Source organism: Narcine bancroftii, chromosome 11, assembly GCF_036971445.1.
Source record: "Narcine bancroftii isolate sNarBan1 chromosome 11, sNarBan1.hap1, whole genome shotgun sequence".
NCBI lineage: Eukaryota > Metazoa > Chordata > Chondrichthyes > Torpediniformes > Narcinidae > Narcine > Narcine bancroftii.
In genome coordinates, this window is record NC_091479.1 from 59,586,919 (window position 1) to 59,659,007 (window position 72,089).

The following is a 72,089-nucleotide window of genomic DNA, read 5'->3' on the forward strand; positions in this document are numbered from 1 at the left end:
TCCCAAACCCAGCAGGGACCCGGATTGGGCTATGTCCAGGACCCAGTGGGGAACTGAACCCAGCAGGAACCCAGACTGGGCTGTGTGTGTAACCCAGCAGGGAACCGGCCTGGGCTGTGTCTGGAACTAGCAGGGACCTGGTCTGGGCTGTGTCTGGAACTAGCAGGGACCTGGTCTGACCTGTGTCCAGAACCTAGCGGGGAACTGAACCCAGCTCAGGGAGCCGGCCTGGGGTTTGACTGGAACCCAGCAGAGAACTGGCCTAGGCTTTGTCAGGAATCTAGCAGGGACCCAAACTGGACTGTGTCCACAGCCCAGCAGGGACCCAGCCTGGGCTGTGTCCAGAACCAACTGGGGAACTGAACCCAGCAGGGACCTGGTCTGGGCTGTGTCCAGAACCCAGTGGTGAACTGAACCCAGCAGAGACCCAGCGAGCTGCGTTGGGAACCAGCAGGTACCCGGCCTTGGCTGTGTCCAAAACCCAGCAGGGAACTGAACCCAGCAGGGATCCAGTCTGGGCTGTGTCTCGAACCAGCAGGGTCCCGGCCTTGGCTGTGTCCAAAACCCAGCAGGGAACTTAACCCAGCAGGGACCTGGCCTTGGCTGAGTCCAGAATCCAGAATGGAAATGAACCCAGCAGGGACCCAGCCTGGTCTGTGTCTGGAACCAGCGGGGATCTGGCCTTGGCTGTGTCCAGAACCCAGCAGGGACCCGGCCTGGGCTTTTCAGAACCCAGCGGGGAACTGAACCCAGCAGAGACCCAGCTTGAGCTGAGTCTGGAACCAGCAGGTACGCAGCCTTGGCTGTGTCCAAAACCCAGAAGGGAACCGAACCCAGCAGGGATCCAGTCTGGGTTATGTCTGGAACCAGCAGGCACCTGGCCTTTGCTGTGTCCAGAACCAAGCAGGGAACTGAACCCAGCAGATACCTGACCTGGGTTGTGTCCAGAACCCAGCAGGAAACTGAACCTAGCAGGGACCCGGCCTGGGCTGTGTCTGGAACCAGCAGGGACCCAGCCTTGGCTGTGTCCATAACCCAGCAGGGAACTGAACCCAGCAGGGATCCAGTCTGGGGTGTGTCTGGAACCAGCAGGGACCTGGCCTTGGCTCTGTCTAGAACCCAGCAGTGACCCAGGGGCTGTGTTCAGAACCCAGTGGGGAACTGAACCCAGCAGGGACCTGGTCCGGCCTGTGTTCAGAACTCAGCAGGGAACTGAACCCAGCAGGGACCTGGCCTTGGTTGTGTCTGGAACCCAGCGGGGAACTTAACCCAGCAGGGACCCGGCCTGGGCTGTGTCTGGAACCAGCAGGGACCCAGCCTTGGCTGTGTCCATAACCCAGCAGGGAACTGAACCCAGCAGGGATCCAGTCTAGGGTGTGTCTGGAACCAGCAGGGACCTGGCCTTGGCTCTGTCTAGAACCCAGCAGTGACCCAGGGGCTGTGTTCAGAACCCAGTGGGGAACTGAACCCAGCAGGGACCTGGTCCGGCCTGTGTTCAGAACTCAGCAGGGAACTGAACCCAGCAGGGACCTGGCCTTGGTTGTGTCTGGAACCCAGCGGGGAACTTAACCCAGCAGGGACCTGGCCTTGGCTGAGTCCAGAATCCAGTATGGAAATGAACCCAGCAGGGACCCAGCCTGGTCTGTGTCTGGAACCAGCAAGGAACTGGCCTTGGCTGTGTCCAGAACCCAGCAGGGACTCAGCCTGGGCTGTGTTCAGAACCAGCAGGGTCCCGGCCGCTGTGTCCAAAACCCAGCAGGGAACTGAACCCAGCATGGAGCTAGTCTGGATTATGTCTGGAACCAGCAAGCACCTGGCCTTTGCTGTGTCCAGATCCCACTGAACCCAGCAGGTACCCCACCTGGGTTGTGTCCGGAACCCAGTGGGGAACTTAACCCAGCAGGGACCCGGCCTTGGCTGTGTCCAGAACCCAGCAGGGAACTAAACCCAGCAGGGACCCAGCTTGGGCTGTGACTGGAACCAGCAGGGACCTGGCCTTGGCTGTGTCCAGAACCCAGCAGGGAACTCAACCCAGCAGGGACCCGGTCTGGGCTGTGTCTAGAACCACCAGGGACCTGGCCTTGGCTACGTCCAGAACTCAGCAGGGAACTGAACCCAGCAGGGACCCAGCCTGGCTGTGGGTGGACATGGTCCACAGATGGCGATCTTGTACCTTTCATACTTCCAAATATGTTTCTCTTTTCAAAGTACAAATGCCTATTTATTTCCTATCCTTTTTGTCACGTTCTAATCAAAAGTTGTCCAGATTAGTAATATACCCTGATCTTCTCAACAACTGACAAACCACTATCGTGTAGCCTGCATCTGAGCATTAGTTTATTGCTCTCCAGCAAGGAAATTGGAAATGATCATCCTTTACAAAATGAAAACAGCACATCTCACAATTATTGTCCTGTACTAGAACACATAATTAAATAATACACAAAATTCATCAACTTTAGCCAGCTAAAAAGAGACACCGTCACTGGGTGTCGCCATCAACTGGGGAAAAAGAAGCAAAGGAGAGTCCATGAATTCATCTCCTGTGTGCCCACAGTCTCTTCCGCTGCACCAACTCTGTTCCAGCAGTGTCTCTGAGCTCCCAGTTCCCGACCCTCAATAGCATCAGGAAACTATCAGTGTCCGAAGCCTTTTGGGAGCCCTACTTGTCCTTGACAACCTCATGGATCCTGGCCCCAATACTAGGTTCCCTCAAGCCTGTCTCCAGCATCTTGTACCCCAGTTTTATGATGATGATCTGTCTTTTCTCTGATAATCAAACATATGCTCTGATTTTTAGATTTTGCTGTATCTACATTAACAAATTAATGATTTAAAATTCATTTATATGGAGTTCCATCACTGCTCTCAAAGCACTAAAAAAAGCAGCAAGAATCAATGTAATTATCCAACGTGCTGCACACAAATGGATCCCATAAATAATATTAGTGTCCAGCTTGATGGCTTTAGCAGCTTGTGGTTGAACAAGAATGTAATAAAAACACAGAAATGCTGGAGGATCTCAACAGGACTTGCAACATTTACAGGAGGTAAAAATATATAACCAATGTTTGAGGCCTAAGCCCTTCTTCAAGGTATGAGTAAAAAGCAGGCTGGCACATGAATTAAAAGGCTGGGGAAAGGAGAAAAAAGGCAGGGAGAGGTGTGCAGACCAACAGACTAAAGGTGTTCATTGGTTATGGACAGTAGGGCATGAGAGAGATATATGGAGAGAGGCATGGGAATTGATAGCAGGAAGGGGTGGCTCTGTGAATGTAGCACTGGGTAAAGGAGACAGAGGGAAAAATGGGGTGGGGAGGGGAGGGAAGATGGAGTGGTGGCTGACTGAAACCAGAGAAAATGAGACATTTGGAGGGAGCCCAGATGGAATGTGAGGTGCAAGAACAATGTAAGCCAGGAATAAAAGCAGCAAATGTTGGAAACACAGTGGAGCAGGAAGCATCTGCCTGGGTTTCTGAGTGTTTCAGGTTAGTGATCCTTTGGCAGAAGAAGAAAAAAAAACTTTAGTATTAGTATGAGGGATGGATTTGTCAAAAAGAATTGATCTGTCAGGGAGAGGTTAGGGTTGCTCTGGGGATAAGACATAAACTAGGTCATCTGATCGATGAGTTAATGGAGGCATTTGGGCAGGGAAATGAGAGTGGTTAGAGAGTGAGAACACTGGCATTAGAATGTAAAACACGGTTAATAGTAGGACTCTCAATAACATGGTTGAACATAAGATCTTGAGGTCCAGATTCATCAAGGATGATTGCCACGCAGATGGATAGAGTGGTTAAGAAGGCTTATGGTGTGCTGGTCTTCATCAGTCGTGGGATTGAGTTCAAGACCCGCAAAGTAATTTTGAAGCTCTATAAAACTCTGGTTAGACCACATTTAGAGCATTGTGTTCAGTTCTGGTGGCTTCATCGACTACTGCCCAGTAGCACTAACTTCTATTGAGATGAAATGCTTTGAGAGACTAGTCATAGCCAGAATTAACATGTACCTAAGCAAAGGTCTGGACCCACTGCAATTCACCTATTGCCACAATCGCTCCACAGCAGATGCAATATTGTTGGCTCTCCACTCAGCTCTGGATCACCTCGAAAACAGCAACTCATACACATGGCTGCTCTTCATCGACTACAGCTCGGCCTTTAACACCATTATTGCCTCAGTGCTGGTCAAGAAGCTACAAACTCTAGGCCTCTATGCCCCCCCCCCCCCCCCACCCTCTCCCTGCAACTGGATCCTTGACTTTCTCATCAGGAGATCACAGTCAGTATGAATCGGAAACAATGTCTCCTCCTCACTGATAATCAACACAGGCGCACCCCAAGGATGCATGCTTCGTCCACTGCTCTACACCCATGACTGTGTGGCCAGGCACAATTCCAATGTTATCTACAAATTTGCAAATGATATCACAGTTGTTGGCAGAATCACAAATGGCAATGAGGAAGCAGACAGGAGGAGATAGATCAGCTTGTTGAATGATGTAACAACAACAACCTTGTTCTCAACATCAGCAAAACCAAGGAGATGATTGTGGACTTCAGGAGGAAGTCAAGGGAACATCACCCAGTTCTCATCAAGGGCCTCTCTGCGAGAGGGTTAAGAACTTCAAATTACTGAGTTTCAACATCTCTGAAATCTGTCCTGGACCCTCTACGTCGATGCAATTTTCAAAGATGGAGGCGATCACAATCGCCACCGGCTACAGTTTGTGAGGTGCCTGAGGCAGTTCAGTATGTCACCAAAAACTCTTGTAAACTTCTACAGGTGTGCTGTGGAGAGCATTCTGGCTGGTTGCGTCACTGCCACGGAGATGCCAACTCTCAGGACAAGAATAAATTCCAGGGGGTTGTTAATCCGGCTTGCGACATCAGACACCAGACTTCACTCCATCGAGGACATCAACATGAGGCGGTGTCTTAAGAAAGCAGCCTCTATCCTCAAAGACCTCACTACTCAGGCCATGCCCTCTTCACTCTGCTACCATCGGGGAAAAGGGTACAGGACCCTAAAGACGAGCATTCAGTGGCACAAAGACAGCTTCTTCCCCGCTACCATCAGATTCCTGAATAATCAATGAACCACAGACACTGCCTTACTTTTCGTGCACTATTATTTAAATTTTTTTAAAAAATTTGTTGTAAGGTGGTTATAATATGAATGTTTGCACAAAACCCCGAATTTCATGATTTAAAATAACTGTAAATTCTGATTTATGATAGAAACTATGTACATGCTTAGAGAGGGTGCAATGGAAATTTACCAGGATGTTGCCCAGATTGGAGAACACATCATATGAAGCAAGGTTGATCAAGCTAGGGCTTTTTTCTTGGAAGCAATGAAGGATGAGACAAGAGTTAATATAAGTAAATAAGGTTATGAAGGATCTCTATAGGGTGGACATCTGAGAAAGCGAGGCAGTATCTGTAGTTCGTTGTCCACTTGGAAATCTGATGACGGAGGGGAAGCTGCTTCTGTACTGTTGGGTGTTCATCTTCAAGCTCCTGTACCTCCTTTCCAATGGTAGAAGAGAGAAGAGGGCATGGAATGAGTGGTGATGGCCCTTGAAGAGAGAAAATACTTTCTTGAGACACCGCCTCTTGTACATGTTCTAAATGGGGTGAAGGCATGGTACCATTTGCTGAGTTCACACACTCTGTTCCCTTTTCCTGTCCTGTGCATTGGCACCTTCATAACCAACAGGACTTCTCCGTGGATGGTCATCTTGTTGTGGTGGAGAAGCTTGTGTTGTCCTGTGATCCTGAGAACGATGTTGTCTGGAACTATGCTCCTGGTAGGGCCACCCATGGCGGTAAGGTCAAGGGTGAAGTCCCTGACAAAGAAATATCGGTGGAACAGACAGATGAAGTTACTCTGAACTCAACGGCTGTGAAGGCAGATGAAGGCTGCAATAAATTCATCAGCTCTGATCATCTTGAAACTAATTGGTTGATTTGTGAAGTATCATGTGCTTCTTAGAGTGCAACATCAAGTACATGTTAAACAAATACATGCTCAACAAATGCATGCTCAGGCGTCTTCGCTCTGTGGGATTAACGAAACAAAGGCCATCATCCCCAACTACGAGGGATAGACACGACCAGACAGAGATTTAACCAGTCAGAATGTCTCCACATTGCACTTGTAGAAATTTGCAAGAGACTTTGGTGACATACTAAATCTCCTCAAACTCCTCATTGACATGGAGGCCCCAGAACAGATCTTCAGAGTTACTGACACCCATGAATTTGAAGATCTTAACCCCTTCCACTGCTGACCCTTCAATGAGGGCTGGTTTATGTTCTCCTTATTTCCCCCACCTGAAGTCCACAATCAGTTCCTTCATTTTGCTAATGCTGAGTTCATGGTTGTTGTTTGGATACCACTCAACCCACTGATCTATCTCACTCCTATGGGCTGAAGGGCCTGTGATGTGCTGGAATGTTCCATGTTTTGTGAAATGCAGGGCAGTGGGATATCCCAGCAGGTCAGCTGTGCTCATAGAGAGAGGAAACCTGAGGCAGTATCGCCTGAGTCCTGCAGTTGCCATGTACTTAGATGGGTACATGATGGAAAAAGTGATGAAGTTATCAAGTTCTGTATAAATGCAAAAAGTTGGAGAAACAGTAGAGAAAGAGGGCCCGGGGAGGAGATAATAATGAACTTTTTTTTTATCTGGAGATCCAGCACGGTAACAGGCCCTTCTTACCCAATTACACCCATGTGACCAATTCACCAACTTTCCCTGTATGTTTTTGGAACATGGGAGGAAACCAGAGCACCCAGATGAATCCTAGACAGACATGGGGAGGATGTACAAACTCCTGAAAGAAACGCAGAAGATTTAAAGCCGGGTTACTGATGCTGTTGCGCTGTTACAATTGTGAGGGCACTGTTCCCAATATCCCACCAAAGACAGTGAGTTCCTGCCCTGCAAGGAAACAGGCCATTGGGCCAATTTAGTCCACATGAACCATTTATATTAACCCACCTTCTTGACCAGTAAGCTTCAATATCCCTCCATTTTTGTCACATCCATGTGCCTATTTTTTAAACATTCTTATTGTCCCAGCTTCCACCACCACCCCCAGCAATAAATTCCATGCACCTCCAACCCTCCATGTAAAATAAATGACCCTTCAGATATATGTTAAATCTCTTTCCCCTCATCTTAAACCTCTGGTTACCAATTCCCTGACTCTGGTCAAAATGCATTCACCTGATCTATTCCTCCCATGATTTTATACACCTCCGTGTGATCATCCGTCAGCCTCCTGTGTCCCTTGGAATAAATGCCCAGCTTGCACAACCTATAGCTCTGACCCCCATCTTCATCAGCCATCACTTAACCCTCTCCAGCCTGACAACATCTTTCCTGTAGCAAGGTAACCAAAACTGAACACAGCAGTCCAAACGAGGCCTTACCAACTTCTTGTACGACTCCTGAAAGCAGTCTTTGAAAAAAATGTGTTATATTCCATGATCTGAAATTTACAGCTGTGATATCTTCACATAACAACTCGCATCAAGTGGTGCCAATTTGGACATCATCCTTACCAACCCAACCTATGGCTGTAGAGTGACCAACCAGCTTAAAGGCAGCTGAACACAGCAATAATGATATAAATTGCAAACAGTTTGAGGGATATATCCCAGGAGATGATATTATGCAACCAACTTGTTTCCTCTGATAATTCAATATATGAGGCCAGAGATTTTCCACTGGTCACACTCAAAATCAGGACCGCCTGGCTGGGAAATAGCTTATTTTCACAGGCCGTGAGATTGTTGAACAGTATCTTTAAACAAGCGCTGAAGAGCTGGCTCTGAATGGGCAACTAAAGCGGCATCATCTGCAAAGAGTAGTTCACGGACAAGTTTCTCTTGTGTCTTGGTGTGAGCTTGCAGGCGCCTCAGATTGAAGAGACTGCCATCCGTGCGGTACCGGATGTAAACAGCGTCTTCATTGTTGGGGTCTTTCATGGCTTGGTTCAGCATCATGCTGAAGAAGATTGAAAAGAGGGTTGGTGCGAGAACACAGCCTTGCTTCACGCCATTGTTAATGGAGAAGGGTTCAGAGAGCTCATTGCTGTATCTGACCCGACCTTGTTGGTTTTCGTGCAATTGGATAATCATGTTGAGGAACTTTGGGGGACATCTTCAGCGCTTGACGTCCTGCTTTGCGGAAACTGCCAAAATGTTTGGCCTGGAAGTCAGCCTGAAGAAAACTGAGGTCCTCCATCAGCCAGCTCCCCACCATGACTACCAGCCCCCCCACATCTCCATCGGGCACACAAAACTCAAAACGGTCAACCAGTTTACCTATCTCGGCTGCACCATTTCATCAGATGCAAGGATCGACAATGAGATAGACAACAGACTCGCCAAGGCAAATAGCGCCTTTGGAAGACTACACAAAAGAGTCTGGAAAAACAACCAACTGAAAAACCTCACAAAGATAAGCGTATACAGAGCCGTTGTCATACCCACACTCCTGTTCGGCTCCGAATCATGGGTCCTCTACCGGCACCACCTACGGCTCCTAGAACGCTTCCACCAGCGTTGTCTCCGCTCCATCCTCAACATCCATTGGAGCGCTCACACCCCTAACGTCGAGTTACTCGAGATGGCAGAGGTCGACAGCATCGAGTCCACGCTGCTGAAGATCCAGCTGCGCTGGATGGGTCACGTCTCCAGAATGGAGGACCATCGCCTTCCCAAGATCGTATTATATGGCGAGCTCTCCACTGGCCACCGTGACAGAGGTGCACCAAAGAAAAGGTACAAGGACTGCCTAAAGAAATCTCTTGGTGCCTGCCACATTGACCACCGCCAGTGGGCTGATAACGCCTCAAACCGTGCATCTTGGCGCCTCACAGTTTGGCGGGCAGCAGCCTCCTTTGAAGAAGACCGCAGAGCCCACCTCACTGACAAAAGGCAAAGGAGGAAAAACCCAACACCCAACCCCAACCAACCAATTTTCCCTTGCAACCGCTGCAATCGTGTCTGCCTGTCCCGCATCGGACTGGTCAGCCACAAACGAGCCTGCAGCTGACGTGGACTTTTTACCCCCTCCATAAATCTTCGTCCGCGAAGCCAAGCCAAAGAAAGAAGATCTTTAAACAAGGAAGTCTGCAGATACTGAGGCCAAGGGTGTGGCGCTGCTGTGTGAATAATTCTGATGCAAAGTCCACAGAGTGTACAACAGGCTTTAATTAGCTTAAACTTTTACACACCAGGCTCAGTATCTTTGCTGGTTCCACATGTCTGCCTCTCCTCCAAGGGGCCGGCTCAACTCTTTATATGGGCTGGTGACTGTCTCCCAGTTTGCCTTCCAGGTTGCCTCCCTGCAGGTACAGTGGTTGCCTCCTGCAGAAGGCCGGTAGGAGTGCGGCCAGTATAGTGGTTGTACCACCACAGAGGGAACACACAAATGCACTGGATAAACTCAGCAAGTCATGCAGCATCCACAGCAAATAAGGGTCCTTCGTCAGGTATGAATAAACACTGACAGGCACCTGAATGAAAAGAAGAGAGAAGAGGGAGAAAGAGGCAGAGGGAGGAGTACAGGCTAACGATGAAGAAGTCATAGGTGGATACTGGTGGGAGGGTAGAGGATAAAAAAAGCTGAGAATTGATGGGGAGGGGGTGGCTCTCTGATAGGAGAGGGAAGGGAAGGGGGTAAGAAGCTAGAGGAAAGGAAATGGAGGGATGGGGAAAGAGAGAGACTGAGGAGGGAGGGGATTAATGAAAATTGGAGGTCCATTGTGGTAAACATATAATTATCTGGTCAAGCATGCCTATTGGCCAGTTGTACCTGTGGCCTCTCCCCAAAGGCTCCTGTATAAAGGTAACTGTTCCACAGCCCACTGCAACTCAGTGCAGGACTGTCGAACAGCTGGGATATGCTATGTTCTCAAGTGATTTAAAGCCTATTGGTTTCTCCACAATAGTCTCCTGAGTGATTGATGGGGGATCATCCATGTTCATGCCATCAAAGTAACATAAGAGGAAGCTTCTTCGCTCAGAGAGTGGTGGCTAAGTGGTATGACCTTCCGCAAGAGGTGGTTGCAGCAGGGTCAATTTTGTCATTTAAGAGAGGTTTGGATGAATATATGGATGTGAGGGGTCTGGTTGGTTATGGAGAGGGAGCAGGTAGGTGGGACTAGTGGAGTTCACTTAAATTGGTGTGGACTAGAGGGGCCGTAATGGCCTGTTTCCATACTGTAATTGTTATATGGTTATGTGGTTGAAGAGAGGCTAGACAGAATACAAGATAACTTGTATCTTGGATCTCTGACAAATGAACAAACTAAATTATTCCAAAGTTTTTATGAATATTCATTTTATATTATGTTGATATGTACAAATGTGATGATTGTGTGCAGTGTGTTGTGTATCTGTGTGTATCATAGTCCAGAAGAATGCTGTTTGGTCTGGTCATGCATGTGCAATAAACTTAAACCTATCCATTAATTTCATAAACTCAATTCTCATAGTGTGTGGGTGTGTTTGACAGTTCTGATCTCATCAAATGAAAAGGCCACATTTTGTGCAGAAGGAAATTATCTCTTTGGTAAGGGGCAAGGCCAGTTAGGAGTAAAATCAGATTGCATTTTTCCCACTAGAACCTATGGGACCAATTGAAATGTTCAGCACAAAGATGATCAGTGCTTTATTGGATGCACTTATGAACTTGCTCTGTGCTGTGCCTGACTGACAGAGAGAGGTTTACCTGTGGAACACAGCTGAGCGCCCAATGCATCATCTCATCTCACCAACAAACTGGCCTTCGAATGGTTGCCATTTGTCAGTCTGTCACAGTTGATCTGTTCAAAGGTTGGATAGCAAAGTTTCAAAAGTTTAAATCTACTTTTTCATATTGGGCCTCCAGACTGTGGAACAATGCAGCTCAGGAACAGACCCTTTGGCCTATGTTCCTGCACTAGTAATGATGTCCAAATCAAATTAAAATGATAGATAATCCTCCAGTCCCTTCGTATTCATTGGTCTCTATAAACAGCCTCACCTCCCACTCTCCCGTTCCTTACTACTCTCTCCACCTCCTCCAACTCCCCAAGCCCTTCCACTATCTCCATGTGCCTCCCATTTTTGCCAGCTCCCTCCTACTCATGCCACCCTGCTTCGATACTTGCATGCCCCCTTCTCCTCTCACGAGCTCCTTCCCACTTCTGTAGCTGCTGCCCACTTTCGCCAATACCCTCACACTTATGCCAACCCTCTTGCCTGCTCTCTCCAGTTCTCGCCAGCCTCTCCGACTCTCACTATCTCCCACCTACTCTCACCCTCTCCTTGCCACTCTCTCCAGCTGACTCCCACTCACCAGTTGCGTTCCACTCTGATGAAGGTTTCCAAAATTATGAGGGATATAGGTAAATTAAATGCAAGGAGCTTTTTCCACTGAGGTTGGGTAAGACAGGAACTGGAGAACATGGGTTAAGGCGTAAAGGTGAAATATTTAGCAGGAACATACAAGGAAACTTCTTCATGCAGGGAATGGTGGGAGAGTGGAATAAGCTGCCAGCTGAAGTGGTGAACGTGGGTTCAAATTTAAGTAAAATTTGGATGCGTACATGGATGGGAGAGGTTTGAAGGGCTCTGGTCCAGGTGCAAGTCAATAGGACAAGGCAGAATAATAGTTTGACACAGACTACATGGGCCAAAAGGACTGTTTCGGGGCTGTAATGTTCTGTGGATCAATGGTCCGAACGTCCGCCAGATCCCACATCACAATGAGAGCAGGACCAGCATTGCTTGTGTGGGAAGGTGGCCTGGGCTTGCTTCCTTAATGTGGCTGCAGGAAAATTGTTTATTGTGCATGTGATAGTATGGATACTCTCACCAATGTATATATTTACATATAGTGATAGTGATTGGCTGAGAGCTGTAGCCACATCTACTGGCAGGTCATAAAGGGCTGCTCCTAGGTCAGGTCAGTCTGGACTGGTTGACGTCGATGTAATATGCTCCAGTCTTTAGCTAATAAAAGCCTTGGTTTGAGTCAAGAAGACTTTGAGTCATTCGACGTGCTATAATTTTATTAACAAAAATTTCAACGGATGGAGTGAATGCTGCGACAGAACGCCTCAGCATTGACCGCAGTCAACTACTGCCCAGAGTGATTTCAGACACTGGGTGAGGTGCTTCGAGGCGTATCTGCAAGCTCTGACCCCATCATGGAGGAGGACACAGATAAACTGCTTGTGCTGATGTCCATGGTGTCCTCGAGGGTTTAAGAAAACATCCAGGATGTGACCTCCTTCACGGCTGCCATGAACATGCTGAGGGGACTCTATGAGAGACCTGTGAATAAGGTCAAGACACATGCTGGCGACTAGGAGGCAGCAACCCGGTGAGTCTTGCAGAGACTACCTCCAGGCACTGAGGTTACTGGGGAGAGCTTGTGCGTGCACTGACAAAACTGTGGCTGGGATCACCGAGGACCTCATCAGGGACGCTTTTGTGGCTGGGATCCGATCTAACGAGGTGAGGCAACGATTGCTGGAACACGGGGGAGACAGCCTGGTGGAGACCGTTCAAATCGCTGAAACGATGGAGGCTGTGGCCCTAAGCATGGACCCCTATGCACAGGGCTGGGCCTCCCATTTTGATGTGAGTAGAACACTGGCATTCAACCCAGTCTCCCCATGCCATATCGATGGCCTCGCCGCTGCCTCCACACTACCCAACGCGACCCCAAAGTGCTACTTCTGCAGGAGGGAGAAGCACAGTCGATCCCTGTGCCCTGTGAGGAAGGCCCGATGCCAGAAGTGCAGAAAGAATGGCCACTTCGCCACCGTCTGCCAGTCCAAAATGGCCACCGCCAAGCACAGTACCACTCTCTGTATCGGTTGCTGCATCAGTGACATTAAACCAGAACCAGCCACACCCCCTTGCTAAGTCTATGGAAATAATTAAGGTGATCAAACTGTCTGTTTGATTCAGTTTTGACAGAGAGCTTCACTCACCCAGACCTGGTCCAACAATGTGCACTGGTAGTTCACCCGATGGACCAGAAGATCTTGCTGGCCACAAGAGCCAACTCAACGGGCATCAAGGGGTATTGTGTGGTGACCTTGAAAGGTCAGGGCATCAAATTTACAGGGTTTAAGTTGCTGGTCCTATCTCAATTATGTGCACCTATGATTTTGGGGTTGAATTTCCAATGTCATTTTAATACAGTGTCATTGCATAATGGGGGTCCCCACTCTCCACTCTCTGTCTGCCACCACACCACCCCGGAGACCTCCTGCCAGCGACAGCCCACACCAGTCCCTGCACCCTGATGCTCCACTTGCAGCCTTTCCACCCTCCGGGTCGCCCCTCCAGCACTCTTCGCCAACCTTACCCCTGGGTGGAAACCGATTACCACTAAAAGCTTCGGGGACAGGAAATTTATTAAAAGCAAGGTGCCCAGATTGCTGGACGAGGGCATCATCAAGCCCAGCACAAGTCCCTGGAGGGCACAGGTGGTTGACTACAGCCAAACAGTCAACCGCTTCACGCTCTTGGACGCTTACCCTCTTCCACGAATCACAGTTTGGTAAATCAAATCGCCCAATTCCGTGTGTTTTCCACCATCGACCTTCGATCAGCCGTCTACCAGCTCACGATCCACCCGGAAGACTGCCCTTTCATCGCCTTCGAAGTGAACGGATGTTTGTATCAATTCCTCACGGTCCCTTTCGGTGTCACAAATGGTGTCACGGTCTTTCAGTGAGAGATGGCCAGATGGTAGACCACAGCCTGCAGGACAATGATGCCAACCTTGAGAAATTCTTCCAAATGGTGAAACGGCTGTATCTGACCTACAATTTCAAGAAGTTTGTCTTCCAGACCACTCGCCTCGCAATTTTAAGTTGTGTGGTGTAAAGCCAGATCCTGACCGCATGCGCCCTCTCATGGACCTTACACTGCCCCAAACCCAGAAGGCACTGAAACGCTGCCTAGGGTATTTTTCCTATTATGCCCAATGTGTCCCACAGTACGTTGACAAGGCACGGCCACTAATTCAGTCCACCTCTTTCCCCTTGTCAGCGGAAGCCAGAACAGCCTTTGACCGCGTCAAGTCAGACATCGCCGCAGCCACCCTGCATGCCGTAGAGGAATCGATACCTTTCCAAGTAGAGAACGATGCGTCCGATTTTGCACTGGCAGGCACTAGTAGGCCTGTCGCCTTCTTTTCTAGGACATTCCAGGGCCCAGAAAGCCGACACTTCCGTGTCAAGAAGGAGGCCCAGGCCATTATCGTTACCTCACTGGCAGACACTTTACACTGCTGACTGACTAATTTATGTTTAGCAGCAACCAGTGGGGTAAGATCAAAAATGACAAGATCGCCAGGTGGAGAATTGAACTCTCTACCTTCAACTATGACATTCTGTACCGCCCTGGCAAACTCAATGACCCGCCCGATGCCCTTCCCCGTGGGAAGTGTGCCAGTGTACAACTGGACAGACTGCAGTGACTCCATGAGGAGCTCTGTCATCTGGGAGTCACCAGGTTCACCCACTTTGTAAAGGCCCACAACCTGCCCTATATGGTTGAGGAGATTTGCTCCATGACCCGAACCTGCCCAGTCTGTGCTGAGTGCAAGCCCAATTTCTTCCGGCCCAAGAAGACCCACGGCATCAAAGCCACCGGCCCTTCAAATGTCTCAGTGTGGACTTCAAGGGGCCCTTATTGTCGACGAACTGTAATACCTACATCCTTTCGGTGCTTGAAGAGTACTCCCAATTCCCATTCACTATTCCCTGCCCGGACATGACCGCCTCGACAGTCATAAACGCACTGCACAGGATCTTCACCATTTTCAGGTACCCCAGTTACATCCACAGTGACCGGGAGTCCTCGTTTAAGAGTGTGGAGCTGAGGTAGTACCTTCTGGAGCGTGGTATTGCTTCAAGCAGGACCATTAGCTACAACCTGCACAGTAATTGGAACGTTGCTTTCCCTCTGGTCTAAAGGCCTCCCCACCACTCGCTGGCAGGACGTCCTCCCAAATGCCCTGCAATCCATCAGGTCCCTGTTATGCACTGCCACCAATGCTACCCCACACGAAGGTATGTTCTCGTTCCCATGGAAGTCAGAATCAGGAATGACCACACCGGCTTGGCTGACAGTCCCTGGACCTGTGCTGCTGAGATGTCATGTCTTCTACTCGAAAAATGACCCCCTAATCAACCAGGTCCAGCTGTTACATGCCAACCTGCACTACACTTATGTCGATTACCCGGATGGGCGGGAGGACACGGTCTCAGTAAGGGACCTGGCCCAAGCCAGGTCTAACATTGTCACGTTCCAACCCCAACCTCCATCCAATCCTCCCCTAGGTTACGTGCCGGGACAACGGGACCAGCAGCACCTCACGGATGACGACAGCAGCTCGGACCAGCCCACGGACAATGATGACCATGAACTAAGTGAAACTGCGCCCACACCCAGGGACCCCAGCGATGATACTCCCCCCACCACGGAGATCACGTCAGACAATCAGGCCTCCCAACCGCCTCAGCCTGTGAACACTGCATGCTATTCCCCCCCCCCCCCCATTTTTTACTCACCCCAGGGTCAGTTCTTAAAGAAGGGGTAATGTGATAGTATGGGATACTATCACCAATGTATATAAGAGTATATATTTACATATCGTAGTAATGATTGGCTGAGAGCTGTAGCCACGCCCACTGGCAGGTCATAAAGGGCTGCTTCTAACCAGACCCAGGTCAGTCTGGAGTGGTTGACCTCGATATGCTACCCTCCAATCTTTTGGTAATAAAAATTGGTTTGAGTCAACAAGTCTTTGCGCTACAGTGCAATATACCAAGCATCGTTTTGCGTGCTATCCAGACAATAAACCCATTCTTTACTACAGTTGGCAGTGCAATAATTAGACATGTGCAAGGTGCTGGATTGCGGTGAATACCTTATGGTTCTCAGGAGACTGGTACATAAAGCATGACAGCATCAATATCCCTGCCACAACCCCCAGTGATCCTACTGAGGATGGAATGGACAGGAGTCTGTCTGAGGCAGTGTGGTGAATCCTCAGCTATCCTCCAGTCCAGACGATATAAACGGCAGCCACTTCAGATCCTGCATGACCAATTGGCTGGAGTTTTTACAGACATTTTCAACTTTGCTTTGGTTTGAGGTCCCGACTTATTTCAAAAGAACATCCGTTCTTCCCTAGAAGAACAAAGTCTTCATCCTCAAGAAATATCAGCAGGTGGCCCTGTTGTCTATGGTGATGTAGTGCAGTGGGAGGTTGGTTCTGGGGTGCATCAACTCAATTCCTGCCTCAGGAAGAACCTGGATCAACTTCAGTTCATCTGTCATCAGAACAGGTCAAGGGCAGATGCCCCCTCGCTGGTTCTCCACTCAGCATCACCTGGACCACAGGAACATCTACATCAAGCTGTGGTTCATTGGCCATACCTTTGTCTTCAATACCATCAGACCAGCAAAACTCTTGACCAGGGGAATTGGGCTGGGACTTTTCTTCACTCTGCAGCTGGATCCTCGACTTCCTCATCAGCAGATCCCAATCAGTGCAGATCAGCAACACCGTCTCCTCCTCGCTGACAATCAACACGGGGCTCCCCATAGGTACATGTTCAGTCCCCAACTCTATTCTCTGTACACCCATAAATGTGTAGCTCAGCCCCAACTCAATATACAAATTTGCTGACATCACCACTGTTGTTACTGAATAAATGGAAATGATGAGTCAAAATATAAGATATAAATATAGAAAGAGACATGGGGTTCCCAGGTGAATGTCTCTATTGGGTAGAATCTGGGGAAATTTATGAGGACATGGGGAGGGTTAACTTGGTAAAGATAGAATTTGTGTAGGAATGGGAAGCTGGTAGTCAGCACCAAGTCAATGGGCATAAAGATGACTGCCTTTTTTCAATAGCTCTATGCAAATTCATCCAAATATGTGAGTAATTTTATTAAAAGAAAACATAATATTTCTAAACATGCAGAGCACCGTGCTTTGAAATTATACTGATTCCTTCTTTACAGAACTCAACTTTTGGGATTGTGATATTCCTAGAATTTACATTCAAATTGAAAGATGTAGATTTATTTAGTCCAGTTGGGCAATATGGAACTTGTTTTTTGTCATAAATTCAAGGACTGTTTCTTTCCTGCGGGAATCAGATTCATAAATGAACCTCTAAGTCCCCTGCATTGCTTTACTGCACTCAGTGTATCAATGTAACTCTGAAACCTGCACACTGTGACTCAGAGTAACACCACACGCTGCACTTTATGATTCACTGTTACACTGCACCCTACACTCTGTGTCTCACTGTAAAACCGCACCCTGCAAACAGTGACTCACTGTACACACTGCACGCTGTGTCTCACACTTACTACCCAACCTACACTCCGTGACTCACTTTTACACGCTACCCTGCACTTTGTGTCTCAATGTAACACCGCACACTGCACTCTGTGACCCACTGTAACACCCCACCCTGCACTCTGTGACCCACTGTAACACCACACCCTGTACTCTGTGACCCACTGTAACACCCCACCCTGCACTCTGTGACCCACTGTAACACCCCACCCTGCACTCTGTGACCCACTGTAACACCCCACCCTGCACTCTGTGACCCACTGTAACACCCCACCCTGCACTCTGTGACCCACTGTAACACCACACCCTGTACTCTGTGACCCACTGTAACACCCCACCCTGCACTCTGTGACCCACTGTAACACCCCACCCTGCACTCTGTGACCCACTGTAACAACCCACTCTGCACTATGTGTCTCACTGTAACACCCCAACCTGCACTATGTGTCTCACTGTAACACTACACCCTGCACTATGTGTCTCACTGTAACAACCCACTCTGCACTATGTGTCTCACTGTAACACCCCAACCTGCACTCTGTGACTCACTGTAACACCCCACCCTGCACTCTGTGACCCACTGTAACACCCCACCCTGCACTCTGTGACCCACTGTAACACCCCACCCTGCACTCTGTGACTCACTGTAACACCCCAACCTGCACTCTGTGACTCACTGTAACACCCCACCCTGCACTCTGTGACCCACTGTAACACCCCACCCTGCACTCTGTGACCCACTGTAACACCCCAACCTGCACTCTGTGACTCACTGTAACACCCCACCCTGCACTCTGTGACCCACTGTAACACCACACCCTGCACTCTGTGACTCACTGTAACACCCCACCCTACACTATGTGTCTCACTGTAACACCCCACCCTGCACTATGTGTCTCACTGTAACAACCCACTCTGCACTCTGTGACTCATTGATACACTGCGCACTACATTCTGTGATTCACTGTAACACGGACCCTGCACGATGTGACCCACTGTAAAACACCACCCAGCACACTATGACTTACTGTTACACCCCACCGTCTACTCTGTGACTCAATTTAACACCACATCCTAAATCTGTGTCTGACTGTAACACCATAGCCTGCACTATGTGACTCAATGTAACACTGCACACTGCATTGTGACTCACTGTAACACCACACCCTACACCCTGTGAATCACTGTAACCGCAGACCCTGCACACTTTGACCCACTGTACACCACATCCTGTACCCTGTGACTCACTGTAACACTACACCCTGCACTATGTGACCCACCGTAACACCCCACGCTGCACTCTGTGTCTTACTGTAACACCGCACCCTACACTCTGTGACTCATTGTAATACCAAACCCTGCACTCCGTGACTCACTGTAACACCCCACCATCTACTCTGTAACTCACTTTAACACCACACCCTACATTCTGTGTCTGACTGTAACATGCACTCTTAGACCCACTGTATACCTGCACTCTCCATTCTGTGAGTCACTGTTACATTGCAAACTGCACTCTGTGACCCACAGTAACAGCCCACCCAGTACTCTGTGACTCACTTTAACCCCACACCCTACACTCTGTGTCTGACTGTAATACGGCAGCCTGCACTATGTGACTCAATGTAACACCATACCCTACAATCTGTCTCACTGTAACATCACACCCTGTACTCTTAGACCCACTGTATACCCACACTCTCCATTCTGTGAGTCACTGTTACATTGCAACCTGCACTCTGTGTCTCACTGTAAAACACCAGACCCTGCACTCTGTGACTCACCGTAACACCCCACTACGCAATTGGTGACTCACTGTAAATACCCCACACTACATTATCTGTCTCATTGTGACACTGCACCCTGCACTAAGTGACTCACTGTACCAATCTCAACTGCACACCATGACTCACTGTAACAGCTCATCCTGTATTTGGTGACTCACTGTAACACCAGACCCTGCACTCTGTGTCCCACACTGCTCTCTGTGACTCACTGCAACATGCACACTGTGACCCACTGTAACACCTCACACTGCACTCAGTGATTCACTGTAACACCGCACCTGGCACTTGGTGACACACTTAAACACCCCACTCTGCACTCTGTGACCCACTTTAACACCACACCCTACACTCTGTAACCCAATTTTACACTACTGCCTGGTGTCTGTGACTCACTGTTACACTGCACACTACACTCTGTGATTCACTGTAACACCGGACCCTGAACGATGTGACCAACTGTAACAAACCACCCAGCACTCTATGACTTACTGTAACACCCCACCGTCTACTCTGTGACTCACATTAACACCACATCCTACAATCTGTGTCTCATTGCAACATTGCGCCCTGGACTCTGTGATCCACTGTAACACCCCATCCTGCACCCTGTGATTCACTGTGACACCACACCCTGCATTCGGTAATTCACTGTAACACTGCAACCTGTACTCTGTGACTCACTGTGACACCAAACCCTGCACTCCGTGTCTCTCTGTAACACCCCACACGACACTGTGTGACTCACTGTAACACAGCAACCTGCACTTTGGGACCCACTGTAACAACACACCTTTCACTCTGTGACCCACTGTAACACCCCACCTCGAACTCGGTGACCCACTGTAACACCCCACCCTGCACTCTGTGACCCACTGTAACACCAAACCCTGCAGTCTGTATTCTCTGTAACACCCCACACTGTACCATGTGACTCAATGTAACACTGGGACCCACTGTAACACCTCACCTTGCACTCTGTGTTGCACTGTTACATCACACCCTGCATTCTTTGACTTACAGTTACACTGCAATCCACACTCTGTGACCAACTGAAACACCCCACCCTGTACTCTGTGACCCACTGTAACTCCACACCCTACACTCTGTAACACAATTTAACACTACTGCTTGCTCTGTGCGACTCACCATTACACTGCACACTATAATCTGTGATTCACTGTAACACCGCACGGTGCACGATGTGACCCACTGCAACACAGTAACCTGCACTCTGTGACCCACTGTAACACCCCATCCTGCACCCTGTGATTCACTGTTACACCCCAAACTGCACAGCGTGACTCACTGTAGCACCACATCCTGCACTCGCTGACTCACTGTAACAAACCACCCTGAACACTGCGACTCACCGTATCAGCCCACATGACACTCTGCAACTCACTGTAACACCACAAACTGCACGCTGTGTCTCACTGTAACACCTTATCCAGCACACTGTGACTCACTGTAACATTGCACCCTGCAATCTGTGACTCACTGTGTCACTCAAATTTGCACACTTTGACTCACTGTAACATCACACCCAACACTCGGTAACTCACTGTAACACCACACAAGGCACCCTGTGTCTCACTGTAACACTGCAACATGCACTCTGGGACCCACTGTAACAACACACCCTTCACTCTGTGTCTCTCTGTAACACCCCACACTGCACTCTGTGACTCACTGTAACACCCCAAACTGCACAGCGTGACTCACTGTAACACCACATCCTGCGCTCGCTGACTCACTGTAAAAAAACACCCTGAAAACTGCGACTCACCGTATCACCCCACATGGCACTCTGCGACTCACTGTTACACCGCACACTGCACTATGAGACTCACTGTATCACCACAACCTACACTGTCAATCACTGTAACGCCGTACCATGCACTCTGTGTCTCCCTGTAATATTACACTCTGCACTCTGTGACACACTGTAACACCAGACCCTGCACTCTGTGATGCACTGGAACACCACTTCCTGCACACTGTGACTCTCTGTAGCACCGCACACTGCACTATGTGACCCACTGTAACACCACATCATACACTCTGTATCTGACTAACACCATAGCCTGCACTATGTAACACTGCAACCTTCACACTGTGGCTCACTATAACACTGCACCCTGCATCTGTGTCTCACTGTAACACCAGATCCTGAACTCTGTGATCCACTGTATCAACACGTCCTGCACCCTGTGATTCACTGTAACACCACACCCTACACTCTGTGTCTCACTGTTCACCCCTCCCTGCACTCTGTAACTCATTATAGCACTGTAGCCTCCACTTTGTGATGCACAATTTCCTACATTCTGCTCCTTTGCTTCGATAGTGTATGACTTTATTTAATATATGTGACCAGTCTGGATAGCATGCAAAACAAAACTTTTAGTTGTTAACAATTCTGTACAGTTTCCACCCGCTGAACCTTTCCTTTAATTAATTCCTGGAGGGATGTAATGACTTCCCACTGAGGAAGTTCACTACATCTCTATGATATTGATCTGATCATGCCCACAGTTTTCAGCCCAAAAATCTTGATTTTGCAGTCTTGTCTTTCAGTATTCCAGGTGGTATCAGAATTTGAAACATTTTTGACACAGCTGTCCGGCACCACTTAGAAGACATTTGTGTCAGATTTATGCTCTTGAAAAGATAAATACAAGTCCATCGTTAAAGAATACAGTGTTGTTTAATCATTTAATGGCACATGCAGAAGCCATTTTCCCAACATCCGCCTCCTTCCAACGGACCAGACAGAATGAGAGGTAATTTATCGCTGAACATCTGTTTGGATTAGTCTGTAAAAGCCAATTCCCTACAGTCATATGGAAACTATAAAAGTCAACTCCTTTTAACCTGCTTTCCACTCTGGAATTTGCTACAGTGCTTGGGGGTAATGATGAAGTGAAATGAGGCATCTAGAGAAGAGATGATAATACCAGTCCTCCTTACTTACACTGCTTCTCAAAGCAACTTGGTGCTGTAACTTATGGTATTATGGATCAGAAGGGTCTCTGGTGCTGTAATAGTGTTGTGCTAACTGTCCACCACTGAAATTTTAAAAACATTTTTTTTCCACTTTGAATCGCATGTTTGAATATATTTTCTTCTCTCCCTAGATAGCCACAGCATCCCCTGATCTTTTTTTCTAGGCTGTTTCCCACTTACCGTCAGCATCTGTGGAGAGAGAACCAGTTCATGGGGAGCCAGGTAGACAGGTTGGTCAGAGTACAGGAGCAGGGACATGATGTTACCACTATACCAGCCATTGGTGAGACCATATTGGAGTATTGTTCATGGTTCCGGTCACCCAGCTGTGGGAGAGATATCATTGAGCTGGAAAGAGTGTGGGAAGGATTGAGGAGAATGTTACCAGGTCTGTTGAGCTACCTAATATTTCACTTGAAATAAAAGAAAAAGAAAGGAACTCTGAGGTGTCCTGAAAGAAAGAGTTTATCATTTGGAGAACCATGAGGGGACAAGTTACATCAGCAAGACATTGGAGTGGATGATTAAAATGGAATCAGTTGTGGGTGTCCAGGAACAATAAAATTGACAAGAACCTTCCTGAGCAGTAACCATTTACATTTTTAGCACCAAAGCCTGGTGAACTTTATAAATGTTAAATTCTGTGCATAGTATAAGAATTGCCTGCAACCAGTGAACCTGGAGGAGTGAGAAGTGAGATTGGACTGTGAACCAAATAACTTTTCTGAACCTACATACACATTACATGCATACATGTACTTAGAATTAGAAGGGGGTTAAGTTTATTTCCTTAAGTCAATAGTGATGTTAAAGTTTGATCCTGTTTTCATGTTTAAAGATAATTAAAAGCAAATTTTGTTTAAGTAACCATTTGTCTTGGTGAATGTGTATTGCTGCTAGGTTTTGGTATCATCTGGACTCATAACAAATCATAGACCATAAGACATAGGAATGGAAATAGGCTGCTCAGCCCATCGAGTCTGGCCGGCCATTCAATCATGAGCTGATCCATTTTCCCACTTAGCCCCACTGCCCGGCCTTCTCCCCATGACCTTTGATACCCTGTATAATCAAGAACCTAGCAATATCTGTCATAAATGCACCCAATGACATGGCCTCCACAACCACCTGTAGCACAAATTTCAGATTGACCATGCTCTGAAGAAATTCCTCTGCATCTCTGATCTAAGCAGATGCCCTTCAATTCTGAAGTTGAGATCTCTTGTCCTAGACTCTCCCACCATCAGAAGTGACCTTTCTACATCTACTCTAAATATCAATTTACCTCTGTACATCAATGTTTGTCAGGCTCCTGCTATATCTTCTTATATCTGTCCTAAAATTTAACACCTCAGACTTGTCTGAGTTAAACTCCATCTATAATTTCTCTTCCCCTATCTGTAGCTGATCTGCATCATGTTGTATTCTTTGATGGACCTTTTTTCACTGTCTCCAACTCTTATCAGTTTCATGTCATCTGCAAAGTTGCTGATCATTCCACCTACATTTTCATCCAACACATTTGTATTAATTGCAAACAATAAGGGTATCAGCAGGTCACACACCTCCAATCAACATAACCCACCCCATCATTAACCTCTGCTGACCACGAATAACTTACCGACTCACTATGGATCACATGTGATTTCATTTCTGGAGCAGCCCACCTCGAGGGTCTTTATCAACTGCTTCACAAAAGTCCGTGTAGATGGCATCCACTGCTCTGGTGGTAGGACAACACTACTAGAGGGCAAGCCACCTGAGTTTGTATCCTCCGTTGCCTGTGTCTGCGTGGATTTTCTCGGGTGCTCCAGTTCCTTCCACATTCCAAAGATGTATGGGCTATGTCGGTTAATTGGTTATAAGGGTGCACTTGGGCAACATGGCTTTTGGGCTGGAAGGGTATGTTACCTTGTTGGATCACTAAATTATATAAAATTGAATTAAATACCCTGGTCAATCACTTTTGTCATCTCAAAATGTTTGTGAGATAGGTCGACCTGCTGGTCACAATCAGAACAGAATCAGAATCAGATTTATTGTCATGAACGTGGGTTATGAAATTTAGTGTTTTGTGGCAGCAGTTCTGTGCATTACAAGTGCAAAATTGCTATAAATTACAAATCCATAAATTCAATATTTAAAAATAAATAATTAGTGAGGTAGAATCTGTGGTTCATTGTCCAGAAATCTGATGGCAGAGGGGAAGAAGCTGTTTCTGTGGCATTGGGTGTGTGCATTCAGCTTCCTGCGCCTCCATCCTTCCAATGACAAGAGGGTATAGCCCAGATGGTGGGGGCCCTTTATGACAGATGCTGCTTTCTTGAGACACCGGCTCTTGTAGATGTCCTTACTGGAATGAAGACAAATACCCATGATAGTGCTCTCCGAGTTCACAGCTCCCTGTAGCCTCTTCCTGTCCTGTGCATTGGCACCTCCATTCCAGAAAGTGATGTAACCAGTACACCTGTAGAAACTTGCAGAGTCTTTGGTGACAAACCGAATCTCCACAAACACCTCATGAAGTATAGCCACTGGTGAGACTTCTTCATGATTCCATCAACATGGAGGTCCCAGGACAGATCTTCAGAGTTTTTGACACCCAGGAATTTGAAGTTCTTTACTCTCTCCACTGCTGACCACTCATTGAGGACTGGTTGGTGTTCTCTTGATTTCCTCTACCTTAAGTCCACAATAATTTCCTTAGTTTTGCTAATGTTGAAAGCAAGGTTGTTAGTGTGACTGTGATATCATTGAACGAGCTGATCTATCTCCCTCCTGTGCACTTCCTCATTGCTGTCTGTAATTGTACTGACAACGGTGTCATTGGCAAATTTGTAGATGGCATTTGAACGGTCATGGATGTAGTTGGAGCAGAGCAGGGAGCTAAGCACACATCCTTGAGGTGCATGTGTGGATTGTCAGTGTAGCGTGTCGAATGACTCAAAGACTTGTTGACTCAAACCAAGGGTTTTATTAACAAAAGACTGGAGTGTAGTACATGGAGGTCGACGAGTCCAGATTGACCTGGGTCTGGTTAGGAGCAGCCCTTTATGACCTGCCAGAGGGCGTGGCTACAGCTCTCAGCCAATCACTATCGCTATATGTAAATATATACAGTGGTGATAGGATCCCAGTCAGTGAGGAGATGTTACAGAACTGCACTGACTCTGGTCTTCTGATGAAAAAGTCAAAGATCCAGTGACAGAGGGAGCTGCAGAGGCCCCAATTTTGGAGCTTGCTGAAACGTGATGGATGGAAAACAGCCTGATGTATGTTTTGCTGTTGTCCAGGTCTGTGTGGAGAGCCAGTGAGACTGGAACAATTGTTGTTGTAGGCAAACTGCAGTGGGTCCAGGCTTTTCTTAGGTGTGAGTTAATTCTGGTCATAACATTACAGTAGATGTGAGTGCAACTGGGTGATAGTCATTGAGGCAGCTCACTCTGCTCTTCTTGGCTACAAATATGATTGATGCCCTTTTGAAGCAGGTGGGAGCCTCCAACTGCAGCAGTGAGAGATTGAAAATGTCCGTAAACACTCCACCTAGTTGGTTGGCACAGATTTTCAGTCCCCTGCCAGGTTCTCCACCAGGGCCTGATGCCTTGCAAGGGCTCACCCTCTTGAAAGATGTTATGATGTTGATCTCTGAGACAGACATCATGGGGTCACCATCTTCTGCAGGATTCTCATTGTTCTGGTTGAATTCTCCTTTCAAACTGACCCTAAAAGGTGTTCGGCTGATCAGATAATGAAGCATCGCAGCCATTTATGATGTTAGGACTTTGCCTTGTGGGATGAAATAGCCTGCAAGCCCTGCCAAAGGTGGTCCTGTTTCCTACTTCATTCAGACATGCCTCATTGCTGTTGGCCGCACCTGGACTTCCTGTAGAGATCTGGATCATCGGACTTAAACTCCATCGACCTAGCCCTCAGCAGGTTCTGAATCCTTTGGTTCACAAGACTATCCTTTTAATTTCCCAACTGATTTCTGCTTGTAATATATATTAGGATAGGTTTTCTCAAGATTGGTTCTCATTATATTAATGCCTCAAACAGTATAGCCACATAAATTCAACACTTGGTGCAATTATGTGGCTATTTAAGGCATTAATATAGTTCCTGAATATAATATAACTCCTGGAAAACCCTAAACCTTTCCTTTCATGAGCTGCCCATGTGCTCCTAATATACACGCAAAATGCCTTGTGATTCATCTTAATCCTGCTTGCCAAGAACATTTTATGGCCTCCTATTTTATAGCTCTTAATTTCTTGTTGAAGTTCTTTCCTGCTTTCTTTATATTCTTGAGGGACCCAGTTTGATTTTAGCCTCTAAAACATTATATGTGCTTCCTTTTGCTTTTCAATGAAATGTACCACATCTCATGTCATCTGAGATTTCTCTTGCCAATCAGATGTAGATTTACCCCTGAACAGCCACTTCCATTCTGTGCTCACCAGCTCCCATCTAATGGTGTTGTAAGGAGCCTTCCCCCAATTTTGCACTTTCATCCAAGCATGAGTCTCTTCTGGAAGAAGCCTCTACTTACTCAGAAGTTGGAGGAGATTTGTCATGGCGTCAGATCCTCCAACAAGATTCGACAGGTGCGCTGTGGAAAGTATACTGGCTGGTTGCATTGCAGCCAACTTTGGGAATTCGAGTACACAGGAACACAGAAGGTTGCAAACACAGCCAGGTCCATCACAGGTTCCAACCTCCCATCCATGACAGACATGGATGTGAGGCACTGTCTCAAGAAGCCAGCCAAGATCATAAAGAACCTCCATCAACCTCTTCTCACTGCTCCCTTCAGACATAAGGTGCAGAAGCCTGAAGACCAGCATCTCTAGATTCAAGAACAGTTTCTTTCCAACAGCCATCAGGCTCTTGAACTAATGAGGGACTGATCTAACTCCAGAAAAGAACTGCCTGCACTTTTGTAAAAACACAATTCTGGAGAAACTCAGAAAATCACATAGCGTACTTTATAAAAGATATATAATTCAATGTTTTGGCCTGAGCCCTTCATCAATGTATGAGTAACATGTAGGCAGGTGCGTGAATAAAATGGTAGGTGGGCTGGGTCAGTGGGAGGAACACCGTCTCACAGACAAGAGGTAAGAGGTGAATAAGGGAGGGAGGGACATCACAAGAGAGAACAGGGGGAGGGGGTGGGATACAGCTCTATGAATGGAGAAGGAAGTGGATGGAGAGTTGGAGGAAATGAGATAGAGGAATAAGGAAGAGAGGGAAAATGGGGAGTAGGTTACAAGAAACATGAGAGGTCGACATAAATGCCATCCCGTTGGAGAGTAGCCCAGATGGAATATTAGGTGTTGCTCCTTCAATTTACGAGAGATCCCCGTCATGGATGCGGACAGAGCAGAAGTGCTCAGTGAAGTGATCGCTCAGTCTGCATCCAGTCTCTATGATATAAAGTGGGCCACAACGGGAGCAGCGGATGCAGCAAATTGTTCCTGCGAGACTGTTTGAGGCCCCAAATGGTGGTGAAGGAGGAGGTGTGGGCGCAAGTGTGGTCCTTCCTGCAGTCACAGGGGAAGGTATCAAGGGGGCGAGTAGTGGAAATCATCTGCACTATTAGTGGGAATGCCAGCTCTGCTGCATGGTTTGCACTAGGACAACTGTGAGTATTTATTATACTTTTAATTGCATATATTATCTCTTTTAAATTCAATTATGTATATTATGTATTTTTCTGATTGCTTGCAGCAGGTAAGAATTTTGGTGCATATGATCGTTGTAGGATGTGTATGAGAATAAACTCTTTTATTATCCTTCGCCATAACTATCTGACAACACATGCTCCCAACCTAATGAAAATGGCCAGGCTCATTTCCCACTAAAGGCCCAGTACAACCTCTTCCCAAGTTGAAGTATCTATAGTTGCGTTTGTAAACTCTCCTGGATGTTTCAAACAAATTCTTCCCCATGTGGTTAAAAAAAATGGTGGAGCAGAGATGGGACTTCATTGTAGGAATTGATGAACAAAGCTGGTCTGAACTCTATCGGGATAGTATAACTAATACGATCAATGTAATATATGGGTTAGTATATAATTTTTTGCATCAGTTGTATCTCACACCACAGAAACGAAATAAATCAAAATTAGTCCTATCAGACCAATGTTTTAGATGTGGCAAAGAGGTAAGAACTTTTTTTTACATTCAACCTGGTTATGTTCTAAAGTGAGACAGGAATGACAGGAATTATAGAAAGGTTGCTATGGCTACAGTTAGGTTTGATTATAGCTCTCAGCTATAGTCCAAAGGCTGTAGCTTGAATCTATAGGAGAAGTGGCAGCTCTGCCTTTTATAGTCAGCTCAGCTGCATCACAACTGGGGCGTGGCTTGAGCGGGCCGGCTGCCAATTGGTTACCTCGGATGCCCAGCCCCTGATTGGGCCCCCTGTGATCCACTGGCGGTGATTGTCTAGTTTCACCACTCAGTACCCCCCCCCCCCCCCCAGGATATAAGTCTGCTGGTCTTTTGCCGCCATCAACACGGATCCGGTCATCGACCATTCGAAGATCAAGAGCCTACGGGCCACCTAGGGGTGGATAAAACATTCAGTACTACCACTATCAAAGAGGCAGTTCGATTTGTGCCCATTCACTTCGATCTGGATCATGGAGTTCGTCATCAGGTGAGGGCTGGCTTGGTCCAAGGTGATCGATGTGTCATCTTTGGTGGCAGCGGGGAGGCCCATTGTCCAAGATGGTGGCCTACATGTTTATCATGCTGCCAACGTCGATGAAGAAGGTGGAAGTGGCATCATAGGGGGCAGAAGTTGCATTGTTAAAGAGGGCTGCCGCTGCGTAGCGGATAGGGGTGGCAGCGAGTAAGATGGTGCCCTCTTTACCGTGCACGCTTGCTGGCACCAGAAGCTCCTCAGCCACACACGTCGCACTGCTTTGGGATGAGGCTCTGGACCTACAGACCCGTTGATAGTGCTCCTTTATTTCGCAGCCTGAGCAGGTAGCTCATTTCACGGGGCGGAGATGTCATAGGTGTCTTGCCTGCCTACAGAAGTGGCACTTCGTAGATTCCAGCACCACTGCAGCGACATGCAGGCTCAACTGTCTGTAGTGAAGCTTTGATATGAGTCAGAATTTTGGATGACTGGCACTGAGTACAAGTCCTGGCCCATGGGGCAACCTCTTTGTGGAGGCCGTGCCAGACATATTTGTTCGCCACCTTTTTGACTATAGTCCTGATGGCGGGTTGAGCCAAGTGGTGGACCGAGTTGAAAACCCACCTCTTCCATGCAGCCAGAATGAGAGGGCAAGGTGAATTAATACCTAATGGTACATTTGTTTAAAAAAAAGTAAAAGGAAACATCAACAGATTATTAAAAAATTATATTTTCCGAAATTATCTGAGCCTGCTTGTTTACAAAAAGCCACGACTCAGCGTGAAATGGATCCAGGAAAACAAGCGAAGAATTCGGCCTTGCAGCTCCGTTCTGATTCCGTAAGTCTTTCTGAAGGTCGTTTTCAGCTGCCTTTAGAAGAAAGGGCTGGCCGGATGCCAGTATTTCAAACAACGTCTACTGAGACTTTGACTGCTGAATTAGCTGGGGCGCCACCAGCTGGAGAGTTAAAGAGTTGTTATTTGACTGCTATACCACCAGTTATATCAGCTCTTCCAGATACTGATGTAACGAAGCTTTTAAAGGAGGTTTGGATCAAAGATAACCCTGATCATCAGCCTCCTGATACTTCGGGGGGGTAGGGGCTCTTACACGGAGTCAAACTGCAAGAAAAGCTACTAAATTAAAAGAAGGGATAGAAGGTCCTCTGATTCCACAAGAACAGCAGGATCCTACCATGTCTGGATCTACTTATGTTGATATACTTTTCAAGAGTCTTGAACATAAGATACTTTCTTCAATGATGCATTTAGGTGATTCTATGAATAATCTTACTTCTAAGATTAATGCATTGGTGGATGTCAATACTCAACAGATGGCTAATTATGGAGCTTTTAAAGTTGAAACTATTGAAAGACGTGAGATGTGTGATCAAGAATTATCTGATGTACAAGATCAATTGCAAGATGTGAATAAAACAATTGAAACGTTACAGATTCAGAATAAAAATTTAGCAAAAAAGGTTGATTATTTGGAGAACCAATCCAGACGGAATAATGTGAAAATTGTCGGCTTGCCAGAAGGCATAGAAGGGCCAGATCCAAGAAAATTTTTCACTGAATGGATTCCACAAGTGTTGGGACAAGATAAGTTTTCTTAAGGTTTAATATTGGAACGGGCTCATAGAGCTTTGAGAAGGAGACCTTTTTCAGGACAGAATCCAAGACCTGTTCTGGTTCGGTGTTTAAATTACTGTGATAGAAAGACTTTTTTACGTACGGCTATTAGAAATGCACAGCAAAACAAATCTCCTTTGATGGTTCAGAGTAATCGTGTTTTCTTCTATCCGGATTTGAGTCAGGAAATTATGTTTCAACGACTTCAATTTAATTCTGTGAAAGAATTATTGTGGAAAAAAGGATATAAGGCAACATTTAGATACCCTGCGGTACTGAAGATTTTTCAGGATGGATATCAACCAAAGTTCTTTGATAATCCTAAAGAAGCTATGGATTTTGCTCAGTCTTTACCAATTACACAATTCCAGGAATGACGTAGTCCTCCACGGTCTCCAAAGAGGGCAGAGCTGCAAGAAGGGAATTTGATTTCTGGAAGAAATGGAAGAAATGGTGGTCGCAATGGCAAAGGAAACTCATTTAATAGATAAGGAACATTTGAAACTCAAACGTGAATGGGTTGGGCACGTTTTTTATTCTTTGTTTAATTCTAAGGCAAAAGGTGTGGCAATTTTGGTACATAAGAATCTACCATTTTAGTTACAGAGTGAAAAGAAAAATGGTGGAAGATTATTAAAATTAAATTTTACAATCTTTAATGAGGCATGGACTTTGCTTGATGTTTATGCTCCTAATGTTGAGGATACTGCTTTTGCTGTGGATATGTCTTTATTACTTGGACAATCGAACTCTAATGTGATGTTGGGGGAGATTTGAATGTGGTGTTGGAGTACTCAATTACTCAAGAGTAATTAAGAAGTCTAAGATGGCAATCCAAGTGATTAATATGATGGCAGATTTGAATTTAATTGATATTTGGCGAAGAGTTAATCCTACAGAGAAAGATTTTTCTTTTTATTCCTCGCGACATAATTCTTTTTCTAGAATTGATTATTTTTTAATATCAGCACATTTGCAGGATAGGGTTACATCTGTGGAGTATAAGGCTAGATTGGTTTCGGATCATTCATTATTATTATTAGAATATTTGAGTTCACAAGATGTTCAGAAAGCTTCAAGATGGAGATTTAATACTATGCTATTACGATGCGAATTTAATTCTGTGAAAGAACGGTTGTGGAAAAAAAAAGACAGGGCAACATTCAGGTATTCTGCAGTACTGAAGATTTTTTAGGATGGAAATTAGCCAAAATTCTTTGACAATCCTAAAGAGGTTATGGACTTTGCTTAGTCTCTACCAATCATGCAGTTTCAGGAACGATGTAGTCCTTCAAGGTCTCCAAAGAGAGTAGAGATGTAAGGTGGTATCCAGATTTTTAAAAGAAATGGAAGCAATGGTGATTGAAGTGGTAACGTTGATTTAAAAAAAAATCTTTTATCTTTTTTTTGAAAAGAGTTTAAATAGTTTAAATAATGATGATAGTTTAATGAAATGGGAGTTGGGAGAGGGAACTGGGTGGGCACTAGTTTCCAGAAGTCATCAGCTACCTGTGAGTTATCTCACACCCAATATTTTGGGGGAGTTACCGCTTTGGGCGGTTTAAACAGGAGAAGGTAGTTGTGACCTCCGACCTGTTTTTTTTTCTTTTTAATTTTTGGGTTAAGAAGTGAAGGGGTTTTTTAATTATTTTTTTTAACTCTTTTGGTTTTGATTGTAATTGAGAGGGAATTAGGAGGTTTTTTTTCTCTCCTTTTTTTCTCATTTTTTTGGGGGGGGGTTTTCTCTTTTTTCTTTCTTTTTTAAGAGGATGATGTCACAGAAGATAATAAGTCAAAAATTGAGGATGTTGAATTAGATGAAGAGGAAGATGAGGGGAAAGGTGATAAGAAGAATAAGAAAATTAAGTACAAATACATTGAGGGAGAAGAGTTTAACAAAATTAAGTTAATTTTGATAGAGAATTTTGAAGATGTTATAAATGAAGAATATGGAGAATTTTATAAGAGTTTGAACTTTTTTTTCTTTTTTTTCTCTTTTTTTATATAAGGGAAGGGGAAGGGAATAAAAAGTTTATCTGATTGTTTTTCTAAGGGAGGATGTTTTTGTTCTCTCGATGAATTTTAAAGGAAACTTGGTATTAATGGAAATTCTGTATTTATGTATTATTAATTATGATTTTTTGTATAACAGATATGTGGTTGATATATGATTTTAATATTTGAATTTAGTTTTAAAGTGGATTTCTTTTGTTAAATACATGAATTATGTTTGATTTAAATATATGTTTAAGGGTATTATTTTAGTATTGATATTTTTTTGTTGTTAGTAATTTTTTTGTTGTTAAGTTTTATCCTTTTTTTTGTAAGTGGGGTTTTTTTCTATTTTATTTACAACATTGTTAATTAATTCTTCATTCTTTATTTTGGGGGGAGGGTTGGATTAATTTTAAATTAGATGATTAATGTTGTGTTATAATTATTGGGGGGGTTAATTTGTGTAGTTTAATGATGTAGTATTCTAATTTTTATTATCTTATTTTTTATTATTTCTTTAAATATAATTTTTATTTTATTCATGTCATAAAATTTTAAATAAAGTTTAAAAAAAAAACCTGAAATTGCTTTCCTCAATTATCAGTCCTTCCAAACATTCTGATGACTTAAGGTCCAACAATGACCACTGGTGGGGCCAACCCACACTTCTTCAAACTTTCACTCCATGTTTGAGTTTCTTCTTTTATCTTTTCCTTTTCTACCTCTCAAAGAAAAGCAAAGGGAAAAGTTCTACCAGGCCTTACCCAAACTTAGTTTACATGAAAGTACTGCTGTAGGAAATGAGACAAACCATTTCTCAATCTGTTCCAATGATCTTGAGCTCATTCTTGACATATCTTCAAAGTCAGCCTTGGCCTGATTCTGAATTTTAACTTGTGTCCCCACTCTGCCTCTCTCTATCAATACTGTTCACGCTGTTGACTCATGGCTTCACCGCCAAATTCAGTTCAAAGAGAATCATCAAGTTTGCGGATGATACAGCAGTAGCCGACCTTGTCAGTATCAGCAGACAGATTTTGGGGTTCATGTCCATACATCCTTCAAGGTCATTGCTCAGGTTGATAGGAGAGTTAAAAAAACCTATGGGATTCTGGACTTCATTAATAGGGGGATTGTGTATAAGAGTAGAGAAGTCATGTTGCAGCTTTATAAATCTCTGATGAGACCACATTTGGAATATTGTGTCCATTTCTGGTCGCCTCATTATAGGAAGGATGTAGAGGCTATGGAGAGGGTGTAGAGGAGATTTACAAGGACGTTGCCTGGACTGGAGGGCATGTTTTATGAGGCAAGTTTGGCCAAGCTGGGACTTTTCTCTTTGGAGTGTAGAAGGATGAGAGGGAACTTGATGGAGTCCACAAAATTTTGAGGGGCATAGATAGAATGGACAGCCAATACCTATTTTCTAGGTGGGAGTAACAACCACTAGAGGACACATACAAGATTAAGGGAGGGAAGACATCAGGGGTAGGCTTTTTACACAGAGTTGTTGAGGCCTGGAATGCCTTGCCAGGAGTGGTGGTAGAGGCTGAAACATTAGGGTCCTTTAAAATATTATTAGACGGGCACATGGACAAAAGGAAAGTAGAGGGTTATAGGGTAGGGAGGGTTTAGCACTTTTATGTGGTTTGGCACAACATGGAGGGCCGAAGGGCCTGTACTGTGCTGCAATGTTTTAATGTTTAATGTTTAACAATGAGTTGGATAACAGAGAGGAGGTTGAGCAGCTGGTAAAATGTACCCTCATCTCCAGAAAATGAGCTGGCCAAGAATAAGACTTGGATTGTAGCACGGTTCCACAGCAGACCCCATCAACTTCAGCAGTTTGGAAGAAACAGCTCCAATCCTTCATCCCACCAGTGGAAATCAATCAACAAGTCTCCTGATCGCAATTACAGGTTCCGTTTAAACCACAGGTGGCTCTGTTGCCGCCTGCCCTCACTGTTCTGTTCTGGTTGGTTAAGGGGACACAGAGAAGCATCAGAAAAGCAGCAGCCATGGGCTCGTGGGAATCAGGTGCTGGGACCAGGATCCATGAGGGAGCTGATGGCAAGCAGGGCTCGTGAAGGGACACGGGCGCTGACGGCTTTCTGATCGTACTGGGTGTCGGGAACCAGGAGGTCAGGGTCACCACTGGCAGTGCAACTGCAGAGATTGTGGGAACAGGGGAGGTGAATCCATGGATACTTGGTGACTCTGAAGGGGTTCTCCTTTGCTTCTCTTTCTCCTATTAGTGGGAGTGTCAGGCTAGTGATCCCTCTTTCTGTGTCTTTATGTCAGGCATAAGTTGATGAATTTGGTGTATTATGTACAAACTACTGGCAAATATCCAGTCATTAGAGAATAAAATGGATGACCTCAGGGCCAGGCTGCTTTATCAGAGACAGGCGAGACAAATCTCAGTTGTTTGCTGTGCTGAGACCTGGCCAACAGAGAACATGCCGGATATTGCAATCCAACCAGAGGATTTTAGCATTCACAGACTGGATCAGAACCTCGGATTCTTGGATTATGCCGGGGGGGTGGGGGAGGGGGAGGGGCAGCGGTGGGGGGGGGGGGGTTGGAGAGGAGTGGTGGTGTCTCCATTTATTTAATATCAGTTGGGGCACGGACACTAAAGTTAATGTTGACCTCCTGCTCTACTGCCTTAGAGCAAATCTCGCTTCAATGCAGTTCTCATCAGTGATTCTCACCGGAGTTTACATCCCTCCAGATGGTGGTTACAGTCACCCGCGGAGCTGTAAACAAGAGGCCGGCCACCCCGATGCACTACAAATCATAGCTGGTAACTTTAACCAGGCCTGTATTAAGAATACCCTGTGCAATTATCACCAGCACACAACCTTCTCTACAGATCCCAGCGCACTTTATCACTGCTACACCCAAGAAAAGGAAGGCCTATTGTTCTTTACTGAGATGGCAAGTCAGATCATTTGGGATTGCTCCTTCTACCTGCAGGCTCCAGAGATTCAGACAGCCAGAAAGTGGTGGCAGGACGTTATGGAACTGCCTTGCGTCAGTGGATATTGGGAGATGTTCAAGAACTCAGCTGAGGATGTGAATCATTACACCAGGGTTGCTACAGACTTTATCAAAACTGCTGTAGACGAATGTGTCCCCACAAATCATTCAGAGTTTTCCCCAACCAGAAATCCTGAACCTGCTGAGAGCCAGTTGACAGTCATTTAAATCCAGAAATCCAGATCTCTACACAAGGAGCAGGTACGACCTATGGCGAGCCATCTCTTGAGGTCAGTGTGCTGCCTGCCAGGAATGAAAATAACGAAGGATACCCAACAGCCATGGCAAGGCCTAAATGACGAAACCAAATCCGGTACAGTAGGAGACAGAAAAGCTTCACTCCCTGATGATCTCAATGCCTTCAACACCCGATTTCACCACTAGAACAAGGGAGAACTACTGTGTACCCCCTTGTCACCTGATGATCCTCTACTGTCAGTATCCAAAGGTGTGGGCTGCCTTCAGGCGAGTGAATCTGAGGAAAACATCCAGTCCAGGCGGAGAACCTGGCCAAATATTGAAAAGTTGTGCTGACTAACTGGCCAATGTATTCATGGATATCTTCAGCATCTCTCTTCAGCAGGGTGTTGTATCCACCTGTTTCAAATAGGCCTCAATTGTACCAGTGCCCAAGAAGAAATAGCATAACCTGCCAAAATGACTATCGAGCAGTGGTACTCCCACCAACAGTGATGAAGTGCTTTGAGAGGCTGGTGATGAAACACAACAGCTCCTGTCCGAGCGGCAACGTGGATCTGTTCCAGTTTGTCCACTGTAGCAACAAGTCCATAGCTGATGCCATCTCATTGGCTCTGCACAAAGCCCTGGAACACCTGGACACCAAAGTTGCATACATCAGGATGCTCTTTATCGACTACATTTCAGCATTTAACACCATCATCCCCTCAAAACTGATCAGCGAACTCCAAGATGTGGGCCTCAACACCTCATTGTGTGATTAGTTCCTGGATATCCTCAACTATAGGTGATAATCAGTGCAAATTGGTAAGAACTTCTCCTCTACAATGTCCATCAGCACTGGAGCACCACAAGGCTGCATTCTTAGCCCCCTGCTCCACTTGCTTTACACCTCTGACAGTGTAGCTCGGTAATGACAACACTAGCTACAAAGATGATGATGGGTTGTATAATAAGGGCAATGTGTCAGCAGACAGGAGGGACCTTGAAAACTTGGCTGAATAGTGTACTAACATTAATCTCGCACCAGAACCAAGGAACTAATTGTGTACTTTAAGAAGGACAAACCTGGGGAATACAATCCAGTTATCATTGAGGTGGAGATGGAGTTGCCTGGAGTTACTGCCTCAGAGTATAATGATAGTGATCATGGTTGCAATGCAACTAGCAATGCCTTCCTGTTTGATTATACTTGGCTGCTATCAAGGGCCAAAACACATTTTGCAGATCTGTAATGGAAACTTGCAGCCTCATGGTCTCATGGTGCTGTTTACAACAACTTTAAAGTAAAGGACCTTTTCCTTCATCCATGTGCTGTGTAAGAACTCACACATATGAATACAAGATGAAACATGGTGTCAGAAGTGGGATGAAGGAAGTTAAAAGGAATTACTTTAAAAGGTAAAACCTAAAGTCAGCCACTGATCAGTGAAGAGAAGCCAACACAGTGAAGCTTGGAAGGATTACATCCACCAGCGAAACTTCAGCTGACAGGTAATGTGGCTGAAAATTGGAATAGATTTAAACTGCATTTTGGATGGTATTTAGTGGCAGTCGGAGCTGATGGGAAAAGTGATAAAGTGAAAGTGTCAGTTTTCTTACGTCATGGGTGATGAAGCTCTGGACGTATAATAACTTCACATTTGCTGCTGAAGGAGACAAAATAAAACTGGAAAAAATATAATGGAGCAGTTTTAGGCATACTGTATACCTAAATGTAATGTGATGTTTGAGAGGCACAGATTTTACATATGTATACAGAAAATGGAAGAAAGTATTGATCAGTATGTGATTGAATTGAGAAACAGAAGCAAAGCGTGTGAATTTGGAGGACTGACTGACTCGCTGATAAAAGACAGACATGTGTGGTATTCCAGATAATAGTCTAAGGGAAAGACTGCTAAGAGAGCAAAATCTAGACATGGAAAAAGCCATAGCACCCTGTAGGGCTACAGAAACTGTAAAATTTCAGGTAAAAGAGCTGTTCAGTGAAATTGGCTGTAATGTGGATGCAGTGAGCAACAGCAGGCATAAACTGTTTAACAAAAAGCGTGCCAAATTGGAAAGAGAGGCATGGCCAGTGAACAAAAAAAAGTGGTAATTGAAAGCCATGTCGCCGATGCGGTTCACAACACCTACCAAAAAAGTATCCAGCATATGTTAAAATATTCTATATGTGCAACAAAAGCAACCATTATGCCCATTGATGTAGGAACCAAGTGCAAAGAAGCAAAGTTCATGCAGTCGATGAAAGGGAGTTAGAAGAATTCTATGTGAATGTTGTGACTGAAAACAAAAAAGAAAATAGAGACTGGATGTTGAGATTAAAAGTGAACGACATTTACGTTTCAGTTAAATTGGATACCAGAGCACAAATTAACGTAATATCAGAGACTGATTTTAAGAAGATTAGACCCAGACCAAAGGTGTATGGAACAAAAGTGAAGGTGACATGATATTCAGGTACTGATATACCATTGCAAAGAGAATGCATGGTCAAAGTGAAACACAAGGGCAAAGAGCATATAGTGGTACCAAAGAATGTGTAGGCCATACTGGGTGTAACAGCCTGTGAGAAACTGAACCTGGTAAAATAGAGTCCTTGTGGTAGAAAGTGAAAGAGAGACAGTCTATGATGAACTCATGAAAGAGTACAATGACCTATTTCAGGGTCTAGGCTGCCTTCCAGGAGAACACACGATCAGAGTGGATAAATGTGTGCCACCAATAATACATCCATGCAGAAAAGTTCCATTTTTACTTCAAAAGCAACTAAAAGCAGAGTTGGACAGGATGGAAAGCTTTGATGAGCCTTCCTTATCTATCTTCTGAAAACAATAAGCCTTCCTTATCTTGGGTGTAGCAGTGATAAAGTGCGCTGGGATCTATGGAGAAGGTTGTGTGCTGGTGATAATTGCACAGGGTATTCTTAAGACAGGCCTGGTTAAAGTTACCAGCTATGATTTGTAGTGGATCGGGGTGGACGGCCTCTTGTTTACTGACCACATAATGCAGCTCCGCGGGTGACTGTTTGTAACCAGCATCAGGAGGGATGTAAACTCTGGTGAGAATCACTGATGAGAACTGCATTGAAGCGAGATTTGCTCTAAGGCAGTAGAGCAGGAGGTCAACATTAACTTTAGTGTCCGTGCCCCAACTGATATTAAATAAATGCAGACACCACCACCCCTCTCTCCCCCCCCCCCCACTTTGTCAGAATCCAAGAATATGATTCAGAATATAGATGAGCCAATGGAGTGGGGGAGTTCACTCGTCATTGTGGACAAAAAGAATGGAAAGCTTAGAATTTGCCTGGATCCAAGATCAAAACAGAGCAATAAAGAGAACACTTTAAGCTTCCGACATGTGAAGAAATCATGTCTCAGTTTGCAAATTCAAAGCTTTTCAGCAAGTTAGATGCATCATCAGGATGATGATCATCAGGCAGTTAAAATTAGATAAAGCAAGTTCAAGACTATGCACTTTCAATAGTCCATTTGGCAGATACAGATTCCTAAGGTTACCATTCGGAATTACCTCATCTCCTGAAGTGTATCACAAAGCTATCCGTATGGTCCATGAGCACCTGGATGGAGTTGCCACCTCAATGGATGACATCATAGTATGGGGAACCATGTGAATGGAGCATGATGAGAGATGAAGGAAAGTGCTGGAAGTAACAAGGAAAGCAAACCTGAAGCTGAATAGAGAGAAATGGCAGCTCGAGGTGACAGAACTAACATTTGTAGGAGATATTATTGGCAGTGAGGGCATCAGACCAGAACCCAGATCCCAGATTCCCATTGGGAACATGCCAAGACCATAATGCAAAAAGGACATTTGATGGAATGGTCAACTAAATGGGTAAATTCATATCCAACCTCTCAGAAAAGATGGCTCCATTGAGAAGATTAACAGAAAAGAATATTGAATGGGAGTGGGATCATGACCATGAAAAGTCATGGAGTGAACTAAAGAAACTGCTTACAGAGGAACCAGTTTGAGGTTTTACAACCCAGCGAGACCCATCAAGATATCATTAGATGCATCATATAGTGGGCTCAGTGCAGCTCTTTTGCAGAAGTATGATGACTGGCAACACATTACATATGCATCACGTTCAATGACAGACGTGGAGGCATGATAAGCTCAAATTGAAAAGGAGCTGCTCAGCATCACATATGCCTCACTTTTCATACACTACTATTGTTATTTTTTATAGTAATGTTGTAAGATGGTAATAATATGAATGTTTGCACTAGGATGCTGCCACAAAACACCGAATTTCATGACTTGTTCGTGGCAATAAATCCTGGATCTGATTCAGATTCGGATTCCTGGCCTGTTCTCCATATCCAATTATCACTCTTCATCTGTTGGTATTTACTTGTCCCCCTACCATTTCTTTTATTCAGGGGCTATCTGTTTTCATTACGTACCTTGAGGAAAGGCTCAGGCCTGAAATATCAGTAATATATCTTTACCTCCTGTGGACGCTGTGAGACCAGCTGAGTCCCACCAGCATTTCTGTGTTTTTACCTCAATCACAGTGTCTGCAGACTTTCGTGTTTCACTCTGTGGATCCCATGTCTCATGACTTTATGAATGTGTCTCCCACGAGAAAACTTGTCAAATGCCTTGCTCCAAACCATATACTCAACTTCCACCAACCTACCTTCATTAATTTCTTTTGTTCCTTCCTCAAAAAACTCACTTAGCCTTCCTTGTTCGGCATGACATCCCCTCACAAAGCCATGCTGACTATTCCAAAGGTGCAGAGAGAATACAACTGGCAATGAAAAACGTGGGAGCAGAAAGACAGAATGTGGCTGAAAGCCAGTGAGAGGAAACTCTTGAAGGTGGAGTGTGATGCTGAATTGGAGGAATTCCTTGAATGTTTATGGGACGGTTATCTAGACCAATATGTCAAGGAACCAACTCGGGAGCAGGCCATTTTAGATTGGGTATTATGCAATGATAAGGGGCTAATCAACAATCTTGTTGTACGAGGCCCTTTGGGTAGGAGAGCCAGTGGATATGGTGTACCTGGACTTCCAAAAGGCATTCGATAAGGTCCCGCATAAACGACTGGCTTCCAAAATCAAGGCTGATGGGATTGGGGGAAAGTATTGATGTGGATTGAGAACTGGCTGGCAGGTAGAAGACAGAGAGTTGGGATAAATGGCTAATTTTCTGAGTGGCAGGCGGTGACCAGTGGGGTGCCACAGGGATCTGTACTGGGACCCCAGCTGTTCACAATTTACATTAATGATCTGGATGAGGGGATTGGATGTAATATCTCCAAATTTGCAGATGGCACTAAGCTAGGAGGGGTTGTGTGCACGGAAGAGGGGGTCAGGAAGCTCTAGTGAGATTTGGATAAATTGAGGGACTGGGCAGATACATGGCAAATGCACTACAATGTGGATAAATGTGAGGTTATCCACTTTGGTAATACAAAGCGGAGGGCAGATTACTATTTGAATGGCAATAGATTAAGAGATGGGAAAGTGCAGAGAGACCTAGGGGTACTTGTACACCAGTCTCTGAAGGCGAGCATACAGGTACAGCAGGCGGTTAAAAAGGCAAATGGTATGTTGGCCTTCTTATCAAGAGGGTTTGAGTATAGGAACAAGGATACCTTACTGCAGCTGTACAGGGCCAGTTTTGGTCACCTTATCTAAGGAAGGATGTTCTTGCAATGGAGGGAGTGCAGAGGCGATTCACCAGGCTGATACCTGGAATGGCAGGAATGACTTATGAGGAAAGATTACGCAAATTGGGATTGTACTCGCTGGAGTTTAGAAGATTGAGAGGGGATCTCATAGAGACCTATAAAATTCTGACAGGACTGGACAGAATGGATGCAGATGGAATGTTTCCAATGATGGGAAAATCCAGAACCCGGGGCCATGGTTTGAGGATAATAGGCAAACCATTTAGGACCGAGATGAGGAGGAATTTCTTTACCCAGAGGGTAGTGAATCTGTGGAATTCATTGCCACAGAGGGCAGTAGAGGCAGGTTCATTAAATATATTTAAGAGGGAATTAGATCTATTTCTTCAGTATAAGGGTATTAAAGGTTACGGAGAGAAGGCGGGGGCGGGGTACTGAACTTTAAGATCAACCATGATCTCGTTGAATGGCGGAGCAGGCTCGAAGGGTCGAATGACCTACTCCTGCTCCTATCTTCTATGTTTCTATTAAAACGATAATGACAATGAATTTATTGTCATCTACATTGTAACATGTACAGATGCATTGAAATTCTTACTTGCTGCAGCTGAACGGGTGCTTTAAAAAAGCACACCAATTGCAGACATAATTGAATTAAAAAAGGACAATAAATTAGATGACGGGGTGGATGCAGCCAGCAGTGGCCTCTCCAGAGTGGGTGCCACAGGAACTCCCCAAGTAGGCACTGTGCACAATCACTGATCGGACAAGAATGGATGTTGGGACACAGGGAGCTGGGGGCTGAAATTTGCGTCTCACCGAGCAAGAGCAGACTTCCAAGAAGGGGCCGTGAATTTGTGCGGACTCGATTGCTGAGGAATGGCGCTTCCATTGTGGCCTCATCGGCTGAGGAGATAGAGGCTTTTGTTGGGGTGAGGTGCCTTCGATGCCAGTGTTGGCATTACCTGTTGACGGTGGTCGAGGAGACAGTATATTGTAGTCGGAGGTGGTGTTCCATGGTGTCCAAGAGTGGCGGAGTCATGTGCTGGATTCAGGGGTTCTGAGGATGCATTGTTCAGGATCATGGAACCTCATGGTGGATGGTGCTGTGGTTTCAACCTCAAGCGATTTCCCCTTAAAGCTGGCAGATATTTAACATCTTGAGGACAGCAGATGCCAGTAAACCTGGCCTAAGATGGCAGTAGCCTTCAGTGGCCATTCCGGACTGAATGAATTGTTTTTTCATTTGAGCTAGTGGACATTTTAACATCTAAAGTTGAATGATATTGCCACCTGTCTTTACTGTACCCACATCCTAGCCTCTGAAAAGCAATGTACTTTTTAAAAAAATATACATTTTAAATAGTTTTGTGCGATTGTTGTTTGAGTGGAAGGGTAATAGTTTATTTTTGTGATATTTTGTTGTTCTGTGGAAATACAGTGGTGGCTAAGGCCCAAGATGGCAGCGAGTCAGTTGCTCGCAGTGGCTTTTTTGTACATGGGGTTTCTCTTCTTACGCTGTTTTTGTAATTTGTGTTGTTTTTATGCAGCCCCATTGTCTTGGAGAACGTGTTCTTGTGCTTCTACTGCAGCACTGCTTTGCCAGATGGTTTTAAAGCAACAAATGAAATCCATTTGACTAAATATTAAAAATGGGTAGATAATAAATATTCACACTTATCCTGAGGTTCAAAGGACCTGATTGATAGCTGTTGGAAGGAATTTGTGTTTGAATTGAGAGATGCTGGACTTCAGGCTGTGGTGATATGTAATTCCTCCATTAGGTCACCAGGGGTCATGCCGGTGACCTTGTATATAAAGCAGTCCAGAGCTACAGTTTAGCCTTCCAGGTTCGTCTTGCAGAGAGACAAGACCTCTTAGTGTACATATTAGTTTATTAAAGGTGTCTTATACTCACACTGCTGATGTGGTCATTGTCATTACACAGGCTTCTGTCCCTTCTTGTCTGAAAGTAGTGGTGAGAAGAGGTTGTGACCAGGGTGATTGGGGTCCTTTATGAAGTGACTGCCTTCTTGAGGCAGGGCCTCACAGAGATACATTCCATGGAGGTCAGAGCCTGAGCTGGACTTTGCTATGTTTACTACCTTCTGGAGCCTTGTGTGTTCATGGTCTTCCGAATTCCCAACTAGCCAGTGATGCAGCCAATCACTATACTTGCCGCAGCACACTTACAGGTCTGCTAGAGTATCCTGTGACATGCCAGCTCTCCTCAGACTCCTCAGAAAAAATGCAGTTGCCTCGATATACAAGAGAGGCCTTCTGATTTATACACTCCAAGTTCATACCTCTCTCCACCTCCATCCCATCAACGTGGACAAGTGCACGGTCCCTCAGCCTGCACTAAGCTCCTTGATTTTGGGGACACTGAGAACAAGTGGTTGTACAGGCATCACCCAATCATGTGCTCAATCTCCATCCTGTATTCTTCAACCAGCAACAGGGATGTCATCAGCAAATTAGTAGATTAATTTGGAGCTGATCATTGGTATACAGTTGAATAGAACAGAAGACTAAGCACATAGCCTTGGGGTACCCCTGTGTTGATGGTCAGTGAGGAAGGGGTGATGTTGCCAATTTTCATTCATCAGGATCTGCCAGTGAGGAAGTTGCAGAGAGGTGAGCAATCCTTGATCTTTTAGCTTGGGTCATGAGTTTTGCGGATGGTTTTGAAGGCCAAGCTCTTTTCAATGGTCAATAGCCTGAGGTAGGTGTTCCTGTGAATGGTGGACCAGCGAGATAACATCGGCTATTATCACTGTTGTCATGATCAACAAACTGAAGTGGGTCCTTATCCTTCCTAAGACAGGAATTGATTTATTCCAGAACCCAACTCCCAAAACACTTCATCAAGGTAGACACCAGGGCCGTAAGCCATGGAACCTAGAACGAAGCCTAAACTCCTCAAGTTAGGCCATATCCATGGTGGGAAATGGACTGTCGGTGTTTTGGATTGAGACCCAACTTAAAGACCAGGGTTCAACATTCTTTTTCCCTCTGTGTGTGAATATCTTGGTGAATATCTATTGCTGCTGGGTTTTGGGGTCCTCTGGGCTCGTAACAGTGCAAACTGTAGTTTTCATGTCAGATAGATCTAGCACAGTTTGGTAAATCCAATTATGCTCTTTAATGAGTTCCACTGAGTGATAAATTATGATGCAAACCAGATCTAAAAATTGTTTACGGATATCTGCTCTCCGATGAATTAAGAAGTCAGGGATTATGATAAAATCACCACTTGAGAGGTTTTCTGTTAATTTACATAGAACACAGAACATGACAGCGCAGTTTAGACCTTTCAGCCCATGATGTGGTGCTGACCCATGTATACCTACTCCACATCAATCAAACCCTTCCCTCCCTCACAGCTCTAACTCTCTAGTTTTCTAACATCCATATGCCCATCTAAGAATCTACTGAATGTCCCTATTATAGCAGCCTCCACCATCACCCCCAGAAAACCATTCCAGGCACCCACCTTCTCTGTGTGAAAAAACTTATCTCTAACATTGCTCCAAAACTTTCTTCCACTCACCTTAAACAGACGTTATTTGCTATTGTTTCCCCAGGAAAGAGGTGCTGGCCGTCCACCCTATCCAAGCCCCTCATAAAGTCTCCTTTCATCTTTCGATATTCCAGAGAGTTTCTGGATTGTTTTGGATCTCTGGGCATCTGCCGTCTTTTACTCTTCCAGAGGATCAGATGTTTTTCATTGGGGATCAGGCGATAATGCTGCACCGATGCTACATTTGCAAACTCTTTGATTTCAACAAGAAAGAAGAGACCTTTGCACCATCCACCTAATACAGAGTAAGTCTGGTCATCCTTTAGCTTGCTACTCTGCACCAATCCTGTTCCTAACCTCATTTTCCATTTGTGTTGTTTAAACTGCATGTTAAGCAATTTCCCCCAGCCAACAGTGCCCTCTATTTAACACTGAAATTATGTCCCTGAGCATGGTCTACATTCTTACACCAGGAAACAGCAGTTGTTAAAGGCCTGTGTGATATTTGGCTGAAACCCCACAACGTGACCATTCTTTATGACTGGTGAAGATTACATCTGAGGTAATTCAGCTGGGCTGTTGAAACATATTGAATGGAGTGCCACTTAATTTATCCCTGTTATTTACATTCAAGCAAATCCTTAAAGCTAAACAAATGAAACTCTTGTGAATTCTCTCTCCATAAATTCCCACTTGATTGAAGCTATGTTTTGTTTCTCTCCCCTTTCATTACAGTTACCTGCAAGCTGGTGTCTTAAACAGTTTTACAATCACCACAGTGTTGAATTTCCCAGAAGGTCTCCACAGCCAAATGCCTCCACAACCTCTACCACTGCTTCTTTCAGAACCCAAGGATCCAGGATATATGTGGAAGGATAGAAGTGACAGGGGAGAGGGCTGAGGGCCAAAGAAGGTTAGTTCTCTGAATGGAAAGGGAAGGAAAGCTGGAGAAGAGGAGAGAGGGATGAGAGAAAGGGGCCAACGGAAATTTGAGAAGCAACTGTCAATGCCATTTAGTTAGAGAATGCCCAGGCTGAATACAAGATGTTGTTAGTCCACCTTTCAGCTGTAACAATACTAATTTACTCCAGTTTACAAACAAATAAAGAATGTACTCACTTGTTTCTTTCAGCATATAATGAAGTCAACTTTCTTTATTTTCTGCAGACACAACGCTGCATTCTTCAACTTCCCAAACCCCTCTGACCTTCCCAATGGTTCACTGCCACATGGGCGACCCCGACACCCTCACTCTCCTCCACCTGCATCTGCAATCCATCACCCGTATACTGACGCTTTACATGTGCTATTACTCCCATGTGCTGCATCACTTACATTATCAGTGGTGGCAGGTACCGCTCTCGGCGTAACCGTGACAGCCCCAGCCTCTGAGCCATGCAAGGAGGCAACTGATTGGAACTGTCCTGCTACGTAACTGTCCGGAGCGATGACAGTTTGGCCCAACCTCCTCCAATAGTGCAAGACAGGTGATACATGGTCCAACTGGCAAGGGCGCAACTAGTCCCCTGGCTCTGGTCCTGATGCAGAACCCAGACCATCAATAGACGCCGGTTTCATTCTGTCAATGGAATCCATGTCAGCTTTTCCATTCAGGTGGTGTTGTAAGGCCTAAAAGGGACCATCGTAAATGGGCTGAAGTGGTTTGGGAACAGCATCCTGGTTGAGGAACACATGAGCATAGCGTATAAATCATTCAGCACATTATACGGCAGGTGATCCCTGCTGCGTGGGAGTACGTTTGACTAATCTCATGTTTTCCCATAGACGATCAACATAATAAACCAGATCATACAGCATTGTGTTTAGACTCGGATTCACAAACTCGCCTGGCAAGGTTAACATAATTGTTGATGGAAATGCTTAATGAGGTTGGTAAGTTGTAGTGCGAATACGGGCAATGCCCTGAAAATCAGAGAGAGCTCGGAACAACGCCAACTCGAACTGAGACCCTTGGTCTGTTGTAATAGTCACTGGAGCACTGAAACACAGAATCCAACAATCCACGAAAGCCCTAGCAATTGTCTCCGCAGAGGTGTCAGTGACAGGATCTCTGATCTTCACCCGTGACCAGATAAGTGTATCCCCAAGATGGTGGAAATGAGCCCATCAAGTCTAGGTGCTTGTGCTGGAAATGAGAATCAGGAACAACAAAATCCCCCAGCTTGGATTTTGTGTGTCTGGAGGCTTTAGAGCACTGACATGGCAGGCAGCTCTTTGCCCATAATCCACGCATTTAACGAGGCCAGGTAAAATGTTCTGTAATCAAGATGCTAAAGATTGTGAAGAGACTCTAAAAATCTCCCACCTCATAGCCGCCAACACAGAAAGCCTATGGAAAAATTGCAGACTAACGCCTTACCCGATTCATCCAGGGTCAAAGCTTGAAGATGGAGACCAGAGTTGATCCCGTGATACTGGATGAGATCAGGATTGGTGTGCTGTGCACGAGCCATGGCGGTGAAATTGATGGCAGTAATTGTATGTAAGGCGTCAATAGGGCGCCAGCCATGACATTCACTTTTCTGATGCATGGCTAATGAAAATTGTAAGTTTGTCTGTTTAATTCAAGTATTTTACAGATTTTGAATGATAAGTTGCTATGTCTTCAGCCCCAGGAAAAATAACAAATAAAACAGCTAATTGTAAAATTTAGAAACTTTTTTTCTAAGAGAACATTAATAGCTTGTCATAATGTTGATGTTGGTGATGGCTCTTGGAATAGTGACAGACATAGTTGGATCATTTTCATAGAATTAATTAAGACTCATGATTAACCCAATTAGGCTTATATTATGAAATATTAAGGGTATGAAATGGTCCAATTAAACACCATTGGATAGTTCATCACATTAAAGGCTGATATTGTTTTTTTTCAAGAAACCCATATCAGGAATTATGATAAGGATAGGCTCATGTCTAAATGGAAAGGACAATGTTTTCATTCTTCTTCTGATGCTAAAATCAGGGAAGTTTCCATTTTAATTAATCAAAACATTCCATTTGTACTTCATCACACTTTATCTGATAATCAGAGTTCTTGTATTATTCTTACAGGTAAATTATATAATAAAATGGTTGGTTTTTTTCTCAAGTGTATATGACCCTAATATCAGTGAGCTGGAATTCTTTGAAAGATATATTTCAGCCCTACCTGATTTAAGTCAGATTAAAGAAATTGACTTAAATTTTTAACTAAAGTTAAAAATCCTGATTTATGTAAAAGGAGAGTTGAATTTAAAATTAAATTTGATCTTATTTCTACTTCTCCCATTGAACATCAGCTTTTGAGAAGTAAGAGTCATGATGAAAAGTCTGATAAGCTTTTGGCTAGACAAATGAAAGGAATGGCTGTTAAGAGACAAATTAATAAAATTCAGATGGAAGGTAGCATGCATACTACTGATCATTCTAAAATAAATAATACATTTAGAGAATTCTATCCAGATTATATACTTCTGAATCTAATAATGATAATACTTCAATGTCATATTTTATGGACCACCTTAATTTGCCTACACTTTCTCAGGATAAATGTGCGAGTACTTCTCAAGAGGAAATACTTTTTGCAATCTGGTGCATCTCTAGGTCCTGATGGGAATCGCTGGAATTTTATAAATTGTTTTCCAAATTGCTTGTGTACCAACTATGTTCTGTGCTCAATGACTCATTGAATCATATTTTAATGAAACTTATATTTCTCCTATTTTGAGGAAAGAGGAAAGATCCATTTGAATGTGCTTCTTTTCTTTTTAAAATGTTTTTATTGATGTTAATATTATACAAAATTGAACAGTACATTGTAATGTACAATTCAAAAGATAAGAATAAAGAACCTTATAATTCAAGGTTAAAAGCTGATGCGTAGGAATCAAATGACAACAAGCTGGAGATGGACAGCCCAGCACCAAAGCTCCAGAACAACCCCAATTCTTTAGGTTATGATAATAATCCATAAATGGACCCCATGTCTTTTGGAAGTTAATATTTAATGGCATACATATATATATATATTTCTAAACTTAAACAAGACATAATATCACTGAATCATTGTGTATGTGGAGGTGGAGAATTGTCTTTCCATTACATCAAAATTGCACGTCTGGCTAGCAATGAAAAACTAAAAGATAAAATTTGATTTTGAGTTGGAGTCATCTTGAAATGATCCAAGTAGAGTCATTAAAGGGCAAGGATCATCGATAGTGTTTGAAAGGTATCTTTCCAAAATGTTTCAAAACTAGGATAAGTCCAGAACATGTGAATCAAAGAAGCATCACCAATTTTACATTTGTCACATAGAGGATTTATATCTGAATAAAAATTATCCAATTTAACTTTAGATCTATGGACTTTATGGGCCAATTAAATTGCAACAAACAGTGTTATGTTGTGCACAAAAGGAGGTTGTATTAATAAGATTACAAATAGAGTCCCAAATCCCATCTGAGAATGAAAGATTTCAAATCCTGTTCCCAATCACTGTTAATTTTAACTAATGAAGCTAAATCATGCAAATTATTATAAATAAGAGATACTAAACCTTTCTGAGAAAGTTGTAAATCAGAAAGTCAGGGATCTGAGATTGGACAAAATGTCTAAGTTGTAAATATCTAAAAAAATGAGTGTTTGGCATGTTAAATCTTATCACCAATTATCCAAAGGAATCAAAATAGTTTTGAATAAAAAGGTCTGTCATTATGGTAATTAACAGTTTATCCCTTTCTCATAATATGTCCCAATTAGTTCCGGATAAAAATTAGATAAGAGTAAATTAAACAATCCCTTTACATAAACAAAGGGTAAATTCAATCTTAATTAATTATATGATCCAAGATTAAATCATATTAAATCCATTTTTAACATCTAAAAAAAAGATAAAAAGAAGTAGTAAAATGGATTCCACAGTGGCTGGATGGGAGATGCCAGAGAGTGGTGGTGGAGAACTGTTTGTCATTTGGAGGCCAGAAACTAGAAACTAGAGGTGTGCCTTAAGGTTCTATATTGGGTCCATTTTTTTGTAATATACATTAATGATCTAGATGATGGGGTGATAAATTGGGTTAGTAAGTATGCAGATGATACTAAGATAAGTGGAGCTGTGGATAGTGAGGAAGGTTTTCAAATCTTGTAGAGATTTGGGAAAGTTAGGCTGAAAGTTGGCAAATGGAGTTTAATGCTGATAAGTGTGAGGTGCTATATTTTGGCAGGACTAATCAAAATAGGACATACATGGTGAATGGTAAGGACTTAAAGAATGCAATTGAACAGAGAGATCTATGAATAATGGTACTCAGTTCCCTAAATGTGGAATCTCAGGTGGATAGGGTAGTGAAGAAGGCCTTTGGAATGCTGGCCTTTATAAATAAGAGCATAGAGTAGAAGAGTTGGGAGGTGCCATTAATGTCCACTGCTCTTAGGCAGTCTCCCCACCTTTGCATCAGTGGTCGTGGCAAGGGCCTATCAAGATTGAGATGTGGGCTTTAGTCAGTCAATTGTAAATATCTCTGAATGTCCCCCAATGTCCAGTACACAAGTTGTACGATTGTTTCATAACACTCTGAAGGGGCCCTCGTATGGCCTCTCTAAGGGTGGCCCATGTGCACTTTTATGCACAAATACAAACTCACGGTCACAACAAAACATCCCAGAGTGTGGAGGTAAACTCTGGGCCTCTGTCGGAGGTGACGTGTGTGGGTAGGCTGAACCGAGATACCCAGACAGAAATAAAAGATCTGGTGCATGAATTGGTTAATGATTCCGTCATAGGTACCACCTCTGGCCACCTAGTGAATCTATTGATGACCGTTAACAAGTACCTAGACCCTCGTGACGCCAGAAGTGGGCCAACAATGTTAACATGCACATGGTCAAATCTGTTCTGCAGTGGCTGGAAAAGCTGAAGCGGCACCTTTGTGTGCCTTTGCACTTTTGCAGATTGACTGTCTTTGCATGTCTTTGCTCAGCACATGACCTACTTTTTGAGTCCATGCCATACAAACTTGTTGGCTATCAGGCAGACCATCGCTCGAATGCAAGGGTGGAACAGTCCATGAATGGCCTTGAAATGCAATGTTTCCACACAGCAAGGATGAAAGGGCGAAGCTGACCTGTGGAAACGTTGCACAGGAGAGTGGTACCTTGAGGTCAAAAGGCTACATCCTCGAGTTCATTGTCCTGGTGCTGAGCTTGGGTGAGTGCCATGTAGTCTACACCTGGAGAGAGGGCATGTACTGCTTGAATGGAGGAGTGGGACAGGGCATCACATGCGTGAACTAATGCACATGTGCACTCTTACCAGAGATGTGTTTAATCCTGGTTGAAAACTCGGATATGTAAGATAGGTGGCGTTGCTGGCGGGCTGACCAGGGATCTGATGCCTTTGCGAAAGTGAACATTAGTGGTTTGTGGTCAGTAAAAATCATGAAATCCCTATCTTCCAAAAAATAGTGAATTCTCTGACTGCTATTTACAGCACCAGGAGTTCCCTATCTTTTTCGTTTCCAGAGGGCGGAGGTGCCTACAAATAAAATGCTAGAAGCTTCCATTGTCCATTGGTGCACTGTTCCAAGACCCCGCCTACTGCCACGTCAAACATGTCTATCATCAAGGCGATTGGTGCATCCATTTGTGGATGGACCAGCAATGTTGCCTTTGCAACAGCACCTTTGGTCTGCTGGAATGCTACCATTGTCTCCTTTATCCATTCGAGTTCTTTGGTGTCACTGGACATGAGGTTGACTTCAGAACCTCAGGCTGGATTTTCTCCTGCACGCGTGACGAGAGTGACAGCAGCAAGAGTTCAAGTGACCCCAGCGCCATCCCCGGGGAGCCAAAGAAGATGGTGCTGGCATCCCGCAGAAGACAGTGGAACTCCAAAACTTGCAAGAACAAGAGTGCATGCGTGAACTAATGCACATGTGCAGAACTAATCGATCAGAATTAGAATGGGAGACTGATTAGTGTTGAATTACAAGACCTGCCTCCTTTGTAGTTGGAGACAAAACAAGAAACGCATTTTTTTCATCTATTAGAGATGTGAAGCAGGAAGAGGAAGATCAAAGAAAACAACTGGAGGAGGAGGCAGAGAAACAATAACAACGGGCTCAACTTCAAGGAGAGGTTGAGCAGGTAAAGCTTTTCTTTGGCTTGGCTTCGCGGACGAAGATTTATGGAGCGGGTAAAAGTCCACGTCAGCTGCAGGCTCGTTTGTGGCTGACAAGTCCGATGCGGGACAGGCAGACACGGTTGCAGCGGCTGCAGGGGAAAATTGGTTGGTTGGGGTTGGGTGTTGGGTTTTTCCTCCTTTGCCTTTTGTCAGTGAGGTGGGCTCTGCGGTCTTCTTCAAAGGAGGTTGCTGCCCGCCAAACTGTGAAGCGCCAAGATGCACGGTTTGAGGCGATATCAGCCCACTGGCGGTGGTCAATGTGGCAGGCACCAAGAGATTTCTTTAGGCAGTCCTTGTACCTTTTCTTTGGTGCACCTCTGTCACGGTGGCCAGTGGAGAGCTCGCCATATAACACGATCTTGGGAAGGCGATGGTCCTCCATTCTGGAGACGTGACCCACCCAGCGCAGCTGGATCTTCAGCAGCGTGGACTCAATGCTGTCGGCCTCTGCCATCTCGAGTACTTTGACGTTAGGGATGAAAGCGCTCCAATGGATGTTGAGGATGGAGCGGAGACAACGCTGGTGGAAGCGTTCTAGGAGCCGTAGGTGATGCCGGTAGAGGACCCATGATTCGGAGCCAAACAGAAGTGTGGGTATGATAACGGCTCTGTATACGCTTATCTTTGTGAGGTTTTTCAGTTGGTTGTTTTTCCAGACTCTTTTGTGTAGTCTTCCAAAGGCGCTATTTGCCTTGGCGAGTCTGTTGTCTATCTCATTGTCGATCCTTGCATCTGATGAAATGGTGCAGCCGAGATAGGTAAACTGGTTGACCGTTTTGAGTTTTGTGTGCCCGATGGAGATGTGGGGGGGCTGGTAGTCATGGTGGGGAGCTGGCTGATGGAGGACCTCAGTTTTCTTCAGGCTGACTTCCAGGCCAAACATTTTGGCAGTTTCTGCAAAGTAGGACGTCAAGCGCTGAAGAGCTGGCTCTGAATGGGCAACTAAAGCGGCATCGTCTGCAAAGAGTAGTTCACGGACAAGTTTCTCTTGTGTCTTGGTGTGAGCTTGCAGGCGCCTCAGATTGAAGAGACTGCCATCCGTGCGGTACCGGATGTAAACAGCGTCTTCATTGTTGGGGTCTTTCATGGCTTGGTTCAGCATCATGCTGAAGAAGATTGAAAAGAGGGTTGGTAAAGTAACCTGAAGTCAAATGGCAAGGTATGGGCAGGTAACTGATGAATCAGCTGCAGGCAAAGAGTCTTACAGTATGGGTCTATTAAACAGGATGTGAAAGCTCAATTTTAATATGTTAAAGGAGAAATGAAGATAATTATGGAGGAGATGAAGGGATGTTAAACTGGCTGATAAAGGGAAAACGCAAGTTCAAAAAGCTGAAGAAAATTTATAAGAATGATGAGGTGGTTCAATGTAAAGACGTGGTCAATAAGTTGGAAGATTCAGTTATGGGTTGGAGTTTTGAGAAAAAAGAACTTTTTACAGAAAATTTATACTTTAAAGAATCACAGTTGAAGAAATAATGTGAATATTGTTGGATAGCCAGAAGGTTTGGAAGGTCCGAATGCAGTGCAATTTAATAAAAAAAATAGATTCGGGAGACCTTAGGACTTGAAAATTTTCCAAATAGACTAGTGAAAATTTTATTTATTATGTATCAATGACAAACAATTATTCAATTATATATAAATAGTACATTGTAATACTACTCAATACAAGATGATACAAAAAAATTGTTTTTTCTCCCCCACCCCTCCCCCAAAAAAGAAAGAAAATAAAACACTTGAACTATATATTAATCATTATTCCTTTTTACATGACATTATTTTGTATCTTCTAATTATTAATAGAGAGGAGTGGGTAATGTCGATGATAAGGATGGACTTTTGTTAACAAATTCCATATGGTTCCCAAATCTTATAAAAGTTCCCAATCCGATTTCTTAAACTATCAGTAATTTTTTCTAACGCTGTAGAGATTTGTATTTCTGTGTTCCATCTGTCCATCGTTATAAAATTTTCTGTTTTCCATGTTACAGCTTCACAATTTTTTGATCCCACTATTGCTATACTCAAAAATCGTACTTGATATTTATCTAACTTCAATTTTATATCAGCTTCATATATATCACCAAGTAAAAATATTCTCAGTTCTTTGTGTATTTTTATCTTTATAATTTGTCCTCATAATGTACTCAAATCTTTCCAAATTTTTCCACAGGACCAAACTGAATGTAGAAAAGTCCCTACTTCGTAGTTACAACTAAAATATTTACCAGAATAACTTGAGTTAAATCCATTTAGTTTATATGGATTGTAGAATAATTGCTGTAAAAAATTACACTGTAACATTTGATATCTAACATTAATTGTGTTTGTTATGCTCTCTTGGCTCAACCTTGACCAAAGTTCATCTTAAATTTGTGTATTTAAATCTTTTTCCTATCTTTGTTTTGATTTATATAATTTATTTTTCCCATAGTATCCTGTAATTTTATATATATGTATTAGTAATAAATTTCTCAATAAATGTATCTGTAACTAACTATTCAAATGGACTTTGTTCCAGGAGTCTTAATTTTGTACCTAATTTCCATTTTAAATCGGATTTAAATTGATAATATGAAAAAATTGTATTATTTGGTATTTCACATTTCTCTTTAATTTGTTCAAAAGTCATAAAGAAGGAACCTAAAAACAATATTTTATCCTCTGTAACCTTTATTGAACCAAGTATCAAATAAAAAAATTATTCCCTTCTTTCCCTAGAAAATCGAAGATTGGATCGACCTTGCTGACTTGGCAATCTGATCTTATTAAGAAAACATGTCTGACTCAGCAAATCTGAGCCAGTTGTAGAGCATATTCAACTGTTTCATGCTAACCCACAGTATGCTCACGTTGGTTTTCCTGATGGGAGAGAGGACATAGTTTCCCTTAGAGACCCGCCTTCACCTGGTCTGCGATCTGCTCGCCTTTCCACTATTCTGACACCCTCACTGCCCACCCCACCATGAGAAAATCAGTTATTTGATCCATTGTCCAAGGAACAATACTCTCCGAGAGAGAATGTTGCCTCCTGCTCTCCATTCCCTTCCATAGCTGGTGCGAAAACTCCCTCGTTAGGAGATAAAGCTCCACTCCCACCAGCGCCTTTGTACAGATCTGCTCTTATTTCTAAACCTCCCCAGAGACTGTGTTATGACCATTTCTAGTTGTAGACATAATTACCAAGGCTGTTATCTCTGTAGCCTGTATTCTGGTCTGTGTTCCAATTAATTCTGGTTTTGTATTATCCTACTGTAACCTTTACCTCTGAAATTTTTAACCTGCTTGCTTTTCCAGCTTTTGATTTGGTCAGTATAATATTTTATAAAAACTGGTCTATTTTTGTGGGGGGGGGGGGTGAATGTGATGATGTAATGGGGGAATGTATTATACTGACTGCTTCTCATGTATGGAGTTGCTTGTAGAGATGCTCCACCCAACTGGTATAACAGGTGGAGATGCTTTCCCACTGGCCAGTATAGTGGTGGCTGAGAGTCTGTTAATAAAAGCCCTGTATTAGTATAACACTTGTCTGGTCTATGTCTGTGGTACATCAATAGTCATTTTTAAAATTTGGTCATGTTAATCCTCCTTGTACAAATTTCCAAGTCAGTTTTTTTCCAAGGCTACTCTTGACATTTTATCTCTCCAAATAAATTTCATTACATTATTATTTAGTTCTTGGAAAAACTTCTCGGGTATAGGAATGGGTAATGATTGAAATAAATACTGTATTCTTTGAAAAATAGACAATAGACAATAGACAATAGGAGCTGGAGTAGGCCATTTGGCCTGTCGGGCCAGCACCGCCATTTTGGATCATGGCTGATCATTACCATCAGTACCCCTTTCCAGCCTTATCCCCATAACCCTTAACTCCGTTACCCACAAGAGTCTTATCTAACTCTCTTTTGAACATAGTCAGCGAATCCGCCTCTACCACCCTCTGTGGCAGAGCATTCCACAGATTCACACTTCTCTGGGTAAAAAAATGCTTTCTCATCTCCGTCCTAAAGGGCCTACCCTGTATTCTTAATCTATGCCCTCTAGTCCTCATCTCCCCCATCATTGGGAACAAGTAATCAGACTTCACCTTGTCTATCCCCCTGATGATTTTGTATACCTCAATCATGTCCCCCCTCATCCTTCTAAACTCCAATGGATACAAGTCCAGTTTTTCTAGCCTTGCAGCATATGACAACCCTGCCATCCCTGGAACTAACCTTGTAAATCTGCGCTGCACACCCTCTATAGCTAGTATGTCCTTCCTCAAGTTTGGAGACCGGAACTGAACGCAATACTCCAGGTGGGGTCTCACCAGGGCCCTGTATAACTGCAGAAGGGCGTCTCTGTTCCTATACTCCAATCCCCTCTTTATGAAAGCCAACATTCCATTTGCCTTCTTCACAGCTTTCTGAACCTGCATGCTAGCCTTCAGTGACCGGTGAACAAGTACACCCAGATCCATTTGCACTTCCCCACTCCCTAGCTTGTCTCCATTTAAATAATACTCAGCTTTCCTATTACTTCCCCCAAAATGAATAACCTCACATTTGTTCACATTGAAATTTATCTTCCATTTAGCCGCCCACTCCTCCAGCCTGTCCAAGTCCCTCTGCATTTTCCTTACATCCTCCTCACACCCCACACCGCCACCCAGTTTAGTGTCATCTGCAAATTTGCTCATGTTATTTATAATCACTTATCCAAATCATTAACATAAATTACAAACAATATTCATCTTAATGCAATTTACCCATCCTATTAAAGTTATTGCCATTTTTTCCCTTTTATAAAATCATCCTTACTTTCTTTAATAGTGATAAATAATTCAATTTTAATTAATTATTTAAATTTCTATCTATTTTTATTCCAAAATATTTAATTGCTTCTTTTTGCCACTTAAATTTTGTTATTTTTTTAACTTTGTGTATAATCTCTATCAACCATAGGCATCACTTCACTCTTAGCAACATTAAGTTTACACAATGATATTTCTGGTTTTGTTAAATAAACTATAACATCATCTATGAATAAACTAATTTTATGTTTCTTATTATCTATCTCAAAACCGTTAATCTCATTGTCTCATTTAATTGTACAAGGCATTGGTGAGGCCAAATTTGGAGTACTGTGTACAGTTTTGGTCACCAAATTATAGGAAGGATATAAACAAAATAGAGAGAGTGCAGAGAAGGTTCACGAGAATGTTGACGGGATTTCAGGGTCTGAGTTACAGGGAAAGGTTGTGCAGACTGGGGCTTTTTTCTCTGGAGCGTAGAAGATTGAGAGGGGACTTGATAGAGGTGTTTAAGATTTTAAAAGGGACAGGCAGAGTAAATGTGGATAGGCTTTTTCAATTAAGAAAGGGGAGATTCAAACTAGAGGACATGGTTTAAGATTGAAGGGGGAAAATTATAAGGGGAACATGAGGGGAAATTTCTTTATGCAGAGGGTGGTGGGGATGTGGAATGAGCTTCCGGCAGACGTGGTCGAGGCGGGATCATTGGTTACATTTAAGGAAAGACTGGATCGTTACATGGATAGGAGGGGACTAGAGGGGTATGGACCGGGTGCTGGTCAGTGGGACTAGGAGGGTGGGGATTTGCTACGGCATGGACTAGTAGGGCCGAACTGGCCTGTTCTGTGCTGTAAGTGGTTATATGGTTATATGGTTATTTCTGCCAAAGGTTTTATAGCTAAAGCAAATAAAAATGCTGATAATGGACACCTTTGTCCTGATCAGCTTTCTAATAGAAAAGGTTTTGATATTTGCCTATTTTTGACCACTTTAGCTTTTCGTTGATTATATAATACTCTTATCGAATTTATAAAAAACATTTGAAATACTTTAAATAATAAGTCCCATTCTAACCTATCAAACGCTTTTTCTACATCTAATGCAACCACTACTGCAGGTTTTTTTTCTCTTTCTGCTACATTTAATACATCATAAATTTAACTATATAATGTACAGATCCATTTTTAATAAAAACCAGTTCGATACATATTTATTAATTTTGGTAAATAATTAGTTAATCTATTGACTAATAGTTTAGATACAATTTTATAATGTATTTCATAATAATATAGGTCTATAAGATGAAGGTTGTAAAGGATCTTTCCTTTTTTGGAATAATTGTTATTAATGCTGTTTTAAAAGATTCTGGCAAATCCTTCTTTGTTGCAATTATTGTTCATGATACTTGTTCAGCTTTTAATTGCCATGCTAATACTTAATGAGCTCTTTCACCTAGTCATTAATTCTTCTGTCATGTTCTCATTAAGTTTGTATTGTATTAAGTTTGTATTGTATTAAATCATTTTTATTCCAATAATCTCTTTTTCTTTTCTTTTTTTGAATATGTAATTCCTTCTTTAAATTTAATATTTCCTTCTCTAATTTGTCTACCTCTTTCATATGTTCTTTCTTTGAAGTATAGCTTATTATTTGACCTCTTAAAAATGCATTCATGGAATCCCATAGAGTAAATTGGTTCATTACTGAATTTTTATTAGTTGCTGGAAAAAAATTATCTGTTGTCTCATAAAATCACAAAAATCTTTTCTCTTTAATAATATTGTATTAAATCTCCATTTATAACCTGTATTTTGTTCTTCCTCCAAAGCAATCAACAAAATTAAAGGTGAATGACATGATAAAACTCTTGCTTGGTATTCAACCTTTCAAACTCTAGCTTATAGCTGTGAAGAGACTATAAACATATTTACATGTGAATATTTTGTGTCTAAAAAATAAAAAGAATAGTCTCTATCATTTAGATGAGTTCTTCTCCAAATATCTATGTCCCATTAAACCTGTTGCAATCTTAGCTACTTTTCCTTTTACAATTTTACCACCTGATCTATCTAAATTTGGATCAAAGGTAAAATTAAAATCTCCTCATTAATATTTTTCCTTTTGCAATTGTTAATTGCATGAATGCATCTTATAAATTTTCCATCAACTACATTTGTTGCATACACATTCAATAAAGTCCAATATTCTGAATAAATTTGGCAATTAACCATTACATACCTTTCCACTCTATCTATAGAATATCTAATATTTTAATTGGTAAATTTTTATACATTAATATTGCCACACCACAGGGGGAAGTCACGTGATGGAGTAGTGACCGGTAAGAAAATACCAGCCCTCTCCAGAAAAGTAAAAAAAAGTAAAGAAAAAGCAAAGCTACGAACACAGAAACCATAACAAATTAAAAATAAAAGTGTGAAGAAAATGGCAGCAAAGAAAGAAAAACCAAAAACAACGGGAAGAAAAGAAGAAGGAAAGATGTCGGAAGAGAAAGGTGAAGGCCTTACCTGTATGAGGAGGCCTGCCGTAGAGAGAGAAGCCCGCTCCCTGAGGTCAGTGGATACCCCGAACTCAGGACTACACAAATGGCTCACGGAGCCAAACAAAAGTGCGTAACCACGCATGCACGAATCCTCGCGCATGCACCATGCACAAGACAAAAACAACACCGACGGGAGGGGGTACCAGCTGAGGAGGAGGAGTAAATCTCTACAGCTGAAACAGACAAGAATAACACGACAGCAAGACTCCCAACAGGAAAACATAGAAAATAACGGGAACAAGAAGGAAGAGAATAAAAATAGGAAATCAGAGAAACAACAGATGACCAACCCAGAGGAAGAAAACCAACACCAAGACACCTTTAATAAAAATAATAAAAACAAAAATACCCAACAAAATAAAATAAACAACTCAACAAGAAAATCAGAAGAGACAGAGATAAAGGACACAGATCCTGGAGTTGGACTCAGAAGAAGAGGAGCGAGAACATCAAACTCTACACAGAGAAATGGAAGATGAAGGGAAGGATCAGTACATGGATAAATTTTTTTTTAATGAATATATGGAAACTTTAAAAGAATGGCTGACACAAGAATTCAGTGAATTAAAAAGAATAAAAGGTACAGAAAAAGTGAATAGATTAGAGATGGTCATGACAGAAATAGGAAAAAGAGTAGAGAAGGTGGAAGAACGAGAAACAGCTATAGAAATGGAAGTAGATGACTTAAAGAGGAAATTAGAAGAATCTGATAAAAAAGTTAAAGAAACACAGGAGCTGTTAGCTCAGAAGATGGATATAATGGAAAACTATAATAGGAGAAACAATATAAAGATAGTGGGCCTTAAGGAAGATGAAGAAGGCAAAAACATGAATGAATTTATAAAAGAATGGATCCCCAGGGTCCTAGGAAGACCAGAATTACAGGAAGGAATGGAAATAGAAAGGGCACACAGAACATTAGCCCCTAAATCACAACCACAACAAAAACCAAAATCCATTCTAGTAAAATTCCTGAGATATACGACAAGAGAAAATATATTGGAGAAGGCAATGAAAAAAATAAGACAAGACAAAAAGCCACTGGAATACAAAGGTCAAAAAATATTTTTCTATCCAGACATAAGTTTTGAACTCCTGAAGAAGAGGAAGGAGTTTAACGCAGCAAAATTGACCCTATGGAAAAATGGTTATAAATTTATGTTAAAATATCCAGCGGTACTTAAAATAGTTATCCCGGGGCAGCGAAGGAAACTTTTCTCGGATCCGGAAAAAGCACGAAAATTTGCAGAACACCTACAAAACAGACAGAGAGATAAAGAGATGTAAAAAGAACAAAAATGACAACAAACTATATATAAAAAGAAGAATAAACTATAAGTAAGAACTAAGAAGGGAAAGAAAGGGAAGAAAGGAAGTTAGGAGGGAATTAAGAGAGTGAGCTTTGTTATATATGAAGATTAAAATCTTTTCTGGGGGTGCTGTGTGGGGAAGAATAACAGTCACTGCGAAATCAGTTGACGCTTGCGAGCGGATTCGCAAATCCAAATGGAGAGGGGAGATGTGGTTGCCCGACAAGGGACAAAGGGCAACTCAGAGAAGGGAGGGACTATTGGGGTTAAAGGAATTTTAGATATGGGAATAGTGGAAATATTTTATGTTTTAGAAATGTTGTCTTACAATGTGTTCAAAAAAAGAAAGCAGAAATGGATAAGAAGGGAAGGTGGTGATGAGGAAATGGAAAGGAAAGATAAACAAAGTATGAAATGGCCATGTTGAACTATATGACTTTAAATATTAATGGAATACATAACCAAATCAAAAGGAAGAAACTGTTAAATTTACTGAAGAAAGAAAAATTTGATATAGCATTCGTGCAAGAAACACATCTAACTGAAGTGGAACACAAGAAATTAAAGAGAGATTGGATAGTACCTGTAACAGCAGCATCATATAATTCAAAAGCCAGAGGAGTATAAAAATGTACCAATCAATAAAAATGTACCAATCAAAATAGAAGAGGAAATAATAGATCCAGCAGGGAGGTATGTAATGATAAAATGTCAGATATATTCAGAATTTTGGAATTTACTCAATGTATATGTACCCAATGAAGAAGATCAAAAATTTATGCAAGATATCTTTTTGAAGATCGCAGATATACAAGGGAATATACTAATAGGAGGGGATTTTAACCTTAATTTGGACTCAAACATGGATAAAACTGGGAAAAAAATTAACAGAAAGAACAAAGTAACCAAATTTATAATTAAATCGATGCAGGAAATGCAACTTTTGGATATATGGAGGAAACAACACCCAAAGGAAAAGGAATATTCATATTATTCTGGTAGACATAAAACATGCTCAAGGATAGACCTATTCCCATTATCAGCCCACATTCAAGGAAGAGTTAAGAAAACAGAATAAAAAGCTAGATTGTTATTGGATCACTCACCCCTGTTATTGGCAATAGAGCTTGAGGACATCCCACCAAGAATGTATAGATGGAGATTAAACTCCAAGCTACTTATAGGACAGGATTTTAGAGAATTAATTGAGCGACAAATTAAAATATACTTTGAAATAAATACGGAGTCAGTGAAAAATAAATTTATACTATGGGACGCAATGAAAGCATTCATCAGAGGACAGATAGTAAGTTATGTAACTAAGATGAAGAAGGACTACAATCGAGAAATAGAACAGTTGGAAAGGGAAATAACATATACAGAAAAAAGAATTAGCAATAAAGGAAGATACAACTAAAAGAAGAGAATTGACAGACAAGAAAATAAAATATGAAACACTACAAACATATAAGGTGGAGAAGAACATAATGAAGACAAAACAGAAATATTATGAGCTAGGAGAAAAAACATACAAAATACTAACGTGGCAGCTTAAGACAGAACAAACAAAAAGAACTGTATTGGCATCAAGGAAAAAGGACAAACAAATTACATATAACCCAATGGAGATCAACGAAAACTTCAGGGAATTCTATGAACAATTATGTCAAACTGAAAACGAAGGGAAAGAAGACAAAGTAGATGAATTTCTAACTAAAATTGAACTACCTAAATTACAAACAGAGGAGCAAAATAAATTAATAAAATCATTTGAAATAGAAGAAATACAGGAGATATTAAAAAAACTACCGAACAATAAAACACCAGGAGAGATGGACTCCCAATAGAATTCTATAAAACATTTAAAGACTTATTAATTCTTCCTCTCCTGGAAGTAATGAACCAGATTGAAAAAACACAAAACATACCAGATTCATGCAAAACAGCAATAATTACAGTAATACCAAAGACAGGGAAAGATCCACTAACACCAGCATTGTATACCCCAATATCTATACTTAACACAGATTATAAGATAATAGCTAAACTATTAGCAACAGATTGGCCAACTCTGTACCAAAAATAGTAAAACTAGACCAAACTGGATTTATTTAAAAAAGACGAACAACGGACAATATCTGTAAATTCATTAACTTAATCCATGCAGTAGTGGTTGCTTTAGACGCAGAGAAAGCCTTTGACAGAGTAGAATGGAATTATTTATTCAAAGCACTGCAAAAATTCATCCTACCAGAGAAATATATTAATTGGATTAAAGCATTATATAAGGGACCATTGGCGAAAATGACAGTAAATGGATTTATCAAAACAATTTAACTTAAGCAGATCAACAAGGCAGGGATGTCCACTATCTCCCTCACTATTCACGTTAGCTATAGAACCACGAGCAGAATTGATAAGAACAGAAAATAAAATAAAAGGGATAAAAATAAAAGAGAAGGAATATAAAATCAGTCTATTTGCAGATGACCTTATAATATACTTAACAGAACCAGAAATATCAATAAAAGAATTACATAAGAAATTGAAGGAATATGGAGAAGTATCGGGGTACAAGATCAACACAAATAAAAGTGAAGCAATGCCAATAAATAATGCGGATTTCACAAAGTTTAAGAAAGAATCACCATTTAGATGGCAAACACAAGCAATTCGATACCTAAATAATACAACTAAATAATAATCTTGGCCATCTATATAAACTAAATTATCAGCCATGAATGAAAAAATTACAAGACGACTTAGAGCACTGGAAAGACTTACCACTAACACTGATAGGAAGGATAAACTATATTAAAATGAACATCTTCCCAAGGACACAATATCTATTTCAATCATTACCAATTCACCTAACAGAGAAATTCTTCAAGGAGCTAAGGAAAATAATAAGGACATTCTTATGGAAAGGGGGTAAATTGAGGATAGCACTAGATAAATTAACAGAATGGTACAAACAAGGAGGTTTACAACTACCAAACTTTAAGAATTATTATAGAGCAGCACAATTAAGATACCTATCAGATTTTTATCAAACAAGGGAAAAACCAGATTGGACCAGATTAGAACTAGATAAAATAGGGGAGAAGATACCTGAACATATACTATACAAATGGGATGATAAATAGGTGCAACGTAGGAATTCACCAGTATTGCACCATCTGCTCAACATTTGGAAGAAGATTCACATAGAAAGGAATAAAATAAATTATCAACTACCAAAATTAATATTGACACAAAATCAACTAATCCCTTTCACAATAAATAATCATTCCTTCAGAGAATGGGAGAGAAAAGGGATCAAAAGAATAGAAAATTGTTTATCGGGAAATAAATTATTATCCTTTGAACAAGTGAAGGACAAATATAATATAACTCACGATACAATGTTTGCATACCACCAACTGAAAACCTACTTAAAGGACAAATTTGGAAACAGTCTGAGGTTACCAGAAGGAAGCAATTTTGAATATGTGATTACAGACACAATGATAATTTAAAAAATTGTAACAAACATGTACATCAAACTGCAAGAAAAGGAGAATGAGGAAACAAACTGTAAACCTAAACAAAAATGGGAACAAGATCTAAACATAAAGATAAAGAATGAAACATGGGAAAAGCTATGCTCTGGAACTATGAGAAATATAATAAACACGAGGTTACGCATGATACAATATAATTGGTTACACAGGCTATACATCACACCCCAAATAAATAAATGGGACCCAACAGTATCAGACAGATGTTTTTGCTGTAAAAAGGAAATGGGAACAACAATTCATGCAATTTGGACATGTGAGAAAGTGGAAAAATTTTGGGAAGATCTAAACCAGATATTAAATAAAATCACAAAAAGCAATATACCAAATAACCCAGAGATCTTCCTTCTAAGTAATATAAGAAATAAAGAATTTGGATTTGATTTAGATGGAGCACAAAAAAGATTTATTATGATAGCCTTAGCAGTAGGAAAAAAATGTATTATGTCAACCTGGAAATTAGAAGACAACTTGAGAATACAACAATGGTACATAGAAATAAATAAATGTATTCTATTAGAAAAAATAACATAATTTAAGAAATAATATCACAATATTCAAACAAATATGGGAACCATACATGAAATACAATAGAGAAATCCTACCACAGACCTCTACCCCCTAAAATGACAGAAGGAGAAGACCACGAAATGAACTGACTTACTATATAAAAGTAAAAGACAAAAATTTCTGTTTATTTTTATTAAGTGACGATATTGTTTAATGGGTTTAATGTATCTTATAGATCAAACTTTAAATAAATGGGATGGGGGCGTGAGGGAGGAAGGGAAGGGAGGGGGAAAAAGGGGAGAAAATGACACTGTAAATATTCAAGAGAAAAAATATCTGTATGTATTTTGGTCAGTATGGTTTATAGTGTGAAAAATAAAAAATAAATAAAAATATTGCCACATCACTAGCTTTTGAATTAAATGAAGATGCTGATACCAATCCAACTCAATCTCTTTTCAACTTTTTATGCTCTTTTTCCATAAAATAAATTTCTTGTAAAAAGCTATATCTACTTTTGATTTTTCCATATACATTAATATTTTTCCATTTTATTGGATTCTGTATTCAATTTATATTGATATTATCAAAATTAAATTTCCCTACCATCAAGTAACTTTATAAAATCCATTGTCCATCTAAGTCACTTCTTCCAGTCCTCCCACTCTCATAGTATTAACAACATATCTCATAATATTATTGATTAATCTAGATGTACAATATAAATGAGAAAGAAAAAAAGAGAAATTCCCCTCCACTCCAAGGCGCATGATGTTTTTACATTTTTAAAACCTTGATCTATATGGATTGTGGTTGAAACCACACTTGTTCACATGATTCCACAGTAGTCAGCTTCATTTTCCCAACTAACTCACTTGAAATTCAGTACAGTCCTGTGTTGCATTATGACTATACATTCTTATTTATTCATAACTCTTTTAAACATATGTAGATCACTTATAAGTTAAAACCCTCCTCCCAACTAATTTCTGTTGAAATTTTCAATTACATCTTATCTCATTCAGTCAAAGATTCCTTTCAAGTTTCAATAGCTACCTGACTCTCCCTTTTTGGTAATGAATCAGAATACACCTTTGCCTCATTAGGCTCAGTAAAAAAAAAACTGTTTTTCCCATCTGGAACAAAGATTTTCAAAACTGCTGGATACCTCACGACAAAGGCATAACCTTTTTTCCATAATACATTTTTCTCTTTTTTAACAAATCAAAACATATCAGGGTAAAAGAAAATCTTATTCCCATTATAAATCAAAGGTGACTGTCTTTCTTTTGCCAGTTTAGCCACCAGTTCCAAGATCTTCTCTCTTACTTTGTAATGAAGAAATTTAACCAATATCGAATGAGGTCTCTGATCTGGTTGTGGCTTTAGTCTCAGTGATCTATGTGCTCTCTCAATTTCAATGTCTCCTTGAAATTCAGTTACCCCCCCCCCCCAAAAGATTCCAGAATCCATCGCTGAAAAAACTTCTTAATATTCTGTCCTTTATCGCCTTCTTCAAGTCCAACAATCCTTCTGCTGAAATTTTCTAAATTGTCAATTTTTTTGTATTGATTGTTCTTTTGTTCCATCCACTTCCACTTGTACCTGGTTCATCTGTTCCTTGATGCCATGAATTTCAAATTCATTTCCTTTAATTTTTTTCATCCAGAACTTCAAATCTTTTGTCCACCTGCTGCATCATTTTTTCCACTTCCCTTGTAAAATTCTTGCTTTCAGCTTTACTCTCTCCATATTTTTGACTTCTTACATTAATAACATCATAGATTACTGGAAATTACTCATATAATTTTTCATATCAGCTGTAGAATTAAATGTCTCTTTCATTTTCCCCATCAGAATGTATTTCTTGCTCTTCCTCTTGTCCACTCGAAGTGGAAGCCTCTTCAGTCTTTTTAAAAATTGCTTCCTTTTTTTTAATTCTGTGAATGCATGAGGAGTTGCACATGTGCAGAGTCACTTCTTCACACATAGCAGGCAGCCATTGTTGGGAGAGACCTTGCCCAGCAGTGTCCAAGGTCTCTCCTGCTTCGGGCATATCTCCGCTGGGCTGTACCCTCTGAACAGGTCCTGGATCCTTCTTCAAGGTTGACCTTTCTTCTTTATCTTCATCTTTTTCTTGCATGGTTTCTCGAATTAATACAGCTGGCTTTCTTTTCTTTGGTGACATTTTAGATTGTTCTTTAAATATTTAGACACTTCTCTCCTCTTTTTCTTAACTTTTTCAACCTTTGACTTTTTTTTCAACTTTTCGAGTAGAGTAAGGATTTGCCATCTAACCCCACGTCATCATGTGGCACATCTCCAAATGAACTTAAATTGGATAGAGCACACAGAGCACTTAGAAAGAAACCAGGTCAGATAGCGCACTCAGTTTTGATGAGATGCCCTCATTATCAGAATAAGGAGGCTATTTTTGAGAGTAGCGGTCGAGAAAGCTCGTCAATTTCAGGGCCCTTCAGGGCTGATAAAAAGTATTTTCTTATGCTGATCTTAGTGTGAATGTGGTAAAAAAAAAGGAACTTATTCCTGCAAATTCTGTGCTTTGGAAGAAGGACAATGTTTTCTTTTTGCCACCCTGCAATACTCAAAGTGTTTTTGGGAAATAAGCAGGGAAAATTCTTCAACAATGAAGCTTTAGAATTTGCGAATTGTCTCCCAATTAACAAAATGGATGAACATATAGATTTATTAACAGCAAATATACCACAGATTGAGAAGATGCAAATGTCAGAGAAGGAGATGCCACAGCAGGAAATTGCTGGCTTTGGTGTCAATGACCAAGTTAACAGAGGCATTGAAGCAGTCACCTTTACCTAAAGATGACGAAGACTATTCAAAAATTGTCTTTTCTTTCTCTCTAGGGGAGTCAGGGATTTTTTCTTCTCCTTTCCTAGCTGTGAGCTACCTAGCGGTGAGAATGGCTTTCTGCATGATTGGGGCTGTAGTACTGACTTTTTTTTGACAGTACATTTTTTGTATTAATTTTTCTCTTTTTTTCTGCTTTATATTTATTTTATTTTTCTTGATGCAGATCCCAGGTGTAGTTAATAATTTAGAAAATTCATAACTCCCCAACACCCTCTTCCTTTTTATCTGATTATTAAGCCCATTGATAGAACTTATTAAATTCAAAGTTTTACTCTTTGCCATTATATTAAATTTAGAAATTTAGGAGGTCCAAGAGAGAAGCAGAGGGAAGATAAGAATTTTCCAAATTTAATATAATGGCAAAGAGTAAAACTTTGAATTTAGTAAGTTCTATTAATGGACTTAATAACCAAATAAAAAGGAAGAGGGTGTTGGGGAGTTTTTTAAAGAATTTGAAGAAAATTATTTGATTTTTTATTAAGAAAAAACATAAAATATTGAAAATAGACTTTTAACATTTAACTCAAAAGCAAGGGCTGTGGTAATTTTATTTAAAAAACATTACCTGTTAAAATTCACCAAGTGATTACTGATCCTGTGGGAAGGTTTGTATTAGTAAATTGTCAAATTTATTCTGAAGATTGGACTTTGATGAACTTTGATACACCAAACATCGATGATGAAATATTTATTAGGGATACATTTATGTATTTAGCTGAGACATATGAAAAAATATTGGTAGGAGGGGATTTTAATTGATGTTTGGATATGGTTTTGGATAAAATGGCCAAATCAAGCTAAAGCAGCAAAATCAAATTTAAATGAAAAGAAAGATTTGAATTTAATAGATATTTGGAGTAGATTAAACCCTAAAGAAAAGGATTATTCTTTTTATTCTCATAGATATGATTCTAGGATAGATTTATTTTTAATTTCTGTGCAATTGCATGGAAACTTTATGAATGTGGGTTACAAGGCTAGAATTTTATCTGATCATTCGCCACTTTTAATGATGAATTTGGTTTTGGAAAAAATTCAACATTGTTAAAAAAGACAGAGTTTTGTGATTTTATAAGAAAGCCTATTCAGGAGTTTTTAGAATTAAATTCTAATTCTGTTCTCAATAGATTTATTAAAGGCATATTTCAGAGGAAAAATAATATTTTATATTGAAAGTTAAGAAAAATTATATCAAAGAGGTTGATCAATTAGAAAGGGAAATACAGGATTTGGAAAAGGTACTACAGAAAAAGTCTTTGGATGAGAAAAGAAAGGATTAATAACATTGTGGCAGCGAACTGGCTCCGCTTGTCACATGCGGTCAGTGGAGAAGCCGTGGCAAATATGACATTGTGGGTCTTTCTCTTCCAGTACAGTCCAGAATTACGTGTATACATTTATGTCAGCATAACGTGTGTTCTGGGATGTAAGCAGCAGGACTCAAGAGGGCCTTAAAGGCTGCAGTACAAAACTCCAAGTAAACTAGTTGTGATTAACGAGCTCACAGCCTGTTGTCTAAGTTCTTCTCGCTGCGTTCATGCTCAACCCACTACACTGGTGACCCTGACAAATTTCCACATACTGAAGACTTGGCACAATGGACCCTGCAGCTGTAGGCACCATTGCATTAAAGCTGCCAACATTCTGGATGAAATGGCCCCATGCTTGGTTTGGCCAAGCGGAGGCCCAGTTCCAGATCAAATAGATGACCTCAGATTCAACAAAGTACTTCCTTATCATCAGCGCACTGGACTAGAAGATCACTATTGTCACCCCCTTTAGCCTCTTTGAGTTTCCCTGCATGCCATTCGGCCTAAAGAATGCAGCCTCATGGATGTTCCTCTTCATCTACCTGGATGATGTCCTGGTAACAAAGGAGCACATCTCCCACCTCTGCCAGCTTTTTGACCTGCTAGTCGAATACGGCCTCACCATTAACCCAGTGAAGTGCCAGTTCTGGCTCACCAAAATTGACTTCTTGGGCGACAGGATCACCAAGGACGACGCCTCTCCTTTACCCGACAAAGTGAAGGCTATCCGACAGTTCGCCAGGCCAATGACCCTGAAAGGACTGTAAGAATTTGTGGGCATGGTGAACTTCTACAACAAGCTCATCCCTGCAGCTGCCAGCATGATGCACCCATTCTTCAATTAATGTTGGATTCCAAGAGAGACCTCCAGTGGACTGATGAGGCGCAGGCCACTGTCCAGAAAACCAAAGAGACCCTGGCTGCCACAACAATGCTCATCCACCCACGCATGGATGTTCCCTCAGCCCTCACTGTCGACACGTCCAACACAGCGTTGGGCGGTGTCCTAGAAAAGTTCATGGACAACACCTGGAGACCTCTTGTCTTCTTCAGCCATCACCGATGAGCACCGGAACTGAAGTACAACACATTCGACAGAGAGCTGCTGGCCCTCTACCTCGCCGTCTGCCATTTCCGCTATTTCTTGGCAGGGCAGCCTTTCATGGTCTACATGGATCACAAGCCAATGATGTTTGGTTTCTCCAAGTCCTCCAACCCAGGGTTCACCCGCCATCAGCGGGTTCACCACTTCCATCCATCACCTCCCCGGCAAAGAGAACATAGTTGCTGATGCACTCTTCAGGCCGGCTGATGACGCCCTGTCACACGGCATCAGCTACCATGAACTGACACGAGCCCAGCAAAATGATGCCAAGATCCATGGCTTCAGGATGGTGATAATGAGTCTGCAGCTCTGAGACCTCCCACTTGACACCACTGGCGTGACCTTGCCCTGCGATGTCTCCATCGGCCACTTGTCCCCGCCTAATGGAGATGAATAGTTTTTAATGCGCTGCTCGGCCTTTCCCATCACTCCATTTGAACGATGGTGCAGATGATATCCTTCTGCTTTGTGTGGCACAGGCTGCAGAAGCAAGTTAGTGAATGGCTGATCTGTGAAGGTCCAATGGAACAACAAGCCCTGTCTCCAAAGTTCAACAGACCGACGCGCAAGTTCCAGCATGTCCACTTCGACATAGTGAGCCCCTTGCCAGTCTCCCAAGGGTCGTATACCTGCTCACGATGGTTGACGGATTTACCAGGTGGCCAGAGGCCGTCCCAGTCACAGACACCACCACTGACACTTGTGCCCAATCCTTCCTCTCTGCCAGGGTCTCCAAATTTGAAGTACCAGCACACATAACAACTGGCCCAATTCACTTCCGCCCATTGGAATGAATTCTCTAAACACCTGGGCACTCAGCTACACCATACCACTGCCTACCATCCCCTGTCCAATGGCTTAATTGAGCGCTTTCTCCTTAAATTGACACTGATGGCAAGGCTAGAGAGGCCAAACTAGGTTGACGAATTGCCATGGGTCCTCCTTGGAATCCACACAGCACCAAAGGACGACCTGCCAGCCTCCTCAGTTGGGTTGGTCTATGGTGAACCCCGAGCAGACCTGGGCCAATTCCTCCCTTCACCACCAGGGCAGGACAGCGGCACCTCCATCATACTGGAAAGACTGAGGGATAAACTGGGATCACTCGCACCACCACCACCATCGCAACACTGCCAAACCCCTTCAACTTACCCCACTGACCTAGACACCTGCGACTATGTACTGGTGCGCAGGGGCAGACACAGCCACCCCTCTAGCATCCCTACAAGGGACCCTAAAAAGTACTTCATTGGAATTCCTCCACTTTTACGCTTGACATTGGAGGCAAAGAAGAACTTTTCACCCTGGACCGCCTCAACTGGCACACTTAGACTTGTCACAGCTGGTGGTGGTCCCACCGCCAACATGCAGGGTTGGCCACTAAAGCAGGAGACCTCACCCATGACGCACAGTGAGACCACCAGTGCTGGTTCTGGAGGGGTGGGGCATTGTGTGGCGGCACACATATTTGTAGCAGTGAACTGGCTCCGCTTCTTACATGTGGTCACCGGAGCAGCTGTGGCAAAGATGACATCGTGGATCCTTCTCTTCTGGTACAGACCGGAAGTATGTATGTGCTTACATCAGCATGATGTGACTTCCGAAATGTAAGCGGCAGAGCTTGAGAGGGCCTTAACGATTGCAGCAAGAAACTCGAAGTAAACTAGTTGGGCTTAACGAGCTCACAGCCTGCTGTCTCAGTTCTTCTCGCTGCGCTTACGCACACACTACTACAAAGTTTCATTTTAATGTGATCCAGATAGAACTAAACAAAGATATTATGAATTAGGAGAAAGAGCTCATAAAGTTTCAGCTTGGCAGTTAAAAACTGAGCAATCGTCTAGAATAATAAATGTTATCAGGAAGAGTCCAGAGATTACTTATAATCCTAACGAAATTAATGATGTATTTAAAGTTTTTTTTATTCTGATT

The 72,089-nt window shown here is 42.7% G+C and overlaps 2 long non-coding RNA genes across 3 annotated transcripts; one reads left to right on the forward strand and one right to left on the reverse strand.

Moving 5' to 3' along the window:
- Positions 1-9,263: 9,263 nt before the first annotated feature.
- Positions 9,264-13,763, reverse strand: LOC138745477 (uncharacterized). 2 transcript variants are annotated; one of them, XR_011346302.1, is made up of 3 exons: positions 13,560-13,763; positions 10,754-10,847; positions 9,264-9,536 (listed from the first exon to the last, which is right to left on the reverse strand). It is a non-coding gene; the product is annotated as an uncharacterized lncRNA (long non-coding RNA). The 2 variants fall into 2 exon arrangements; XR_011346301.1 differs by lacking the exon at positions 13,560-13,763 and adding an exon at positions 11,363-11,834.
- Positions 13,764-25,347: 11,584 nt separating this feature from the next.
- LOC138745478 (uncharacterized) lies at positions 25,348-46,037 on the forward strand. Its single transcript, XR_011346303.1, has 3 exons — positions 25,348-25,496; positions 44,988-45,228; positions 45,659-46,037. It is a non-coding gene; the product is annotated as an uncharacterized lncRNA (long non-coding RNA).
- The last annotated feature ends 26,052 nt before the right edge of the window (positions 46,038-72,089 follow it).